Source organism: Phyllopteryx taeniolatus, chromosome 13 (genome assembly GCF_024500385.1).
Source record: "Phyllopteryx taeniolatus isolate TA_2022b chromosome 13, UOR_Ptae_1.2, whole genome shotgun sequence".
Classification (NCBI taxonomy): Eukaryota; Metazoa; Chordata; class Actinopteri; order Syngnathiformes; family Syngnathidae; genus Phyllopteryx; species Phyllopteryx taeniolatus.
Window position 1 is genome coordinate 23600153 of NC_084514.1, and position 72089 is coordinate 23672241.

Consider the following 72089-nt stretch of genomic DNA (forward strand, 5'->3'; position numbering starts at 1 on the left):
CACCTCCGACAGAACTTTGCTCATGTTCCGGGGGAGGCGGGGGACATCGAGTCCGAGTGGATCATGTTCCGCGCCTCCATTGCTGAGGCGGCCGACCGGAGCTGTGGCCATAAGGTGGTCGGTGTGCCTGTCGTGGCGGCAATCCCCGAACCCGTTGGTGGACACCAATGGTGAGGGATGCCGTCAAGCTAACGAAGGAGTCCTATTGGGCCTTTTTGGCCTGTGGGAGTCCTGAGGCAGCTAATGGGTACTGGCTGGCCAAGCGGAATGCAGCTCTGGTGGTCGCTGAAGCAAAAACCCGGGCATGGGAGGAGTTCGGTGAGGCCATGGAGAAAGACTTCCGGACGCCTTCGAGGAAATTCTGGTCCACCATCCGACGTCTCAGGAGAGGAAAGCAGTGCACCACCAACACTGTGTATAGTGGGGATGGGGCGCTGCTGACCTCGACTCGGGACGTTGTGAGTCGGTGGGGAGAATACTTCGAAGACCTCCTCAATTCCACCGACACGCCTTCCCATGGGGAAGCAGAGTGTGGGTTCTCTGAGGCGGGCTCTCCTATCTCTGGGTTTGAGGTCACCGAGGTAGTTAAAAAGCTCCTCGGTGGCAGGGCCCCGGGGGTGGATGAGATTCGCCCGGAGTTCCTAAAGGCTCTGGATGTTGTGGGGCTGTCCTGGTTGACACACCTCTGCAACATCGCGTGGACATCGGGGACAGTGCCTCTGGATTGGCAGACTGGGGTGGTGGTCCCCCTTTTTAAGAAGGGGGACCGGAGGGTGTGTTCCAACTACAGGGGGATCACACTGCTCAGCCTCCCTGGTAAGGTCTATTCAGGGGTGCTGGAGAGGAGGGTCCGTCGGGAAGTCGAATCTCAGATTCAGGAGGAGCAGTGTGGTTTTCGTCCTGGCCGTGGAACAGTGGACCAGCTCTACACCCTCGGCAAGGTCCTCGAGGGTGCATGGGAGTTCGCCCAACCAGTCTACATGTGTTTTGTGGACTTGGAGAAGGCGTTCGACCGTGTCCCTCGGGGAGACCTGTGGAGAGTGCTTCGGGAGTATGGGGTACCGAACCCCCTGATACGGGCTGTTCGGTCCCTGTACGACCGGAGTCAGAGTTTGGTCCGCATATCCGGCAGCAAGTCGGACTCGTTACCGGTGAGGGTTGGACTCCGCCAAGGCTGCCCTTTGTCGCCGATTCTGTTCATAACTTTTATGGACAGAATTTCTAGGCGCAGCCGAGGCGTAGAGGGGGTCCGGTTTGGTGGCCTCAGTATTGCATATCTGCTTTTTGCAGATGATGTGGTTCTGTTGGCTTCATCAAGCCGTGACCTCCAACTCTCATTGGAGCAGTTCGCAGCCGAGTGTGAAGCGGCTGGGATGAGAATCAGCACCTCCAAATCTGAGACCATGGTCGTCAGTCGGAAAAGAGTGGCATGCCATCTCCAGGTCGGGGATGAGATCCTGCCCCAAGTGGAGGAATTCAAGTATCTTGGGGTCTTGTTCACGAGTGAGGGAAGAATGGAACGGGAGATCGACAGGCGGATCGGTGCAGCGTCTGCAGTGATGCGGACTTTGTATCGGTCCGTTGTGGTAAAGAAAGTACTTTATAAATAAAATTTAAATCTGCAAATATGTGAAGACTGTCCCAGTTTAAAAGACTGTATTTTTTTTAAAATTGCACAGTGATGATGGTGCCTTGGTTTTTTATCCATCACTTTAATTACTTGTTTGTACAAAACTTCCAATGGTTTTTTTGCATTCTGACCAGCCTGGGACCAACTGGTTATGCATTAGTTAAAGTGACTAAGAATCATTGAATGCAAGTAAATTTTTGCGGCTTCAGTTGTCATTATTCAAGTCCTGCTGCGGAGAGAAATCATTGTTGTTGCCTATTGTTGGGGAGATGCTAGTCTGCTTCCTAACTAATATTAAAATAAAAAAAAATTAAAATAAGCCGGCACAGTGTTCGACTGATCTGCCTCACAGTTCTGGGGACCGGGGTTCAAATCCATCTGTGTGGAGTTTGCATGTTCTCCCCGTGCCTGGGTGGATTTTCTCCGGGAATTCCGGTTTCCTCCCACATCCCCAAAACATGCGGGGTAGGTTGACTGAGGACTCTAAATTGCCCGCAGGTGTGAATGTTAGTGTGAATGATTGTTTGTTTCTATGTGCTCTGCGATTGACTGGCGACCAGTTCAGGGTGTGCCCCGCCTCCCACCCGAAGATAGCTGGGATAGGGTCCAGCAGCCCATGACCCTAGTGAGGATAAGCGGTAAAGAAACTGGATTGATGGATGGAAATAAAAAATAAAAATACAGCAGCATTTACAGTATTTATTCCTGTCATTAAGTCGTGGAACAACTCAAAACATGAAAATTCAACACTTGGAAAAGTTATGCACACTAATTCTATTTAGATACTGACCTCCAGCAAGGAGAAGCAGTTACTACTGTATATCTTAGGACAAAAGGTATTAGTTAAAGTGACTAAGAATCATTGAATGCAAGTAAATTTTTGCGGCTTCAGTTGTCATTATTCAAGTCCTGCTGCGGAGAGAAATCATTGTTGTTGCCTATTGTTGGGGAGATGCTAGTCTTCTTCCTAACTAATATTAAAATTAAAAAAAATTAAAATAAGCCGGCACAGTGTTCGACTGATCTGCCTCACAGTTCTGGGGACCGGGGTTCAAATCCATCTGTGTGGAGTTTGCATGTTCTCCCCGTCCCTGGGTGGGTTTTCTCCGGGAATTCCGGTTTCCTCCCACATCCCCAAAACATGCAGGGTAGGTTGACTGAGGACTCTAAATTGCCCGCAGGTGTGAATGTTAGTGTGAATGATTGTTTGTTTCTATGTGCTCTGCGATTGACTGGCGACCAGTTCAGGGTGTGCCCCGCCTCCCACCCGAAGATAGCTGGGATAGGGTCCAGCAGCCCATGACCCTAGTGAGGATAAGCGGTAAAGAAACTGGATGGATGGATGGAAATAAAAAATAAAAATACAGCAGCATTTACAGTATTTATTCCTGTCATTAAGTCGTGGAACAACTCAAAACATGAAAATTCAACACTTGGAAAAGTTATGCACACTAATTCTATTTAGATACTGACCTCCAGCAAGGAGAAGCAGTTACTACTGTATATCTTAGGACAAAAGGTATTTTGTGTATGCGGTATAAACAATAACAGGTGGAGTTTTTGCCTGAGGCAGTGCAGACACATATAGAGAAGACACACAGCACAAACTTTTGTCTCATCTCAAAACAGAAGTTGTATTGTGGTTTGGTTGTTTCGCTCCAATGGAATGTACTGTTGAGAGAAGCCAAACACACACCCATCTGTTTTAACCACACATAGCATCACTGCTGTCACAATGACAACTGCTAATTGTTGGCTATGCATACACTGTAGCAAGAATATGTACTTACATAATTTGAAAAGTTAAAGAGGAAAAAAAAAGTTATCTTAAAATTGCTAAAAGCTATATTTTCCATGATTCTTTGAACAGTTTGTACTCCTTACTGTCGAGTCACAAGGGCACAATTTGCAGAGCAATTTTTTTTTAACCTTGGCTCCAAAGTTAGTTTGCTTCTAGCCTTCATGAATGCTATCTTAACCTCAACATAAATAATCAGCACCAAGATTATAAATTTATTATTAGAGTATTAGAAATGCTGTGTTATATCACTCAAAAACCCTCCTGTGGTTGAATCTGAAAAAACACCATCTAAATTATAAACGCACAAAAAAGGCTTGTAGAGTTAATCCTACTAGCTACTCTACTCAGTGAGCTGAACTCTTGTAATATGTGCTGAAGTCTCTCGAGATTTGATTTGTTACAAAACATATGAAGAGGTTGGACTCTGCATCATTTGCACAACTGTCATTGTATCAGCATTACCACATTACCGGTAACCTTTCACTGCTTTGTGACTCTCTGTAGTATGTTTTCATGTCTCAAAAGTATTTTTTTTGTTTCAAAATGGCTTTTTGTTGTCTTACCGGAGCGGCTTCAACTACCGGAGACAAATTTCTTGCCTGTTTTTTACACACCTGGGCCCTGACAAATAAAGATAATTCTGATTCTGATCTGAATCTATACAAGGACATTTTCAATACCATTATTTGCGCCAGAAATTTAGCAACCATCCAAGATCTCTTAATGAAACTCCGTTGTTGGTAAATCCATAATTAAGAGCATCATTAACACTTAGTATTTGGAGCCAGATATATTTTGGCCAAAGATTGAACTTAACTGAGTGCAAAACTGGCACTCAATAGTGAAGTTTAAAAAGTGAAGGGTTCAAACTATGTCAATAACCCAATTTTATGCATGTGACAAAGGAGATGATGGGGGTTTCTTACCAAGCAACTCATCTAGTTAGAGTATTGTTCCAGCCAATGTATGTGTTTTTTTGGCATGGTTATGAATATGCAAGTCAAAGTTACAACATTATTCATTGTCAGCGATCGAAGGAAAGACTTCATGTAGTCTATTCCTTCTAACACAGCTTGTTAATGGTGGAATCAATCATGTAAATAATGCCTGAAATGAATTACCAACATCTAAAGTATTCTACTTTTCATCATACAAATAAGGCCATATTTTCGTGACCAGCATAAAACCGGCAAGATGGGTGGTGCAACTCTGCGACAGGGGCGAGTTAGTTAGGTGTTGGTAAATTCGCAGACCGGCATAACCCGGCGGATCCGAGAGTGGGCGGGCTGCACCACTGTGGGTGTGTTTACAGTTGACTTCATTCACGCCAATCAAAGTGCCTCTTCTCTTTCCCTTTAAATGTGGCAATGACAGTGTTGGATAGAGACATCTCTGTGCCTAAGAGGACGATGCATAATCGCAGCGATCCGTGTGTGAGTGGAGGACTGTCACTGCTCCTGGCCGGTGTGTCAACAGACAATGTGACCGGGTACCCCTATTAAATACAGAATGAGCTGGTGATAACCGCTGGTCACTTAAATATGTCTGCAGACCTCAGTATCTGTCTGCCTGTGCCCTGATCAAATTCACCGAAATCTTGTTAGACTAGTGGTCTAGCCTGCACAGCCAGTTAGACATGGTCTGAGCAGACTTAAGTTTAGACCGACTTTCTGCCACCAAATTGGAACTTCGCTGGACGCATCTCGAAGAATACTCCCTCTCCTGCGCCGGAACGCCTAGCTAGGCGCAGATCGCTCTGCCAAATTGGCAAAGACCCGTGCGCTTGCATGAAAATCTGAATTCGACAGCATTTGTGCCCCACCGCAGATGCGCTTTTGATGAAAATAGAGCCAGTAGAGAGAATTGTTGTCCATCCATTTTCTGAGCCGCTTCTCCTCACTCGGGTCGCGGGCGTGCTGGAGTCTATCCCAGCTAACATCGGGCAGGAGGCGGGGTACACCCTGAACTGGTTGTCAGCCAATTGCAGGGCACATGCAAACACACAACCATTCACACTCACATTCACACCTATGGGAAATTTAGAGTCGTCAATTAACCTCGCATGCATGTTTTTTGAATGTGGGAGGAAACCGGAGTGCCCAGAGAAAACCCACGCAGGCACGGGGAGAACATGCAAACTCCACACAGGCGGGGCCGGGGATTGAACCCGGGTCCTCAGAACTGTGAGGCTGACACTCTAACCAGTCGATCACCGTGCCGCCAGAATTGTTGTTAGTATGGCAAATTAAAACAAACCTCTTATTGTTGGAGTATTAGTAGTTACTTCTTTTGCCACCACAGACTGACCAAAAGGTATTTCAGATGCAACAGATTTTTAAATCTTTTGTGGATTGTGCCAAAGAATCAATTTAATGTATTACACAAGAGTGTAGAGACTGCTATGAAACTAAGTGGTAGATACTGTACATCAGGCATTCAGGATCTGAAGAACTACTGTAATTTGAGGAGATTCAGAATTTACAGTAAATCAAAAGGAAATGTCATGACAGCTACATTAAACAAGTGGATGCTATGACATGAATAGTGAATGAACACAAAATCTGACACCCACTGGGAGAAAAATTAAAACTCAGAGTGTGAATGGTTGTTTGTTCCTATGTGCCCTGCGATTGGCTGGCAACCAGTTCAGGGTGTACCCCGCCTCCTGCCCGATGACAGCTGGGATAGGCTCCAGCATGCCCGCGACCCTAGTGAGGAGAAGCGGCTCAGAAAATGGATGGATGGATGGATTACAAAAAAGTAATGCATCCATTTTGTAACACTTACTCTGATCAGTGTCATAGACGATCTGGAGCCTAACCCAGATGATTCAGGGTATGAGGCTCCACCCTAGACCGGTTAATCCAATTATTCACACTTACACTATGGGAAATTTGTGTCTCCAATTAACCTAGCATGCATGTTTTTCGAATGTGAGAGGTCCGAGCCAAGCAGCAGCAGCAGAAGCTTTGAGGCAGATGTACTCACTACATGCGCCATGAGGATGCCTCGAAGAAGGAATGACAAATATTTTAGACAAAAAATATTAAACAGGTGGGACAACATTTAAACCAATAGGATGACAGTTGGAAGAAAAAAAGGCAGGGCACACCATTGATAGACCTGGAAACAAAAGCTCATGCGTGCACAAGGTGTGTGTTTGTATTGACATCAGTTGTGGTTAAATAGAAAGCAATGTCTGGACTGTAGTTTTTTTCTGCTTTTCCAAAAACAATACAGGTGAAACATGCTTCTTTGGATAAAGTAAGAAGAGTCTAGGAAAGACCTACTTTCAGAATTATTGCTTAAAGGTTTTTAGTATTTTTGTTTTAATTGTGAAATGAGGTACTAGCAGACTAATAATTATCTAATAATCTAATACAAATTACAGTAATTTTAATTCTGCACTGTATTCTAAACAAACAAATTATTGGGTGTGTGATTAGGCTCTTATATTTGAGCTAAAATGTGTCAAGATACGCTTCTGGTAGAACAATCAAAAACACCCGGGCCCTCATTCTTCAAAGACTGCATAAGAACAGGTTCTAAATTTGTTCGTATGAGTGAAATTTAGAATGTGTGTACGTACAAAAGAAAAATCCATATTTATCAAACGTGCGTGCACCTGTCGCATGCACGCACACCAGTAAGTAATGTGTGTGCATATATCCCACCTGTTCTAAACTGCCATGCTTGCGCACACTGAGCTACATTTGGATTAGAAACGCCTCCAATTGAGCATATATGGTAGGAACAATCCCTTTAAAAATGCGGGGATTAATTTCCCTGTCCAAAAAAATGTAGGCGGAGGAATAGAATATGGAATGAATGCAAGACCGACATTGATAGAGGAACTTGACAGAGAAGTGGAAATGTAACCCAGCTGTAATTTAACTTTATGGGTTACAGAAACAATCCACTAAATACTGTTTGGAAGAATTAGTGCAGGTCTTCCCAATAATGGGAGAAAATGACGTGGGACAGTGGGAGAATTTAAACTCTGCTATTAATTCTATCGATCAAAGAAAAGAGCAGTCTTGTAAATACAAATAAATGGTTTGATATCAAATTCAATGGTAAAAAACAAACAAAACAGGTCACGGCCCACAGATGAGAAGTACTTTAATTAGAATTAATAAAAATAATTACCGGCGGCACGGTGGACGACTGGTTAGAGCGTCAGCCTCACAGTTCTGAGGACCCGGGTTCAATCCCCGGCCCCGCCTGTGTGGAGTTTGCATGTTCTCCCCGTGCCTGTGTGGGTTTTCTCCGGGCACTCCGGTTTCCTCCCACATCCCAAAAACATGCATTAATTGGAGACTCTAAATTGCCCGTAGGCATGACTGTGAGTGCGAATGGTTGTTTGTTTCTCTGTGCCCTGCGATTGGCTGGCTGCCCTGCGATTGGCTGGCAACCAGTTCAGGGTGTACCCCGCCTCCTGCCCGATGACAGCTGGGATAGGCTCCATCACGCCCGCGACACTAGTGAGGAGAAGCGGCTCAGAAAATGGATGGATGGATGGAAAAATAATTACCTTGATTACCTAATTAACTGGGGGAAGGTCCAGCAATTATGGATACTTGTATTGCAAGCATTATTGGGGACACGTCTCCAACCAGCCATCCTCAACCACAGCTCCTACCAAGGAGGCACACATGCATCCATGGAGCTATTCTGTAGAATGAATGAATGAATAAATGAATCGTGCTTTTCTGGATCACAGAATTTTTGTGCATTAACCAAATGAAATCCTTTCACTGAATGCGTTGTGTGATGGTGCTTCAGTTGAAATGTGGTTGTATTCTATGGCTCCAACAATATGTTTGTTTAATTTCAGCTCGTTTGTGATGTCTGTATAGCAACTGGATGTAAATTGCAGCCAGGAAAATAATTGCACTCCGGCATGATTCAGTTTAGTGTCGATTGCGAAATGCCACATATGCCTCCAATCTCCCATTAAAATTTCAGGGCGCAGGTGGAAACAGGCTTAAGCAATGATACGTGGAATGTGGGGTGAATTTTCAAGGATTGCGGAAGTTTCAATTGGACGGAAGTGGGATTGATAATTTAGGTAATGGGAAAAGGACCAATGAAGTGCAGAGTGATCTTACGGGACTCAGTTTGAAGTGGGACGTCGTGGGAAGAAAGCCAGACAGACTGACCCACCTTGTATTTGGGCGCTGGGGAGCGATGATGGTCCGCGAGCTGCTTGTTGCGTGCAGCGGACCGGGTCAACGCAGTCTGAACTTCCTTCCACACCCCCTGGACTCTCTGGAGGTGATCTTTTACGGCGGCAACTGCCACTGCCTGCTCCTGTTCTTTGAATAATGGAGGTTGGAAACCGTAGCAATCCATGAACGGGGACATACCGGTAGCGGAGCTGGTGAGGGAATTGTGAGCATACTCGATCCACGGGAGGAACGAACTCCACGAGGAGGGGTTGCGTGCGGCAACACAGCAGAGAGCCGATTCCAGGGACTCGTTAGCCCGCTCCATCTGGCCGTTGGTTTGCGGATGACATCCCGAGGATAAGCTGGCTGCTGCACCCACCGCATTGCAGAATTCTTTCCAGACTTGAGAAGAAAACTGGGGACCTCGATCGGAGACAATGTCAATGGGTATACCATGGAGTTTAAATAGACAAGAAGACAAGGAGGTTAGCGGTTTCCAGGCTGGACGGGAGTTTGGGGAGGGGCACATAATGGACACATTTGGAAAAGCGATCGATGATAGTGAGAATGACTGAGTTACCTTCTGAGGTGGGTAGGCCGGTAATGAAGTCCATGGCGGTGTGAGACCAAGGGCGGGTTGGAATCGGCAAGGGGCGCAGCAGACCAGTTGGGGGCAGGTGTGACGACTTCCCTTGTGCGCAGACGGATCAGGCTTGGACGAATTCCTGGGTGTCTTTGATGAGGCTGAGCCACCAGAAATGCTGCTGGATGAACTGGGTAGTACGGGCGATAAACTCACTGACAAGTGAGTTTAGAGTTGTGGGCCCACTGTAGGACGTCAGAACATGCAGAATCCGGTACAAATAGCCAGTTTGGAGGCCCAGTCTTGGGATCACGTTTTTTTTTTAGCCTCGTGGACCACCTGCTCGATCTTCCACGTGGTTGCTCCAATGAAACAGGAGGAAGGGAGAATGGGTTCTGGTTCTGCTGAGCTGGAGGGTGGTGAGTAAATCAGGACAGTGCATCTGCCTTGGTGTTACGGGAACAAGGACGGAAGGAGAGACCGAAGTTAAACCTGCTCACGAATAGTGCCCAGCTTGTCGGGGGTTGAGACATTTAGCGGAACGGATGTAAGTGAGGTTTTTGTGGTCAGCCCAAATGAGAAATGGCTGTTCAGTCCCCTCCAGTCAGTGCCTCCATTCCTCCAAGGCCCATGTTATGGCGAGCAGCTCTCAGTTGCTGACGTCATAATTCCTCTCTGCAGGGGAAAGGCGACGGGAAAAGAAAAGCACAGTGAAAAAGTGGACCAATGAAGCAAAGATGGAACTTAAAAGCTGTTTAGACTGCACAGACTGGAGTGTCTTTGAAAATTCAGCTGGCAGCCTGGATGAATATACGGACACTGTCACATCCTTTATCAGTTTCTGTGAAGATCTGTGTGTACCAACAAAGTAATTTTGCACATTCAACAACAAGAAGCCGTGGTTCACTGCCAAATTTAAGCAGCTTCGCCAAGCTAAGGAAAACGCATATCAAAGCAGGGACAGGGCCCTGTATAATCGAGCTAGAAACCAGCTGACTAAAGAAATTAACATTGCAAAGAGGAACTATGCAGCAAAGTTGGAAAAACAGTTTACCGCTAATGACTCTAAATCAGTCTGGCATGCATTCCAATCGCTGACAAATTACAAGCGACGATCCCCCAAGCTGAGAACAATAGCACACTAGCCAACGACTTGAACACCTTCTACTGCAGATTTGAAAAGGACAGTTTCACACCCCACACCCACCCAGCTGCACCACCGACCACTATCCACCGACTTCTGAGTTGACCATCCGCGAACAGAATGTGAGACGCATCTTCAAACAACAAAAGATTAACAAAGCGGCAAGCCCAGACCATGTGTCCTCATCCTGCCTCAAAGTCTGCGCGGACCAGCTCGCTCCAGTCTTTACTCAGATCTTCAATAGATCTCTGGAACTGTGCGAAGTACCATCCTGTTTCAAACGCTCCACCATCATTCCAGTCCCCAAGAAACCTGCAATCTTGGGTCTAAATGACTACAGACCTGTCGCCTTGACATCTGTGGTCATGAAGTCCTTTGAACGTCTCATGCTGGACCACCTCAAGAGCGTCACAGGCCCCCTGCTGGACCCCCTGCAGTTTGCCTACCGAGCAAACAGGTCTGCGGATGATGCAGTCAACATGGGACTGCACTTCATCCTAGAACACCTCCACAGTGCAGGGACTTCAGCTCAGCGTTCAACACCATCATCCCTGAACTCCTTTCATCCAAGCTTCTCCAGCTCAGCATCTCACCTGCCATCTGCCAGTGGATTTACAGCTTCCTGATGGGCAGGACACAGCAGGTGAGGCTGGGGGAGGCCGCCTCCTCCACACGCAGCATCAGCACTGGGGCGTCCCAAGGTTGTGTCGTCTCTCCGCTGCTCTTCTCTCTCTACACGAACGACTGCACCTCAGCGCACCCGGCTGTCAAACTCCTGAAGTTTACAGATGACACCACTGTCATCGGCCTCATCAAGCACGGTGACGAGTCTGCATATCGACAGGAAGTGGAGCGGCTGGACCTGTGGTGCGGCCAACACAACCTGCAGCTGAACACGCTCAAGACTGTAGAGATGATCGTGGACTTCAGGAGGCATCCTTCGCCACAGCTGCCCCTCACGCTGTCCAGCTGCCTTGTGTCAACCGTCGAGACCTTCAAGTTCCTCGAAATTACAGCCTCTCAGGACCTGAAGTGGGCGCTCAACATCAACTCCATCCTCAAAAAGGCCCAGCAGAGGATGTACTTCCCACGGCTTCTGAGAAAGCACGGCCTGCCACAGGAGCTGCTAAGGCAGTTCTACACAGCGGTCATCGAATCGGTCCTGTGTTCTTCCATCATAGTCTGGTTTGGTGCTGCAACAAAAAAGGACAAACTCCGACTGCAACGGACAATCAAAACTGCTGAAAGGATTGTCGGTACTACCCTACCCACCCTTGAGGACTTGCACACTGCCAGAACTAAGACAAGAGGAGTATCTGCAACATTTGCACAATCACCATTGTCCCAGACTATCGTACTAGTCGCTTGAAGTCTTGGCGCCCTTTGCACAATGGTCATTGCACCGGACTATTGCAATATTAGTCATTCGAACTGCTCTAAGTGCTATAGAACTCTGAATCTTTTTGCACAATTGTCAAAAACAAAAACACAATTTTTTTTTACCGGCATTGCCAGATAACTAGCAACCCTTTATTGCTCAGTGACTGTTTTTGTCAATGTCTTTATGTCTCAAAAGTGTTCTCTGTCAATGGACTGTCTTTTGTCGTACTAGAGGGGCTCCAATTACCGGATAGAAATTCCTTGTGTTTTTGTACCTACTTGGCAAATAAAGATGATTCTGATTCGGATGAATGGATGGACGGACGGACGGACGGACGGATGGATCATGTGTCTCCATATTTATTGTGGCCAAGACCCAGGCCATAATTTAGTTCAGACACTTGACTGTCATTTTTCCTCTTCACTTACCACCGGTCAGGTGTTATTTATGGATTCCTGGTGCCCAGTGATTCAGTTAACATTAAAGCTCAACACAAGTAAATGAAAAGGCTCTCGTTTGATCATTGATGCTCCTTGAAATTAATATGCCATAAACTGTCTATTTGAATTACAAAAAAAAAGCCATAAAAAAGTCTAAAATTCAGATACAACCCGCAAATAATATTACTTAACATTAATTCAGAGCTTGTAACAACTGAGATTTACCTGTGTCCATAATGAAAGATATGTTATTTATTAAGTCTCGATGAATGTTGTGGCAGCACGGTGGTTGACTGGTTAGAGCGTCAGCCTCACAGTTCTGAGGACCCGGGTTCAATCCCCGGCCCCGCCTGTGTGGAGTTTGGATGTCCTCCCCGTGCCTGCGTGGGTTTTCTCCGGGCACTCCGGTTTCCTCCCACATCCCAAAAACATGCATTAATTGGAGACTCTAAATTGCCCGTAGGCATGACTGTGAGTGCGAATGGTTGTTTGTTTCTATGTGCCCTGCGATTGGTTGGCAACCAGTTCAGGGTGTACCCCGCCTCCTGCCCGATGACAGCTGGGATAGGTTCCAGCACGCCCGGGACCCTAGTGAGGAGAAGCAGCTCAGAAAATGGATGGATGGATGGATGAATGTTGTGCTCCGACCACACTATCCGGGACCAAGACTTCCCCACGACCAGAGCCTACCGAGACCAAGACAAGACCAAGACTTTTGGGGGTCAAAACCGAATCAAGACCAAGACAGGACCAAAACTGAGTCAAGCCGAGACCGTGACAAGATCAAACCCAAAAAAATGTATTTTAAAATCCATGACAAATTTGAACAAGGTTTTTGCATTCACTTTTTAATTAATGTTTTCTTTTAAATACATGTCTGCAACTCTTTCAAAGCACAACATGCAAAAATCCAAATATTTTTTAAAAAAAACTCAATTCTTGCCAAAGATGAATCTCTGTATTTAAAAATTAAGCTTTGAAGAAGAGCTTGGTTGCATTTAAGAAATAAAAGACCAGTGACCTACATGTGCACGATGGGGTCTCATTGACTAAATTGGTCACTGATGATGTAATGGTACACTCGCCTGACTTTGGTTCAGGCAGCGTGGGTTCAGTTCCCACTCAGTGACGGTGTGAATGTGAGTGCGAATGGTTGTATGTGTCTATATGTACCCTGCGACTGACTGTCGACCAGTTCAGGGTGTAGTCCGCCTTTCGCCTGAAGTCAGCTGGGATAGCTTCGAGCATCCTGTGACCCTAACCAGGATAAGCGGTGTTGAAAATGGATAGATGGATGGACTAGTTTTTCATTCTTTGTAAGGTGGGGTCTCATTATGAGTCAGCGGTTAAATTCTCCCACTGTCATTATGAGAGCCCACCATGCAAAGAGTGAAAAACTGCAGCCAAAGGATAATACATGTTTAAAGCACGCTACTGAAACACTGTCTTGCACAAATTTGACACACACGTGACGGAGCACATTGTAACCTCACTCACGTCAGGAGTGCGTGTGGACCAAAAGTACACTTAAAAGTCAAACTGTATGTGGGTAAAGTTGAAATTGACTGGCCACTAAATTAGGTACAGTGCCACAAATGCCATTGTATGTTGAGAGAATTATATGCAACATATCCATTCTCCTCATTAGGGTCGCGGGCGTGCTGGAGGCTATCCCAGCTGTCATCGGGCAGGAGGGGGGGTACACCCTGAACTGGTTGCCAGCCAATCGCAGGGCACATAGAAACAAACAACCATTCGCACTCACAGTCATGCCTACGGGCAATTTAGAGTCTCCAATTAATGCATGTTTTTGGGATGTGGGAGGAAACCGGAGTGCTCGGAGAAAACCCACGCAGGCACGGGGAGAACAAGCAAACTCCACACAGGCGGGGCCGGGGATTGAACCCGGGTCCTCAGAACTGTGAGGCTGACGCTCTAACCAGTCGTCCACCGTGCCGCCTATATGCAACATATAAATATATTATTGTTAAGCAGCGGCGTTGAAACCTTGTGTTGCATCTTGGAGTAAGCATGAGTCCAGTCACGCTTTTTTTCTCCATGTGCACTTTGTCCCAAAGGACTTGGATTAGGGAAAAAAATTACGCATTCATGTTTGGGTTCAGCTTTGTAATAAGTCTACTCGTCAACTCGGTGCGTCATACACTACGCAGCTTGTTATTGGCTGACGAATACATCATATCCTAGAGTATCTAGAAGTTAAAAGTATTGATATTAACTTAAAAGAGAATTGGCAATTTTGTAACACAATAATAAACAAGTATATGACACATATCTAGATTAAATATAATTATATACTTTACAATATATTTCAAAGTAACACTGCTGTTTGAGTTGGCGGCTGTTAGGTGGCTGTTAGGCAGCCCTGATAAGGTAGTAGAACTAAACTTTATGAATTATTTAACATCCCCTTTACCCTCATCAAGCACAGGCTATAAAGAAATACACTCAGTCATAACACATTCTTATATAACAAAGATTAATTTAGATTTAAATTATCTATACATGGCGGCATGGTGAGCGACTGGTTAGAGTGTCTGCCTCACAGTTCTGAGGTCCGGGGTTCAATCCCCGGCCCCGCCTGTGTGGAGTTTGCATGTTCTCCCTGTGCCTGCATGGGTTTTCTCCCGGCACTCCGGTTTCCTCCCACATCCCAAAAACATGCATGGTAGGTTAATTGACAACTCTAAATTGCCCATAGGTGTGAATGTGAGTGCGAATGGTTGTTTGTTTGTATGTGCCCTGCGATTGGCTGGCAACCAGTTCAGGGTGTACCCCGCTCCTGCCTGATGATAGCTGGGATCGGCTCCAGCACGCCCGCGACCCTAGTGAGGAGAAGCGGCTCAGAAAATGGATGGGATGGATTATCTATACATGGAATATTTTATGATTTTCAAAACCTGTTTTCATCAATGCCCTTTTTGAATTCATAAGCCATTACAGTATTGAATAGAAGACAAAAGTCAGTGACGACAGAGAGGAATCCTACCTCTGACAATTCAACTCCATCAAGGTCAAATATCATATGCTATAAAGTATACTCTATATCTATAAAGTATATTTATTTGGTTCCTGCTGTAATCTCACCATGACGCATTTGGTGGTGGGATCCATATTGCATAGCTCAGGACCTTGTCTAAACAGGAAAGAAGTTGGAAGCAGTTCTTTGTAGTGGATAACTTCGTTGGGCAGCTGGCCAACCCGTCTTGATGTTACAGCTCTGCAGTGAGCATGGAGGAGGAGGATGGCGGGGGCAGTTGGACTGCTGAGACTTGGCTTGTAGATCCCGAAAGCCTGATTTGATGACAGGCGTCCTCTGTGGATTTGTTTCAAACCGCCCTCACAAGTAAAACAATTGCAGAGGGTGATATGGTTTTTTTTTCTACATCTACTGTAAGAGCCAAACAACAGAAATACACATACAATGACTATATATAGCGAGAAAAGAAAGGTCTTAACTGCATTGACAGTGTGCTTTGAGTCATATTTTAAAAAATCCATGTGTGCAGTACATTCCTGTAGAAACATTAAATATTTAAAAAATAAAAAAATAAAATAAAATACAGCAGACCTGTTTTACATCTTACACAGTGTTTTACAGAGGAAGACACTTATTGAACATCCGGCAGATTATTTTTCATAAAACCTTTGTGTTTTGACAAGGAATTCTTTCTGTGAGCCACTGTTTGAAATGTGGGACTGTGCATTGAGTGCCTGCACCCCTTTGCTACTGACATATGGGATTAAGAGGATGAGCTCACCATGCATTTTTGTGTTTCCTAGCAGGTTACTGTTTGAAGTAAACTCACTCCAATCTTTCCAATTAATAATTAGGAGGGGTAACATCGTGTGGTCCAAACATATTGGTTAAACACTGGCTTTAACAAGGGTTTCTCTTCCAGTAAGAGAGCCAAGGCAATGTGTTTCAATTCATCAAGTTTCATGAGAATTTGGTTAACTTTGTCCATAGAGTAGAATCATTTGTTTGCTTATTTTCCTTTTTCTTATGCTATGTATGTCTTAGATTCTCCCTTCAGTTTGTGCATTTGCATTATGTGTGCTTACAATACATGATCCAGTGGCATGTCCTGTTATTGGCAAAGAAGAATGTTTAGCTAGGCTAATTAGGACCATGGAATTTATAAGATTGGTTTGCCAACACAGGTGCCGGTAATTCAGTAAGTAAATTTATACAATACATAGGCTCATACAGCTAGATGATCACAGTAAATGCTCTGAAGAATAGTTTTTTTTTTTAAAAATTGCTGAAGAATAGTTTTTTTTCTTAAAATTTGTACTAGTACTACCCACAACTCTTGCATTGCAAAGCTGCTGTAACATCTGTGTGAGCAATGGCAGAGACACAATTTGACTTATGACAAGCCAGTGTAAAATTAATTTGATTTTGAAGCTATTTGTTAAGGCCCTATTAGCACATATCTTCAATTGTAAAATCTGATGATCTTGTAATTTTGTGGGGTTAGTGTTTAAACAACACTGAGTAGAAGTGGCAGTAGAAATGAATCAAATACAGTGTAAACATTTTAGTGAATTTATAATAGGCTTAATACACCAAAATGTATATGGAAAATCAGAAAAACAATTTGTTAAAACAAGAGTCAGTACCTGTACAAATACCTTTAATCCCATAAATGGTATTGTCCACATTCAATAATACATTCTAATAAAACACATTTTGTTGGCCATAGAAGAAAAATTACAGTATGAGGTATTCGCATTCCATATTACATCTAATAAAAGCACAGAAAACGAAAGAACTCAGAGTGAGCTCACTAAACCTGCCAGAGGAGACTACAGAGACTGATGATGTTTAAAATAGCACTGTATTGGATAAAAACATAATATAAGAGAATGCAGAGAAAGGAACTGTTTTAATAAAGCATGATTAATTGTACATTCACATCACATCAACAACTGTGTACCTGAGCTGTGTGCCATCAGGAACATGGACGGTTCTTCTCTGTGAGTTCTTGCCTACTGTCGCTGCTTGCTTGTGTTCTCATTTTGTATTTGTGTGTTTGACAGTTTGTACAGGTCTATCAATAAACGTCTGGACATGTGTCAGCGACTAAGAGTCTCCTTTTTCTTTTCACTTCACTCGAGCAAATGTAAAGTCCCCTCGTAAATCACTTTTTGGCTCACAAAGCAATATTATTTGCCTTCAAATAGAAAAACTAGAATGAAAAAAAGTCACAGAATTTTCGTGCCTACTTTAATTGCATAAATTGCACTGCTAAACTTGAAAGCGTGACAGTGACAGGGATTATTTTGAAAGCCTTTTTTTGTTTGTTTTTTTAGCAGGATTACACAAAAATTGGACAGCAGAGCAAGGATAATTACATTTTGACGCAAATAAACTGATTTAGCTGTTAAGATATGAAAGACATGGGTTGCTTTTTAAATCAACTTTCAAATAAAAAAAATGCTTTACAGGTTACCAATATTTTATGAAAATGAAAATGTGAAATTTGTTGTGAAAAATTTCATTTGAAAAATCAAACAAATCGGCACGGTGTGCGACTGGTTAGAGCGTCTGCCTCGCAGTTCTGAGCACCGGGGTTCAATCCCCGGCCCCGCCTGTGTGGAGTTTGCATGTTCTCCACGTGCCTGCGTGGGTTTTCTCTGGGCACTCTGGTTTTCTCCCACATTCCAAAAACATGCATGCTAGGTTAATTGACGACTCTAAATTGGCCGTAGGTGTGAATGTGAGTGTGAATGGTTGTTTGTTTGTATGTGCCCTGCGATTGGCTGGCAACCAGTTCAGGGTGAACCCGCCTCCTGCCCGATGTTAGCTGGAATAGGCTCCAGTGAGGAGAAGCGGCTCAGAAAATGGATGGATGGATGGAAATCAAACAAATTACATCACACTACACAATGACTGCTACAACAACAGGCAAAAGAAAATTACGCTGGTTGAACAATATACTGTGGAACCTTATAAAGGAAAAAAATCCTCAAAATCTGGTTTAAGCGCAGATCAGCCGATCGTCAAAAGCTTAAGAAATAAAGTCACCATGCAGCTATGCAAAGGAGAATCAAATTTCTTCTTTGATATAATTAAAAATACAAACAACAATCATTAAAAAAAGTCTGTCATGGTCTATCTTTTGGTTTGGGTTGTGTTTGGTTTTGTTTCATGTTTTCCTGTGTTCCATGTTTTTCATGCCTTGTGTGCTCATTTAGTTATTGTGTCCACCTGTTCTCATCAACCTTCTACCTTATGTCAACCAGCCACCGTCTTGTCTTGTCCAGGTGTTCCTCGTTGCCTCTTCAATCTGTTTGTATTTAGTTAACTGGTTTCGGTCAGTTCTTGTCGGTTCAATGTCATTGTCTCTGTCTGTGCCAAGTCTTAGTTAGCAGTCATGTTTTGTTTCCCGTTTTAGGTTTATTCAAGTGTTTCTTTGTTACTTTGGTTATCTGTTGTGGGACTTTGTTTAGTTTGCGTTATCCATGTTCCTTGTTTGCTCTTTTTTTGGAAATTAAATATAATTTTTTTAGACTCCTGCCGTGTCTCCCTGCTCCCTGCACTTGGTTCCTCCACGTTTTTGCCTTGCCTTCCTCGCCTTCAAAAACCCTAATCGTGACAGAATGAACCGACCAGAACAGGACCCAGCGGGAAGAACATGGTGTCACCCTGTATGCCACCAGTCTGCCTCCCAGCGCCTTCAGCCTGCCAATCTACCCTCCTCATTACATTACAGCCCTTTTCACCTGTGTCCCCCACTTTTCCTAGTTATTCACCATGCCCTACCATTTTACCTTCATATGTTTTTTTAGATTCTGATTTTTCAGATTGTGAAGATGGCCCCGATTTAGTTAACATGTCTGATTGTGACTCTGACATGGATTTAGATTTTTCTGGTTCCTTCCCTAGTTTTTCCCGTCCTATTCAGTTTTTTATCACATTTTCCCTTTTCCAACCCCTGTGAGTCCAAGCCCGAGTCCTTTCCCTCTGACCTTTACTTGGGCAACCATTTGGCCATTTATCCAGTGTTCCATGTTTTTCATGTCTTGTGTGCTCATTTAGTTATTGTGTCCACCTGTCTCGTCAACCTTCTACCTTGTGTCAACCAATCGGCTCCCACCAGCCACTCATGTCTTGTCCAGGTTTTCCTCATTGGCTCGTCAATCTGTTCATATTGAGTTCCCTGGTTTCTTTAAGTTCTTGTTGGGTCATTGTCATTGTCTGTCTGTGCCACGTCTAAGTTACCAGTAATGTCTTGTGTGCTCATTTAGTTATTGTGTCCATCTGTTCTCATCAACCTTCTACCTTGTGTCAACCAATTGGCCCCCTCCACCCACTCGTGTCTTGTCCAGGTGTTCCTCATTGCCTCGTCAATCTGTTTGTATTTAGTTCCCTGGTTTCTTTCAGTTCTTGTCGGTTCATTGTCATTGTCTCTGTCTGTGCCACGTCTTAGTTACCAGTCATGTTTTGTTTCCTGTTTTAGGTTTATTCAAGTGTTCCTTTGGTTATCTTTTGTGGGACTTTGTGGTAGTTTGCTTTATCCATGTTCCTTGTTTGCCCCTTTTTAAAAAAAAAAATGTATCAAATTTTTTTTTAGACTCCTGCACTCATGCCTTGCCTCCTTGCTTCCCTGCACTTGGGTCCTCCACAATTTTGCTTTGCCTTCCTCACCTTCAAAAACCCTAACCATGATAAAATCGTCACAAAAAATAATCATTAAACATTGACAAAATTAAAGGAAGCTCTTACACAGCTCAAATGAAACAGGACATTTTACTTTGGTAGCTGAGTTACTGGGGGCAGCTGTGGCCCAGTGGTTAAGATTGTCTGCCACTGTGGGGACCCCGGTTCGAGACATTGACTGGCAGAAAGAATGTGGGCAAAAAAAATGGAAAGAAATGATGTTGGCAACTGAGAGCTGCTGGCGATCATCTGGGCTTTGGAGGAGTGGAGGCATTGGCTGGAGCGGGCTGAGTCCCCATTCATCATTCGGACCGATCACAAAAACCTTGCTTACCTCCGTTCTGCCAAACATTTCAATCCCCAACAAGCTCCCTGGGCATTCTTCTTGAGTCTGTTCAATTTCACCCTCTCCTTCCATCCTGGTTCCCGCAACAGCAAGCCTGACGCCCTTTGCAGCATATACTCACCTCCCTTCAGCCCTGCTGAACATGCAACCATCCTCCCCTCCTCCTGCTTTGTCGGGGCTGTTACATGGCAAATCGACCAGATCGTGAAGAATGCCCAAGATACCCAACCGGATACCAAGACTGGACCCGACGCAGCACGATCTGAGGTCCTTCAGTGGGCCCATAATACTAAACTCACCTGTCACTCCGGTAACACCCGCACAATCCAATTCTTGCAACAACACTTCTGGTGGCCCAGCCTGGCAAAAGACGTAATTATTTCCATGATTTTATACAAAGCAGTGTGTTCAGGTATGGCTTCAAATACATCCACAGGCGTGTCTCTAAATAATTAATTATCAGAACCTATCATCTGGGTTTTCCCAAATTGCAATACAGAAGATTGATGGCTGTTTAAAGGCATAGTAATGTTGTTGTATTTAAACTTCTGACTTTCAAGAAAGTGATGAACAATTGTGTAAAAAAAAATTATTTCATTCTGGCATTCTGGTCACGGGATGCTGGAGCCTATCCCAGCTGACTTCGGGCGAAAGGCGGACTACACCCTGAACTGGTCGCCAGTCAGTCGCAGGGCACATATAGACACGGACAACCATTCGCACTCACACCGTCACTGAGTGGGAACTGAACCCACGCTGCCTGCATCAAAGTCAGGCGAGTGTACCACTACACCATCAGTGACGTTATGGATCTATTACATATTAAAAAGGGCAAATTTATTACATTATGGGTTTTTCCTGTCGAAGTCCATAGCGTAATAATGGCCCGTAATGTAATAACGGCCCATATGGTAATATAGTTGTCCTTCTTCAACTGTAATAGGCCCATAACGAGATATTACGTTATGGGCCCACCTATTACATTGGCAAATATATATATATATATATATATATATATATATATATATATATATATATATATATATATATATATATATATATAATTTTTTTTATTATTATTTTTACTTTTTTTAATTTTTTTTTAATTTTTTATTTTTTTTTTAAACCATGTCAATACCGTATTAAAATAAATAAATAAAATAGGGTGAAGTCTGGGCTTCTCGGATAAACAGAAGAAAATGGATGGATGGCAAATAACGTAATAATTAGCCAATAACGTAATAAGTTGTTCAATTATTGGCCAAAAGTTATTACATTATAGATTCGAGACTTTAATTACATTATTGGCCTGTTAATGTTACTGTCATTTCGTCTATTGTTTTGCCGCCTGCTGGTTGTTTTTTTCCTTGTTGCAGTTTCTTGGAGGTGATCGGTGGGTGGAGTCCCCTGCATTGGGCCAGCCATCATCATTAGTTTGGTATTTAGACACGGGGGAGACAGAAGGGAGTTGCGGAGGTATTGTTCTTTGCGAGTCGCCATTGCAAGTGCCAACTTTGTTACTATTACGGTCTATTACCATAAGGCGCACTTAAATAAAATTTTCTCCAAAATGGACGGGCGCCTTATAATGCGGCGCGCCTTATGTGTGCACCGAGTTCCAAAATCTGTAAATGTTGTGTGACTTTAATGAGCGCTCCGCTTGACTGACTGGGAGCATTTCCTGCCGACACGCTGCTTATATAGAGGAAAGGCGGACGTGACTGAGTACAGCATGTAGACGTAAAGGGGGAAGGGTGCGCATGACAGAGGATGCTACAGGCACGCCCCCAGTAGGTATATAGCGCCAGTATGTGCATTGTGCAAAACATCGGTTTGGCTAAGGACCCCCGAAAATGGCACCTACGAAGAGACACGCTTACGAAGCACAGTTTAAACAGCAAGCTGTCAGTTACACGGAGGAACATGGGAATCGAGCATTTCATGTTTGATGGAGAACTTGCCCAGCTGTTCATTTTGGCTACAGAAGATGAGGACTTTGATGGATTTGTGGATGAGGATTGATAAAAAAATAACGTGAGTACATTAAATACTTCAATAAAGTACAACCAAACTCAGTTTTGCTTCCGCTGCCTTTTTAAAAACATTGTTTTAGCGTGCATGCATGCACCGTATGTTTTAAGATAGCGTATGTTTTACCATGCCTGCGCCCAATTATACGGTGCGCCTTATGTATGTGTTGAAAACAGAAACTGAGACTGCGCCTTTTAATACGGTGCGCCCTATGGCCGTGAAACTACGGTACTTGTATTTCCGTGTGCTTTTGTTATTCTGCCAGTAGTTCTACCCATTTCCTTTTTTTTTAGTAAGTACTAAATTGTTTTCTGTTCGAGTTAGCTTCTCCACCTTGTGTAGGTGAGTTTTTGTTTTTCCTTCTATTATAGCAACTTCCTCCTGTGGCAGTTTGTCCACCTCTTTGAGTTTGTTCTTCTCATACTCTTGTTTTTGTTACCCATGTCAACCTTTCGTCACGCTACACTTTGTTGTTTGCATTTTCACTCTTACGTGCATCTTTGTTTAATAATTACTGTGTAATCTGCTCTGCTGGTGGCGTTTGCTATGAGGGTTCAACCCACTGTGTTTTCACATGGTCGTGACAGAATAACTTGGCCAGTAAGAATCCTGCAACCCCAGAGCAGTTTGTAAAGGCTTTATCAAACCAAAGACAGCTTGTCGATAAAAATGATCTATTAATGTGCTCTCGTCCAGCCTTAGGGCTCTCGAGTCACATCAAAATCACCCTTAGTCACAGATTTGGGTAATACTATCCCACACTGTCTCCTTCATCTAGTCCTGTCAATCCTCGTGAGCAAGCTATTCCCCATCCACCATATTCAGGCAAACCTGGCTCGTGTGTGCATTTTCTCCACCAATGATGATTCGTTTTTAACCAACAGCCCCCCACGTACTCTTTTCCGACCATTTGCGAGTCACTTTTGTCATGAGCCTTTTTTTGGACTCGGCATCCTGAAGTACGTTCCTCATTTGATATTTTTGAAAATGAAATGATGAGGGTTTTTAACCATACTATTCAGGGCAAGGAGGCCAGCAGTCAGTTAATCAATTTTTGTCAAGAGTCTAATTCGGTGGATGATTACCCTATCACATTCCACATTTTGGCTCCGGAAAGCGGATTTCATGACACAGCCCTGTGTGGCATTTTCCGGCGGGGATTAAATTCCACAGTTAAAAATTAACTGGCCACGTGAGATGACACTACAATTTTAGAGGACTTAATCGGTTTGGCCATTCGGCTTGACAATCGGCTCCGTGAACGAGAACGGGAACTTGAGTTGGAGTCCCGGGAAAAGCCAGCGTGAGCGACTGAGGGGAGGTCGGCACCAGCAGCGATAATCGACCCGGAATTCAGACCAGTCGCTCTTTCCTCGACGACACTAGCCAGGCAAACTACTTCCACGGGCAAGGCATTGCAACTTGGGGGCAGACGACTCAGCGTTAAGGAAAGCAACCGACGCATAGGGGACCGGGTGTGCCTGTACTGCGGGCAACCTGGACATCAGATATCTGGTTGTCCAAGTAACCCTCATCCTATCAGCGCCATCTCCATACAGTGTTCGAGTCGACGAGGTTCGACGGCACCAGCGCACTTACACACTGTGAGCATCCAACATCAGCAAAATAACTGAGTATCCAGAGATGAGTTCTGGGTCATCTAAAACTGTTAGGCCGGCTTCAAGGAAAAGACTGCCACTCCCTGGTATTATTTCTGATAATGGTAACAGTTTAAAAGTTATTGCGTTGTTTGAGTCAGGTGCTGATGACTGTTTTGTGGTGGAAACTCTTAAATGTTCCATAATTAGATAGAGCCCAAGGAGGTACGCGACCTTAATGGAGACTTTATAGCTACCATTTCCCATGAGGCCGAGGGACTTTTCGTTGGTTTTGTCTGGTAACCATCATGATTAAAATTTGTTGTCCTGCCAACACAATGGCTTAAGGACCATAATCTGGACATTGACTGGGACATTCCCAAAATTGGTAACAAGAGTGTGTATTTTCATTTACACTGCTGACAATCGGCTGTCCTAGTTTCCAACGATGGTATCACTGGATATCACTCTGGCTTCCTCCCACATCCGAAAGACATGCATGGTAGGTTAATTGAAGACCCTAAATTGCCCGTAGGTGTGAATGTGAGTGTGAATGGTTTGTGCCCTGCGATTGGCCCGGAGTTGACTGCGATAAGCTCCAGCACGCCTGCAACCCTGGTGAGGACAAGCAGTATGGAAAATGGATTGATGGATGGATTTAACTCCTAATCCTCCTTTGCCTAGTGCTAAAACTGTATCAGGTGTGGAAACCCAAGGAAGAAGCCTTAAAGGAATATATTTCCTCATCATTAGTTGCTGGGCTAATTTGTCCGGCCAAAACACCGGTAGGGGCAGGTTTTTTCTTTACCGATAAGAAGGATAAAACACTCCGTTCTTGTATAGACTTCAGGGGCCTTAACAATATCCCAATTAACACGTTCACTGCCATTGACGGCTTCAGAAGTGATAACTGGGATGGCTGGCAGTGAATGAGTTAAGAACAAGTACCACCTGCTGCTAATGGACTCTGCTTTTGCTCAGTTAAATTCTGCTACAGTCTTCACCAAATAAGACTTGTGTAATGCATACCACTAGGTGAGGATCAGAGAAGGCGACGAGTGGAAAACGGCTTTCAACAAACCCATGGGTCATTTCGAATACCTGTTTATGCATTTTGGTCCAAATTTAGTTAAGAACGTCCAACGGGACATGATTGGCCAGTTCGGTTTTGTTTACCTGGATGATATTCAAATCTTTTCCAGAGACCTTGAGGAACACAAGCATTTTCGCGAGGTGCTGCAGAGGCTCCTGGAAAACCGGTTGCATGCCAAAGCTAAAACATTTGAATCTCACCTTTGTTCCGTTCAGTTTCTGGGGTTCATTGTGGAGAAGGGTGAGCTAAGAGCCGATCATGCCAAGCCAGGTAGGCCGCCGGGGGGCGTCCATTGGGGGGTACTGTCATATCCTGTTTTGTTTTTCCCCCTGCTGGTTGTTTTTTATTTGTTGCAGTTTCTTGGAGGTGATTGGTGGGCGGATTACCCTGCATCGCACCTGCCACCCTTTATCATTAGTGAGGTATTTAGAGGGGTGCCAGAGGAAGTTGCCGAGTCAATGTTCTTTGCTAGTTGCCATTGCCAGTGCAAACATTACTTACTTGTATTTGTTATGTTTCTACTTACTTACTTATATATATATATATATATATATATATATATGTATATATATATATATATATATATATATATATATATATGTATATATATATATATATATATATATATATATATATATATATATATATACACACACACACACACACACACACACACATACAGTTCAGGAACTGAACTGGTTGCCAGCCAATCGCAGGGCACATATGAACAAACAACCATTCACACTCACATTCACACCTACGGGCAATTTAGAGTCTTCAATTAACCTACCATGCATGTTTTTGGTATGTGGGAGGAAACCGGACTGCCCGGAGAAAACCCACGCAGGCACGGGGAAAACATGCAAACTCCACACAGGCGGGGCCGGGGATTGAACCCTGGTGTGTATATATATATATATATATATATATATATATATATATATATATATATATATTCCTAATCAAGTCCAATCAGTATAATCAAACACAGCTGGACTCCAATGAAGGTGTAGAACCATCTCAAGGATAATCAGAAGAAATGGACAGCACCCGAGTTAAATATATGAGTGTCAAAGCAAAGGGTCTGAATACTTATGGCTGTGTTCTATTTCACTTTTTCTTTTTTAATAAATCTGCACAAGTTTCAACAATTCCGTTTTTTTTCTGTCAATATGGGGTGCTGTGTGTACATTAATGAGGAAAAAAATTTACTTAAATGATTTTAGCAAATGGTTGCAATATAACAAAGAGTGAAAAATTTCAGTGGGTCTTTTCCATACCCAGTGTATATCTGATATCACTCTTTTTATCCACTGAACACATGAAACACCCCACCCAAAATGCATGTAAACAACTATAATTGTCAACAGTGGTCAGCGACAATGCAGACATAAACAATAATAAATAAACATAAAATGAGCTTTCCATGAAGGAAACCTTAGCATTCCTCCACTTGCCTCTCACTGTTGGTAATGGCAATCAATAATTGTCTTTATTTAATGGGTGGGTTTCCCACTGTAGTTGGTCACAACAAAAGAGGCTCAAATAATTCTATATATTGCTGTTTCTGATCTTAACGATGGGAATCATCACATGCTCAAAGCCAATCACTTTTGCACAAAACGCCCGCTGGTGAATGATGCAGTGGTAATGCAGAAACTGTGGGAACAGTGTGTCACCTTTACAGCGAGCAATGAATCCAGTATGTTGACCGATCATACCAGGAGCCCCGTCTGCAGTCACTGATACCAGTTTTTCCAAGGGTACCTTTTTCTCTGTGAAACATTCCTTCACTGCATTATAGATGTCAACTCCCCTTGTAGCTGTCTTTAAGGGCAGTAGTATCAAAATACCTTTTTTTGTAGCGAAATCATCAAACACCATTCATATTATAAAGACCCTGAGCAGCGCTGTACTGTTGCTCGTCACATTGGATACTAAGCCGCCTGCACTTTGCCAGATCCAGTCCAGCTAATTGGCCAAGTTCCCAGACACAGCCCACACTTTTCTAACCATTGTTGTTGCCTCCAAATCGACATTGGAAAGAGTGGTGATTACATCAGTTCCATATTTCTCGTCTTTAGGTACTGCTTTTGCAATTATCCTAATTGCTTCTTTGAAAACCTTCCAATCTGAAAATGCCTACTTTTTCTTCATCAACAAGTGTGGGCCTCTAAATGAGGCTTCCGTTACTTTTTGGGCGTTTTTCACCGGTCTCGTGAAAAAAACCCAAAAAACTGCTGTTTGAACAAAGCTGCCTTCAACTCACGGGCTTTTGTAGCTTGTCGTGTGCTGCCCAGTGGGTAGTTAGCATAGAAGCTTGTTTGGCATGTTCTGAAATGTGGGTGGCCACAGTTGCTCCCCAAATGAGACACGCAGGATTTTTTCACAATGGTAAAAATAACTTGTCCTCCCATTCACTGTGAAAGTTATATGTTTTCGTTCTTTTGTCTGCCATATTTTTGGAGGGTTAAAGCATCGCAACGTTGTTGTGCCTGCTCGCTACTCTATACCATAAATGCTACGGTTTGGTCACATGCAACAATACGAGCTTTGAACACTACTGTTTTTGTTGTTGTTGTTTTGGTATTGTCATTTCCAAATGTACACCAATTTAAAAGAATAGCAACAAAAAATGCAAGATGCAGCACAGTTAAGTGGCACTTTTTTTTTTTTTTTTTTTAATAGCAACACAAAAAAAGTAAGAAGCATCGCACTGGTGAACCATTTTTAGAACAGGCTCGCGGGCGACTCATGCTGCATTCCATTTACCTCGGAAGTGTGAAGTCAGACCTCAGAATGACGTCACTCCCGCATTCCAGTATTCCATTTACCATATCGGAAAACAGGATGGCGACCTACATGCAAGCTATCTTGCGTTTGCCTTGTCCGAATACAACTTAAACAAATCTGGACAAATATGCAGTCTTTCTTCAACCTTCAAACACAGTGTATGAAGAGGAAACACAAAGACACAGAAGGTAGCCTATTTTTTGTTTTGGTGTATTTCATTGTTTACAAGTAAATGGATCTTTGTCTTGTCTCTTCGTGTTGCTCTCTTTCTTTCTTGGGTTAGGGTTAAAATGTTATTGTCATATTCTTTACTGAAATACGTTTTGTCTCTTGCCGAGAATAATTGCTGGAGGAAGACTGGAAGAGAGACTGAAAGACCTGAAAAGTCATGTGCGAGCAAGTTGGCCGACACACTTGACTCAGTTGCATAAGTTCTGTAAGGAGGAATGGGCCAAAATTCCTGCCAACTATTATGAGAAGCTAGTGGAAGGATAGCCAAAACATTTGACCTAAGTCATAAAGTTTAATGGCAATAGGACCAAGTACTAATGAAATGTACATACATTTCTGACTTTGAAGAAAATCGTGAAAAATAAAATCCTCTCATTATTGTGGCATTTAGCAAATAGAAATAATTTTGGTAATCCTAATTTACCTAAAACAGGAAAGGTTTGGCTTGATTTTCATATCAGACGGTGAGAAAAAAATTAATTATGTATTTTCCTATACTGTATGTTAACATCTGTTGTTACAGGTCAGACAAAGCAGGTGTCACTTTGCTTTTTTCCATTATATTGTTTTTCTTTTACCTATTTTACACTTTCTTTTCAATTCTCTTCCCTTAGCAACCACTAACCACATCTTCTAAAACCTCGAAATATGTTTATTTGAAGTAAAAAAATAGTATCAACTCCCATGACCACCTATGTGTATTCATTAAAACAAAAATAATCAAGAGTACTTCTCTTGAAACCCTAGAAAGTGGTTCTGCTAAGTCAAATTTACATGGGTGCCAGCTGCCTTGTTTAATTTCAAGCCTTCTGACATCAAGTGTTTACTGTACATGATTTCAGCCCAAATGTCCTGACCATTCAGGGGGATAACATCCACAAAAAGAGAAGTTATTTGTGAGTAATTATTTGTTCAGTTTTCTTAAACCAGAAACAGAGTTCTCAAGCTGTGTTTGTTGTACACCATGCCACTTGGTATGAAAGAGAGAAGTGGACACAGCAAAGTGGGGACAAACAAAAAGCTCCAGAATTCCCGCACTGGCTGAGGACTGCCCCACATCTGAAAGCCCTTTACAGCATCTGTCATTTGTGATATATGGTTTCTGAAGAGCATGACACACACCCGCGCTCCTTGATGTGCGAACCTTGGTAACCCTGTTTGCGAAATCCCTTTTCTGTGTCACCTTTGGGAAGACTTATTCCCGGTTGAGTCACTGGCTGTCATAATGGGAAGCGACAGCAAAACGTAGATGAGCAAGCAGCACACAATTTTCACTTATTTCATGTTTGAGTTTCAGTGGCAGAAAGTCAACATCTTGAAAAGAAAAGAAAAATTGGTCACTTTGATCCTTCTTCAAAAGCAGCAATTTGACAAAGGGGTAATGTGAGTAACACTTTTTAGAGGAGGGTGTAAAATATATTTATAGTTTATAAAAGGCTTATAAAAGCCTACAACACTAGTTGTGGTCGGCCTGTTTAAAACTGTTACTGTATGTAATTTTGCCTTTTATTGATGACATTTTGGTTTCTAAAAACTAGTATTCTTTTTTTAAACGTTTCTCATTTAAATAATACTGGTCACCGTTGAGTGCCTATTTTTTCTTCGCAATACACAGAAGAGTAAAACGTAATCCATCCATCCATCCATCTATTTTTATACCGTTTGTCCTTAATCGGCGTGTGGGCCTATACCCGTATGTCAGTGAAGTGCAGTCAGGGTAGGCAAGTGCCTCACTTCCCCCTGGTGGTCTTTCCTTTCCACTGCATGTGAATAGTAAAAAAAAAACCTTATGATAACATTAAATTGTTCCATTTTAGTTCTATGGTCCGTGCTTTACATTGATTTTCTTTTTCAATCCAATAATTTCAATGATTTCATCATTAAAACAGTTGAATTTTCATATTTCCTGTTCAAATGCATAGGAAGCGCAGCTACGAGTCACGTTGAGTCATCGCTCCCATGATGCTCAAGAGACCACGCACACATCCATTCAGGCAGGCTGTGATTGGTCCGTGGCTTCACACAAGAGACATTGGTGTTTCCTCATTACATCGCCAATAATATACGTTTTATCACACATGTACTGCACTTACTGACATTTAACAGACTGTCCAATATATTTAATGAAAGTGTGTGAGATTTAGTCTTTCAACAAGAAAAGCCACTACAAGTGTACAGTGGAGTCTGGTATGTACGGTGCCACAACCATCATGTGGCAGTGTTGAATTTGAGCTTCATAGAGCTGTCAGTCATGTGACGTAGTCAGTGCCTCACAAATCATGAACCTCACCGCACGTCACTGCTGTATGTTTTTATACTAAATACATTCACACCACACAAAAAAACCAAACCACACAAGAGGTCCTGAATTTGGGGTGGCTCAGTGCGTTGCTTAAGGGCAAATGTAACATGGGCTTTTACTTGTATTGCGCTTTTCTACATTCAAGATACTCAAAGCGTTTCTCACCTATTGATGATGCAGCATCATTATGGGTTTTCAGTATTTTGCTCAAGGAAACTTTAACATGATCACAGGGGCTGGGGCTGAAACCCACAGCCTTCAGGTTAGGAGATAACAACTCTACCACCGAAGTCATGCCGTACCTGGGCGCAGCAAATAGGAAAAAGACTATAAACGTTGCAACAACTAATTGCAATTATCACTTTTCTTTCTGTCTGCAAGGGGATTTGAACCATCAACTGCCTGGTCAAAATTAAAGACTGCCCTGAGTCCCGGATAAATGTGGCATCAACAATTTATTGCATTTTTTTTTCATCAGTGTTTTGCCAAAGTCAGAATGAGATGTAATGAACAGTGTGTATTAATGTAGGTGAAGGCGGGAAGCTGTCAAAGTAAAGAACTACCATGTTTTTCAAGACCCAGTTGCAACCACAAGTGTCATATTCACTGTGACGCTAATTTCTTATGATGTTTGCAATGTGAAAAAAATATTCCTTTACTTGTTCGAGGTCTATGTTTCAAACATTATTGTTTGTTATTATTATAACCATGGCAGCAGTAGTCACACAATGTTAAATAATAACTTTTTTTAAAAAAGGAAGTATTTGACAACATATTTGTGACTTTTCTGCCAAAACCTAGCCATAGCAACAAACATCAATAACAGAACTGTTTCTGTATACCTTTTTTGGATGATGACATACCCGTTATAGTAATGGGTGTTAACCACAGTAGTGTTGTATTTTGAAACATACAAACCACTGACACGAGAGCAATAGCCTGCAGCATCATTGGATAAAGCAGCACTTTGATGGGATTATTATATTATCGTCTGTAACCTCAGTTTCAAAATGATACAGATGTGTCTGTGTAAGCGTGTCACAGCAAGCAGCACACATAGATGTGAGTCCCTTGTTGTGATTACACTTTTCACCACTGTTTTTTTTTTTTTTTGCTAACTCAGACAGTGTGGAGAACAACTTACTCGCCCTCACAAGGTCCAACTGACAAACCACAAGACAGCAATTTATTCTGAAGCCCAAAGGAGTCAGTCAGGCACGTGCACAGACATTTTTGGGGGCAGGTGCTGAAGCCCAAAAAAGGACACCCATCATTAAAATTATTCATACAATTAAGACAGTAGTAAGTATTTAACTTATGTATGAGTCATTTTCATATAATTTGATCAATAACGATAAAGATATTTGTAAAAGGGGGTAGTGGTACACTCGCCTGACTTTGGTGCAGGCAGCGTGGGTTCAGTTCCCACTCAGTGACGGTGTGAATGTGAGTGCAAATGGTTGTCTGTATCTATATGTGCCATGCGACTGACTGGCAACTAGTTCAGGGTGTATTCCGCCTTTCGCCCAAAGTCAGCTAGGCTAGGCTCCAGCGCCCCGCAACCCTAACCAGGATAAGCAGTGTTGAGAATGGATGGACGGACATTTGTAAAAGAAAAAAAAGAAAATTTAGCAATTGTTTAATCCCACCTTGGGTAAATGTCTCCCATGCTGAAACAGTCATGTTTAAAGGCTTATTTTCCAAACGTTGTTGATGATTTAAAATGTTTGGCATTTATGGTAAAGGGACTCCTTACAGACAGAGCAAAGGGTGGTGGCCCATTGAAATACACTTCTTTTTATAATGGTCAAGAAAAAAGTGAATAACGGTAAAGATAAACAGCTTCATAAAAATTGTGTGAGTTGCACAATGTACATGTTGTCCTTCAGACTCTGCAGATACAAGTGCATCAATGATCCTAACGACTCATGAAGCCCATTATACTCTTGTCTTCATACATATTCCTTCATACCTCAGAAATAACACTATTTATACGGACGTTCCGCCGCCCTGTGCTTTACGGAGACTTGACTTGTGAGGCTGTCCCCGACGCCGCCGTTATGCTTCCATCTTCACCGGGCAGACTACATCATGGAGTTATCAGGGAAAACAAAAGACGGCGGTATATGCTTCTATATCAATGAGAAATGGTGTACGGACATCGTGGAGCTCAGCAAACACTGCAGCCCGCATTTAGAGTCGCTGTTTTTGAACTGTAAGCCATTCTACTCGCCGCATGAGTTTGCATCTTTCATTCTCGCCATTGTCTACATTCCGCCTCAAGCTAACACAAACACCGCACTGCTAACGCTCGCTGAACAAATAAAGAAAATTGAAAAAAAACAACCAGACTCACCCCTCATTATTCTCGGGGACTTTAACAAAGCTAAACTCAACCACGAACTCCCGAAATACAAGCAGCACATCGACTGTCCTACCAGGGAAAATAACATTTTAGACAACTGCTATACTATGCTAAATAAAGCATACCGTGGCATACCACGTGCAGCCCTGGGCTCGTCTGATCACTGCTTAATTCACTTAATACCAACATACAGGAAAGAACTTAAATGTCTGAAGCCGACAGTGAAAACAGTGAAAAAGTGGACCAATGAAGCAAAGATAGAACTTCAAAGCTGTTTAGACTGCACAGGCTGGAGTGTCTTGGAAAATTCAGCTGGCAGCCTGGATGAATATACGGACACTGTCAAATCCTATATCAGTTTCTGTGAAGAGGTGTGAGTACCAACAAAATCATTTTGCACATTCAATAACAACAAACCGTGGTTCACTGCCAAACTTAAGCAACTTCACCAGGCTGAAAAGGACGCATATCGAAGTGGGGACAGGGCCCTGTATAATCTCACTAGAAACCAGATGACTAAAGAAATTAACATCGCAAAGAGAAACTATGCAGTAAAGTAAAGTAAAGAAAAACAGTTTAGCGCTCACAGTGCGAAGTACCATCCTATTGCAAACGTTCAACCATCATCCCAGTCCCCAAGAAACCTGCAATCTCATGTCTGAATGACTACAGGCCTGTCACCTTGACATCTGTGAAGTCCTTTGAACGCCTCATGCTGGACCACCTCAAGAGCATCACAGGTCCCCTGCAGTTTGCCTACTGAGCAAACAGGTCCGCGGATGATGCAGTCAACATGGGACTGCACTTCATCCTAGAACATCCTGTTTGTGGACTTCAGCTCTGCGTTCAACACCATCATCCCCGAACTCCTCCAAGCTTCACCAGCTCAGCGTTTCGCCTGCCATCTGCCAGTGGATTTACAGCTTCCTGACAGGCAGGACACAGCACTTGAGGCTGGGGGACATCACCACATCTACACGCACCACCAGCACTGGGATGCCCCAAGGTTGTGTCCTCTCTCCGCTGCTCTTCTTTCTCTACACGAACGACTGACCCTCAACGCACCCGGCTGTAAAACCCCTGAAGTTTGCAGATGACACCACAGTCATCGGTCTCATCAAAGACGGTGACAAGTCTGCGTATCGACAGGAAGTGGAGCGGCTGGAGCTGTGGTGCGGCCGACACAACCTGGAGCTGAAGACGCTCAAGACCGTAGAGATTATTGTGGACTTCAGGAGGCATCCTTCGCCACAGCTGCCCCTCACGCTGTCCAACTGCCTTGTATCAACCGTCAAGACCTTCAAGTTCCTGGGAATTACAGTCTCTCAGGACCTGAAGTGGGAGTTCAACATCAACTCCATCATCAAAAAGGCCCAGCAGAGGATGTACTTCGTGCAGCTTCTGAGGAAGCACGGCCTGCCACAGGAGCCGTTGAGGCAGTTCTACACAGCGGTCATCGAATCAGTCCTGTGTTCTTCCATCACAGTCTGGTTTGGTGCTGCTACAAAAAAGGACAAACTACGACTGCAACGGACAAAACTGCTGAAAAGATTGTTGGTACCCCCCTACCAACCCTTGAGGACTTGAATGCAAAATCCTCTTGGACCCCCCACATCCTGGTCACCAGCTCTTCCAGCTCCTTCCCTGAGGTCGGCGCTACCGAACAATGCAAACTAAAACAAGCAGACATTCCAACAGCTTCTTCCCTCTTGCCATCAACTTCTTAAACAGCTAACTTAGAATTCCATTGCAACATGCTGGCAATTTTGTTGTCTTGAGTTTGTTGTCACATTTCTGGCGGGCCAATTATACATTACTCGTGCACTCACTGTCGTAGTCTCGCCACGCTGCACTATTTGCATATCTGTTGTTGACAAATACTGGCCACTCATGTGCCTGAGTAACATCTGCACCATTTACACAATCGACTGAGTAGTATCTGCAACATTTGCACAATCGACATTGCCCCAGATTATCGCAGTAACTGCATACATTCTACATACTGTCTCAGCGCCCTTTGCACAATGGTCATTGCACCGGACTATTGCTCTATTACTCATTCAAACTGCTCTCATTGCTAGAGAACTCTGCATCTTTTTGCACAATTGTCCAAAAAAATTTAAAATTGTACCAGCATTACCAGAATACTAGCAACCTTTACTTCCTCAGTGACTGTTTTTCTCAATGTCTTTATGTCTCAAAAATATTGTCTGTCAATTGAATGTCTGTTGTTGTACTAGAGAGGCTCCAACTACCGGAGACAAATTCCTTGTGTGTTTTTGAAATACTTGGCAAAATAAAGATGATTCTGATTTGGCAAAAGTTTGAAAAATACAGTGCCATGAAAAAGAATTGGCCCCCTTCTCAAATTCTTATATTTTTGCATTGTTTCCACACTTCAATGTTCAAAATAATCAAACAAATGTAAATATCAGACAAATATAACCCCATTGAACTTAAAATTATCTTTTTAAATGGTGATTTCATTTATTAAGGAAAAAAAACCTATTCAAAGTTACCTGGCCCTGTGTGAAAAAAGTAATTGCCCCCTCAACCTAATAAGTGGTTGGGCCCCCCTCAGCAGCAACAAATGAAATCAAACATTTTCTGGAACTGGCAATGAGTCTTTCACATCTCTGTGGAGATATTTTAGGTCACGCTTCCTTGCAGAATTGTTTGAATTCAGCAAAAATGGAGGGTTTTCGAGCACAAAAGGCCTTTTTAAGGTCATGCCACTGCATTTCAATCGGATTCAAGTTTGGACTTTGACTAGGCCACTCCAAAACCTTCATTTTGTTTTTTTAAGCCATTCAGAAGTTGACTTGCTAATGCATTTTGGATCGTTATCCTGCTGCCCAAGTGCGCTTCAGCTTGAGGTCAGAAACTGATGCCTGAACATTCTCCTCCTGGATTTTCAGTTAAAGAGCAGAGTTCATGGTTCCATCAATCACAGCAAGTGGTCCAGGAGGAGCTAAGCAGCCCAAGACCAGCACACTACCACGACCATGTTTGACTGTTAGTAGGATGTTCTTTTGCTGAACTGCTGTGTTACATTTACACCAGATGTTACGAAACACACACCTTCAAAAAAGTTCAACTTTCATTTTGTCAGTCCATATAATATTCTCCCAAATGTCTTTGGAATCATTGTGATGTTTTTTTTTCAAAAGTAAGATGATCCTTTATGTTCTTTTTGGCAAGGAGTGGTTTTCTCCTTGGAACTCTGCCATGGACGGCGTATTTGGCCAGTCTCTTTCTTATTGTTGTGTCATGAACGCTGACCTTAACTGAGGCAAGGGAGGCCTGCAGTTCTTTAGAAATTGTCCTGAGTTCCTTTGTGGCCTCCTGGATGAGTCAATGCTGTTCTCTTGGGGTAATCTTTCAAGGCCGGCCACTCCTGGGAAGGTTCATCACTGTTCCATAATTTCTCCATTTGAGGTTAATGGCTCTCCCTATGGTTCACTGGAATCCTAAAGCTTTAGAAATGGCTTTGTAACCCTTTCCAGACTGATGGATGTCAATTACTTTATTTCTTGACTGTTCTTGAATTTGTTTGGATCGTGTAATTTTATTGCAGCTTTTTTATATCTTTTGTCCGACTTGATTTTGCAGACAGGTTCTGTTTAAGTGATTTTTTTGATTGAACACGTCTGGAGGTAATCAGGCTTGGGTGTGATCAGTGAAAATTAACCAACATTTTTGATTAGCCAAAATTAATTCATGATTTAACAAGGGGGCAATTACTTTTTCACACACGGCCACGTAACTTTTAATAGTTTTTTTTGTCCTTAATACATGAAATTGCAATTTAAAAACAGCATTTTAAGTTTACTTGCGTTACATTTGTCCGATATGTACATTTGTTTGATGATCTTAAACCTTAAAGTTGGGAAACCATGCAAAAATATAAGAATTTAAGCAGGGGGCCAATACTTTTTCACGGCACCGTGTTACTTTCGAATATTATTTTTTTTTCTGAGGAACAAATAGGACTTGGGACAGGCCAGTTGTTATCCCGATGATGGATAACAACTGGCAATAATTCAAATACTCATATCAGTAAAATTAATAGATTTTCAAAAGGAAATTCACTGGGTCGTTGCCATTATTGATCAAATTATATGAAAATGACTCATTTATTTTATTATTTAAAACAATTAACACAGTCAATACAACTACTAACAAAGGTGCAGAGAGGCTAGTGGCGATAAAAAGTCAACACACCCCTGTTCAAATGACAGGAAGGAGAGGGTTGGGGGCAAGGTGGGAGCATATGTACAACTCTGCCAAGGACACACACACAAAAAACAAGATCCCGTCAGATTTCAAAACACTTTAGGTAAAAATAATGACAGAGGATTTTGTTTTGTTTTGTTTTTTTTCTAAAATTGATAAGTATATAAAAAATATGGGCTGCAGCAAAAAGTGCAATTTTTTTCATCCAGGGCAAAAGGGCAGGTGCTTGAGCACCACATAGAGGCTATGTGTGCACATGCCTGGAGTCAAATGTAACACTGTCATCCATGAAGTTCACTGTGATTGCAGCAGGCACGCACGCACAATGGAAGAAGAAAAAAAAATAAAAGCCCCTCAATTGATAAATACAGAATTCAAGACAACACTTCCTGTATGTTTTCATTTGCCTTTTGACAAGCTGTCATTATTACAAGGCTTCACTGTGAGGCAACGTTTTTTTTTTTTAATGCTCGCTTTGAAATACCTCCTCCTACTCTCTGCAATACATCTCTTCTTCTGGGAAAGGTTTGGGTCCCGGATCTTGTCATTTCACTGGCTCTGCTGTGATAAATGGGATGGATAATGTGTATTAAGGATATCCAGTGCCTCAGAAAGTATCCTTAACTGTTTCTGTGCTTCATCAAAGCTATTCCGTCTGCAGTAATCTTTGTCATGATAATGCTGTATGCGTAGCCTATTCCCCCCACCCTCTTTTTTGCCCTCTCTCTCTAGTCTTCCATTTATTTTCTTTACTGAGGGTCGGGTGAAAAAGGGGTCATCAAATAATATACAGTACCGGCAGTGTTGTACCTGAACGAGTTCAGTGAGCAAAAGTTCATGAACTGGTACATATTCTGTGTGAACGTGAACTGAACTTAGTTCATTTCTGCCTGATGAACGTAATTTATAACGCGCTCATTCTGGCGTTAAAGAACGGGTTTCGAACGAAAGTTAATTTCATTGTCAACCAATTGAGTGCGGCCACGGTCGCCATTCATTGCAGGCACGTTGCAGCTGCGTGAGAGCGCGAGGTGTGTTCAAGGACACTGCGTAAATGGGACGAATGGGTTCCTTGGTAGTTCTTTTGTAATACAATAAATAATTGCAAAAAAAAAATGATTACAAGGAAAAGTATTAATTGTATCAGAATGCTTTAGTTAATACTCTATTAGCACACTGTCATGACATGGAATTTATTTTGTTTTGTAATATAAGAATAGATAAAATAACATTTTGTTAATATACTGTTGTCGTCCAGAGTTGCGAGGAAAGTTATTGTCATAGTCTGTGTTTTAGTTCAGATTATATATAATTGTGTTTCATCTTTTCCTGTGTCCCATGTTGTTTATGTCTTGTTTGCTCGTTTGGTTAATGTGTGCATCTGTTCTCGTCAACCCTCTACCTTGTGTCAACCAATCAGGCCCCTCCAGCCACTCGTGTCTTGTCCAGGTGTTCCTCATTGTCTCGTCAATTTGTTTGTTTTAGTTTTTTAGTAGTTTATTTAGTTCCCTGCTTTCTTTTAGTCAGTATTGTTCAATTGTCATTTGTCGAATGTCGTTGGTTGGTTGGTTCATTGTCTGGCTGTTCTCTTATCAAGTCTTGCTTTCTAGTGTTTTGAGTTTACTCCAAATGTTTGTTTGTTACTTTATTTTTGGGACTTTGTTAAGTTAGTGTTAAGATTTTCCATGTGCCTTTGCATTCTTTGTTTTTTAAGTTAAAATATGTTTTTGTAATCCCTACACTCCTGCCCGGACTCCCTCCTTCCCTGAACTTGGGTCTTCTACCTTCTCATCTCCAACACCCTGAAAACCCGAACCTGACAGAATGGAGTAACCAATAAAGGAAGCACACGGCATCACCCGGGACGCCGCCGGTCTGCCTCCCAGCGCCCTCAGCCTGCCGACCAAACCTAGCCTCCTTCAGTAAGATCTATCAGTCTGTCCTCTCTGTCTTTTTCACCAGTGCCCCCCACTTAGCTTAGTTATTTACCAAGCCCTAACAGTTCCCCTTCACTTATTTTTTTAGATTCAGATTTATTTGATTATGAAGATGGCCCCAATTTTGTTAACCTAACAGATTCGGACTCCGATTTTTATTTTTACGGTTCTTCCCCTCGTCATTTTTCTCGTCCCAGTCAACTTTTGTTTCATTTTCCCTTTTCTGATCTCTCTGAGTTCGCACCCAAGTCCTTTCCTCCCAACCTTGGGCACCCGTTTGGCCATCTGTCCAGGAACTCCGCGTGGTGGCCATCGGAGGCGCCCAAGTAAACGTCGAATTTCGTCGTCCCGTTTTTCTGCTGTTGTTTCAAAGTCACAATTTTTCACCCGATTTTTCACATCCATCCAAACCTGCCCCCAAGTCACCTCGTTCCGTGTCTCTTTCGTCACCTAATCTAGTACCACCCATGTTTCCGAGTTCACCTTCCCTAGTTCCTATGTACTCTGCCCCTCTTGTATCCTGTGCGCCCAAACCTCTAAGGTGGCACGCTGAAGAAGCTACTGCAGACCCTGTTCCCGCTCCCCGGCAGCTGCAGTAGGCTCCTGTTCCCGCTCCACGGCAACTGCAGCTAGCTCCCGTTCCCGCTCCCCGGCAGTTGTAGCATGCTCCCATTCCCCGGCAGCTGCAGACGGCTCCCGTCCCCACTCCCCGGCAGCTGGAACCGGCTCCCATCCGTGCTCCTCAGCAGCTGCAGCCGGCTCCCGTTCCTGCTCATTGGCAGCTGCAGGCTCCAGCGGCACACGTTGTGTGGCCGCCAACCGACCCTGCTCTGGCGGCGCTCGTCCAGCGGCCGCTACCTGAACCGGCTCCGGCAGCGCTTGTCCAGCAGCCACCACCCGAACCTGCTCCCGTGGCGCTCGTCCGGCGCTCGTCCAGTGGCCGCCACCCGAACCTGCTCCAGTGGTGCTCGTCCAGCAGCCGCCACCCGAACCTGCTCTGGCGGCGCACATCCAGTGGCAGCCACCCGAACCTGCTCCAGCGGACGCCACCTGAACCTGCTCCGGTGGTGCACACAGTGCGACCGCCACCCGACCCTCTTGCCTGGGCCTCTGCATTGCCATTGCCACATCATGGCCGTCCGCCTGAAGGGCCCTATGGAAACCCTTGCGCTTGGCGTCCTGGTCAACCTCCTGAACTGCCCAGTCAAGCACCACACGTCTGGCGTCCTGAACAGCCACTAGACTGGCCCTGATGGGCATACCCAGCACAAGTAATACTCTGTCATCTTCCTCCAGCATCAGCTGTGCTTAAATACACCCAAGAGCAAATTGCCAACAGGTGAGACTCGGTGACTCCGTCCACACCTCCTAGGCAATGATAGAGGCAGAGAAAAGAAGGTATTACCAATCTACCAATCAGGCAAGCAAAACACAGCACATAACAGTAACCCCCCACAACCCCACCCCCAATCAGCAGACGCCACTGGTGAACCACCTGGTTTGGATGTGACTGCTCTGGAATTTGTGGATGATGGACAGATCCAGGATTACAATTTTAGTTATATTTGATAAATAGCCGCAAAAGCTCAGATTGTTTTTTTCATATCACTTCCTCCTAAAGCCAGACATGCAAACACCAAAGGCAAGAAAAAGGTGGCAAAAAAAAAAAAAAAAAAAACATTGTAGGGGAGGTCTGGAGGGATCCCCCGGGCCCCTACAGAGAATTAGTATTTTTTGTATTTGAACATAAATTAAGTAATCTGGAAGACTGAATAGCACAATAAGGCAAAATAAAATAAAAAATTATTTACGCTGAAAAACATTTATTTACTCCATCTGCACCTGACGCCTGCTTGATGCTGTGGCACATGAATAGCATCCTCCTCTTTAAGCACTCATTCTGGAAAAGAATTAATTACACAAGAATTTCATTGTCTGTTTGACTTTAGTTTTCAACTACAAGGGCTAATCCCAAATGCATCCTCCAGGAAAATATTAAGTACAATGTTTTTTTGTTTTTATTGGCCATTTCTGAATTTGAAGTTAATTAATTCTGTGTTGTGACGTAATCCCTAACATCGCTCCGTCGCTTAATACATTTAACACTAACATCCGGAAACTAATTAGATAATTGTAGGTGTGTTTCCTAATTAATACAAGATGTACTTAGCGGATCAACTCTTATCTCCGATGTTACGTGTGCTTCGCGGTTCCGCTGGGACCACAACCAGGGCCACGACCTGCAGCACCTCAACACGAAAATACAAAAGACCAGTGCAACAAATACGACACTGGCTGATCTAATGAGCAAAAATGTTGCTTTAACGTAAAAGTAGCAATAGAGGATGTCGGCTCCAGAGGTGGGTAGAGTAGCCAGACATTGTAGTCAAGTAAGAGTACTGTTGTTACTTGACAATAATGTGACTCAAGTAAAAATGGAAAAAGTACACAGTGAAATAATTACTCAATTATGGAGTAAATAGTGAGTAACTTCAGATTTTTTTCAACCACAGCGTGAACATCAATAAAAAATAAATAAATAAAACGTGAATGTGCACATTCTGATGTTGCTGTGTGTGTGTGAGTGTGTGTGTGTGTGTGTGTTTGTATGCATATGCAATTTACTGCACGGTCTTTTTTTTATTTTTATAAATGAGCTGAAATATCCACGTTTGGGCAGACATTGGCAGTAAAATACTAGAATACATGAAAGCTGTTGTTTTTGTTCGTCTAAATGTAAACGAGTCACGCACCGTTGCCTTCATAGTGACGACGACCTTCCCAACATGGACGCCACGTAGGCACGACAATCCGCGGGGCTGCATTATCTAGTGTTAATACCTATACCCGGGAAGCCCAAGAGAAGATGTTATATGAGGTCATGTTACTTTCTTGTGTCATTTGATTGGTGAACGAGACTTAAACGACATTAGCGCTTAAATGGGATTGGCGCAAACGGCGCCCAATGCGGAAGTCAAAGTCGTAGTCTCACGCACAAAATAGTTGATAAATAAGCAATAATTGATAAATAAATGTAGCAAGCGACATTTATATCATTATTACTTCTTAACAGCAGTAGCGGTGTTTTTTCTGGCACGTCAACTACTGTGACTTATCCAAGAAGGTCCCGAGCGCCCAGGCGGAACCTCAGGCTGATGCGCTGGCATATTAGTCTGCCGCGGAGTAATATTCACTATTACATCTGTGTGTGGATGGTGGATGTGTGGAATGGACCTAGCTGCCAGCGTTCAAGGAGTACGAAACAGCCTATGACGTCAGCGAAGGTGGCAGCGACCCGGAACCCCCCCTCCCCCCCCCTGCAGGAAAAACTCATCGGATCTATACGATTCACATAAATGGCCAAGTTTGAGTTTAAAACAAAAAGTTTGAGTTTAAAACAAAAAATTTCGCCAATTGTAATTTGCTCTCTCTCTGCTGTACCCTCAAAAATGACATATTTTTCCAAATACAACCTTAAAGTGCCACCTTTTGGTGCAATCTCTGAGTATATATATATATATATATATATATATATATATATATATATATATATATATATATATATCTTTTGTCTTTGTCATAGCATTTCGTTTTACAGTTGGCCTACTGTAAATGTAGAATTTTTTTTGTTCTATCAGATTTTAGCTTCTTTCTAATGCCATGTAAATGTAATCTACCGAAGGCCTTCAGAATACTGAGGGCTTGCGTTTAGCAAGTGAAACACACACACACGCGCACGCTCACACAAACTCAAGGGCGGCTGGGAATTGGCACGGGGCGCAGCAAGCCAGCTGAAGGTCGGTGAGAAGACTTCCTTTGGGCGCAGACGGATCAGGCTTGAACGAACTCTCGGGTGTCTTTGATGAGGCTGGAAGTTCCAAACAAAACCTTGCACTCTTTAAAGAAAATGAACTTTAGTTCGAAAACCATTCTTTGACACCAGAATAAGTGCATTCTTACTTACGTTGATCAGGCAGAAATTAACTAAATTCAGTTTACGTTCACACATAATATGAACTAGTTTATGAACTTTCGTTCATTGAACTCATTCAGGTACAACACTAATTATGTATTTGATTTAAAGTTTTTATGTTTTTGTCATAATATTAGATAAATATTGATTGTGGACTATTACATTGTCTCGCCCGAAGATAGCTGGGATAGGCTCCAGTACGCCCCCGACCTTGTGAGGATAAAGCGCTACAGAAAATGGATGTATGGATTATTATAATAATAATATTTTGGGTCATCCACCAAATGGTCATTTTCAAGGTCTAAAAAGTTTGATAAAATTTCAGAGGCGTACTTTCCAAAATTAGGTCATGGGCTCAGCCCACCCAAAGTACTCGACCTAGACTGACTTCTGGTAATGACACAGTGCAGTCATGGGGCTCATCTTCAGTATCTTAACAACGTTCCTAGCTCCTTACTCCTCGAAACATTGAAAGCGACGTTTCGGTTTGTATCTTGGCTTTGTGGTCACGGTATTCGGTTCAGTACACGTTCACGCAATCAAAAATCAATTACGTCTTGTATAGTTAGGGAAAAAGTGAATGGTAAAAAGGTACAAATAACCTGTCTATCCAACTGTTGGTATTCATACAACAGAATAAGTCATGGCTTCCTGCAAATATAGAGCTTTGTGTTCAACTACCGGTACATCTCAATAAGTCAGTGTCAAAAGGTGAATTTAGTTTGGTGGCTCAATTCCAAAATTGAAATTCATATTATAGAGATGCGCTACACACACTCAGAGTGAAATATTTCATGATTTTTTGTTTATATACCTGTGTATGTATAATTTTGATGATCATAGCTTAGAGCAGGCGGCACGGTGGTCGACTGGTTAGAGCGTTCAATCCCCGGTCCCGCCTGTGTGGAGTTTGCATCTTCTTCCCGTGCCTGCGTGGGTTTTCTCCGGGCACTCCGGTTTCCTCCCACATCCCAAAAACATTCATTAATTGGAGACTTTAAATTGCCCGTAGGTGTGAATGTGAGTGCGAATGGTTGTTTGTTTGTATGTGCCCTGCGATTGGCTGGCAACCAGTTCAGGGTGTACCCCGCCTCCTGCCCGATGACAGCTGGGATAGGCTCCAGCATGCCCGCGACCCTAGTGAGGAGAAGCGGCTCAGAAAATGGATGGATGGATGGATAGCTTAGAGTAAATGAAAATCCACAACTCACCATCTCTAGAAACCAGTATATTACATAACATACAATCAAAAAACTCTGGAAAAGCTTTATAATGTAGAAATTAGGCAGGAATTTTCCCTCTGAAAAGTATTTTGCCAAGTGCTTAATTAATCTGTCTAATTTATGAGGACTGAAATTTAACACTAAGTAAGAATACAGTAAGTACATTTGTCACTAAATGGAGAAATTATCATTATTTCAGTTTTCATGTTTTTTATATTTTCAGGGCAGCACAGCGGAAGACTGGTTATCATATCCGCATCACAGTTCTGCTGTTCAGTTTCAAATCCGGCCTGGAGTTTGCATGTTTTCATGTGAGGATAAGCTGTTCAGAGAATGGATGGATGGATGATTTCTTTGTTTGGTGGTTTACCGTGAAGTTCTTCTAATGTTAAACAGGTGCCTTCACTCAACACAAGTCGGAAAACACTGGTCTAATCATTACTCTCCTATGGTGGCCAAGACATGTCAAAACAATGACACATGCCACAACAAAAGCAAACACCACAAGACAACAAAATTAACAGACAACAGAAATGCAAACACTACAACAGAACGACATTAATCGTTTTGAGTTTATGAACGTTGCCCCATGATCTAGTTTGTGCAGTGGCATAAGAATTGGCCCTCACACAGCACAAGAAGGCATGTTCAGTTGCAATTGTTTTTACTGTTTTTAATTTGATCATTTTATATTAATGGCCTAGAAGTGTTTTTCATGCATATAATTACTGTAGTCATAACCTTTCTGCGGCACAGTGGACGACTGGTTAGAGCGTCAGCCTCACTGTTCTGAGGACCCGGGTTCAATCCCCGGCCCCACCTGTGTGGAGTTTGCATGTTTTCCCCATGCCTGCGTGGGTTTTCTCCGGGCACTCCGGTTTCCTCCCACATCCCAAAAACATGCATTAATTGGAGACTCTAAATTGCCCGTAGGGATGACTGTGAGTGCGAATGGTTGTTTGTTTCTATGTGCCCTGCGATTGGCTGGCAACCAGTTCAGGGTGTACCCCGCCTCCTGCCCGATGACAGCTGGGATAGGCTCCAGCACGCCCGCGACCCTAGTGAGGAGAAGCGGCTCAGAAAATGGATGGATGGATGGATAACCTTTCTACAACGTTAGTGTAGTTTAGTGAAAGACTACTGCACATTCTTATGGTTGTGAACAAATTTGGATTATGTCGCTACCGTAGGTACGGAACTCATAAACCGTAAACCCATTGCATCTCTGTCTCTCTATCTTCATAACCTGCTAAGTTTGAATTATCACAAGTATTTACACAAAAGTAGCAGATAGGTAGGATAGGAACAAGGTCACCACTCACACAGTCATCATAATAAAACTCTCCCGTTAAGGATAGCCTCAGCTGAAGCCACATCTCAATATTTTGTCACGAGGTACACGCTTGCTGTTTAGTACTCGTTATTAATGAAAAACCACAGGACTTGTCTTTGCAGTGTGTTCTGTCTACTATGATTTCAGCAGGTGCTCTTTCACTGTTATGACACCATCACCATGTTTGCTTTTCTGGGTGGAACGGTGAAGAACATGTTTTATTGCATATTAAGATAGAATTCAACGTTTTTGGCCTTGTTTAGCATCCAAACATACTGTACGGCATGCTCGAAGCTGTGTTAGCAGGAACACAAGTACCGGTAACTTTAAGTAACTAAAATTGTTTTCTTTATCGATCTTGGAATGTATGCAAAATGTATACCTACCTGAAAACATTTTCAAGCTTTAAAATGTTATGTTTTCTTGTCTTCGTGGTACACCAATGATTAATATAATTATTACAGTATGAACGAATAATTTCGTTTTTTGTTCCTGTATGTACTATTAGCCATCCATCCATCCATTTTCTACCGCATATCCGAGGTCGGGTCGTGGGGCAGTAGATTTAGCAGGGATGCCCAGACTTCCCTCTCCCCAGCCACTTCATCCAGCTCGTCCGGGGGTTCCTGAGGCTTTCCCAGGCCAGCCGAAAGACGTAGTCTCTCCAGCCTGTCCTGGGTTGTCCCCAGGGTCTCCTCCCGGTGGGACGTGCCCCGAATTAATTTTTAAATACTGTTGGTGATTGACAGTTGATTGTCATCTTAAACTCAAGAGCAAGTTTGTTGCCAGAGATCAGATTACTTTCTTTTAATGTTTCATTCATGAAAAGTAGTTGTATCTGGTTGGTAAAATGTTGAACACGTCCGAAATGTTCAACACATCTGCTGTGAACTATGTTGACATGAGTTCACTATGCATTAACCAGCCTAAACTTTGTGGCCATTTCGTAAATATTGCACCATCAAAACCTTCCGTATATCCTTCGGTTTATTTACCCAGTCAGAAGGGGCCAAAGGTCTCTGGAAGACCAGTCACCTCAAACACTCTTCCAAAAATCATTGCCCAATCAACACAAGTGCACTGGATTTCAAAGACAGCAAAGCATAGACTCTGTGAGCTAATGCTGAGCAGCATGAACACGACTGCTGGCATAGGTCACTAAATACAGCGATGAATGGAACACCTACTTATGATGAGAGCACACATTAAAGCCATACATAAATGTAATAAAGTTTGACACTTAAGTGGGTTGAAAATAACCAAGATGATTTTTATTTTTGACATATTGGGCTCTATTTACATGAACCACTTAATTCCTGTGCGGCAGGTGGCGCAACGCTGCACCAGAGGTGGCTTAGACCATTGTTGGTAATTTCAGAAATGAGCGCAGGCTGGCGGATCTGAGCGTGAGCAAGCTGTGTCACTGTGGAAGTGTTTACACCCAACGTCCGTCACCACCAATCAAAGCGGCTCTTTTCCTTTAAATGTGGCGCTACTGACAGTCTCGACAGGCGGTTCTCTGTGTGTACGAGGACGATAATTGTGTGAGTGCATGAGTGGAGCATTGTCTCTGCTCTGGCCATGATGTGACCAGACAATGTGAGCGTGTACCTTTTTAAATACAGAATGAGCTGGTTATTGCCACCGGCGACTTAAGTTAACAAGTGGTCGCCATCTTGGTGGAATTTTCTAAAAAATATGGCTTGAGGACTTCAAATGCCTCTATCAATCCTCCACAACAGATAAAGTCATGAAAAACCAGTTGATGACTAAAGTACATAAACCTACCTATTCTACTTCCCACACTGCTCTTCTGACAAATAATGTTCAATTTGTGCTATTTAGGTTGATTGTTTTAGGGCAAGTAGTGACACAGAAACATCACAGTAAATTTTTGGCGGGGTCAGCTAAGCAGCTTAAAGAACACTTTCGAATACGTATTGTACAAGCGTAATAATGGATATTTTTGACCAAAACTTGTCAGCTAATCAGAAGGGCGGTTCGAAAAGATCTATTGTCGCTGTGGAAATCTGTATGAGGACTCCAAAGACCTCGTAAAATGTGGCTTTTCTGGGTGAGTACGAACATACCCCGTACAGTTTAGTATATTCCCTTAAACTCAGAGCAACTGTTAATATCCAAAAAGTCAAGCATCGTTAAGTATTTGGGCAGTAATTGAAAGTAGAAACGAGTGCTTTCGCAAGCAGCATACTTGAAGGCTACATTAACCTTTCTCATATGTCCTCAGGTCAAGTTAAATACAGTTTAAAAAAATAAATAAAGAAATAAACAGATTCCCTTAAATGGTCGGGGATGAGATCCTGCCCCAAGTGGAGGAGTTCAAGTATCTTGGGGTCTTGTTCACGAGTGAGGGAAGAATGGAACGGGAGATCGACAGACTGATCGGTGCAGCGTCTCGAGTGATGCGGACTTAGTATCTGTCCGTTGTGGTAAAGAAGGAGCTAATCCGAAAGGTGAAGCTCTCAATTTACCGGTCGATCTACGTTCCTACCCTCACCTATGGTCACAAGCTGTGGGTCGTGACCGAAAGAACAAGATCCTGGATACAAGCGGCTGAAATGAGTTTCCTCCACAGGGTGTCCCGGCTCTCCCTTAGAGATAGGGTGAGAAGCTCGGTCATCCGGGAGGATCTCAGAGTAGAGCAGCTGCTCCTCCACATCGAGAGGAGCCAGATGAGGTGGCTGTGCATCTGATTCGGATGCCTCCCGGACGCCTCCCTGGTTAGGTGTTCCGGGGACGTCCCACCGGGAGGAGACCCCGGGGACGACCCAGGACACGCTGGAGAGACTACGTCTTTCGGCTGGCCTGGGAACGCCTCGGGATACCCCTGGAAGAGCTGGATGAGGGAAGTCTGGGTGTCCCTGCTAAAGCTACTGCCCCCGCGACCCGACCTCAGATATGCGGTAGAAAATGGATGGATGGATGGATGGATGGATTCCCTTAAATTATCGATTTAGTTTTTACCCTCAGTAATATGTTTGTCTGCCACTTCAACAAAGCATGAAATCCACTTTTAAGTCCGGAATATAGCATATGCGGTCACATTCCCCCCTCCAAGCTGCCCCTACTTTAAGTTGCCACAAAAGAAGGAAAAAAAACAAGAGAACGTTGTCCTGATGTAGTTTTCTTTGCTTGTGTCATGAACGGAACAGAGGATAGGACCCAAAAATGCACGACTCCAAAACAAACACGGAACACACACACATGACTCCAAAACAAACACGGAACACACACACATGACAGCTTGTGGTTATTATTAAATTGTCTACCATGTCATCTTGAAATTTTGACCAAAGCATAAGTGGTAGTGAACTACCATTTATTGTAATAGCCACGTATGGTACTATCGATCCACATTGAACTCATATATTGATGTGGATGAAATTGCTTGAATAATACTTGGGAAAATTCATTTTCTACACAAAGTAGTTAAAAGTTCAATTCACCGTTCCAAAAATGAAGCAGTTCAGTTCATGATTCATGATTAAAAAATTTTAACTAATTTTGCTATTCCAAAAATGAACTAGTTCATAGTTCTTCTTTTTTTTTCTTCAATATGTTGCTGACAGGCTATTACTCTCAAAATACTGGCATTTCATTTATATGTTGTTGCGACCCATTCAGTCCACACGAGTAGCCAGCTGCAGCTTTCACCCTACAATCTCAAAAACACGAGGAAAAACTTGTTGCTTGAATGGTCTTTTTTAAAATGAGGAATTAAAACAAAAACAGGACTTTTGTCCTTAATGTGCAAACAAAAACACACAGCACAGTATGACAGGAATCATGGTGAAAGGACATTGATAACTTTGCTTTCCTCGCAGCTTGGATTGACTATATTACATTTTTTTAGGCCTAATTTATCTCTTCTAATATTACAAAACACAATACATTCCATATTATGACAGTGTGATTTTACAGAATTTTAACGAAAGCATTCTGTTACAAATAATAATTTTTTCTACTAATTTTCCTGTTCACTCACCTTACTGTTATTGTCATCTGATTAGTGGAAAGTGTCTTTGAGTGTCTTGAGAAGTGTTATATAAGTTTAATGTATTATTATTATTATTAAATAAAAAGCTTTAATAATCGCATTAGAGACAGAGGGAATATGTATGTGTACGTATATACATTTATTCATTCACATTTATTTTAAATATGTGTTTGTTTTCATGTGCTTGACTGACATTATCCGTTCGCTTGAAGAAATGGCTGCTCGTGAAAGCGATTTTTGCGAGGACGTCAGAACTTGCGGTTAAAATCACTCTAGACTACGGTTATGGCAGTATGCCGCTCCTTGCGCAAACAAATCACTCATCGTACTAGTACATCGCTCCTTAGCAGATGACGAAGAAGTTCAACGAACGAATCAATCTTGTCTAACGGATCGCGAACGATAAGTTCAATGAACGAATCACTCTTCAGTTCTTCAGTTCCTCATTACACCAGTACACCAGTTCACTGAACGAATCACTGAGATAACTTAAGTCCCTCCCCTGAACGAATCACTCTTTAGTTCTTCAGGATACCAGTTTACTGAACGAATCACGCAGTTCAATTAAGTCCCTCCTCCGCCTGCATAGCGCTGCCTGACGCTGGCTTCTCATTGGTCATTTGCCGAAGTGAGTGACAACGCTGGCGAATCGCAAATCATATGGCAGTACGTTGAATGAAGTCCCACCCCCGCCTGCACGCTGGCTCCTCATTGGTCATTTGCCAAAGATTCAGAAGTGAGTGACAGAACACTGTTCCAATTCTGCTCCCAGCCAACTCTCTCCCCTCACGGCGGCGGGCGGCAGCCAAGCTAAAAGAACGGTTAATTTCATAAACTGATTCAGTTCAGTTCGTTCAGTAAAAAGATTCGTACAACGAAATGTTCACGAACGAAACAACACTGCGACGTGCCTGCCGTGGCAGCACTGAATGGGTTGCCCAACACGGCGTTTATCCCTCAACATGTGAAGGCTCGTATATCGTGTGTCCAAGCAGGGGTTTGTCCTGGAAGTCCCTAACAAAACCTGACACCTTTGAATGAAAATGAACTGAGGTTTGAAAACCGCTTGCCAGAATGAGCACTTTCTCAGTAATGTTCATCAGACAGAAAAGAACTGTCAAGTTCAGTTCACATTCGCCCAAAATATGAACTAGTTCATGAACTTTCATTTATTGAACTCGTTCAGAGACAACACTGACAATACACCTCACGTCGTTCAGCGAAATATTCAATATGTTTTGAGCAAACTTTTGAAGAATGCTGTAATTTTGCATGGGGAGAGACAAACACGATGAATCTGAGCTAATCCTTAAAAACCGGAAGTCTGTGGTAAAACTATTGACTTACTTTTATATAATCTACTGTATATACCGTACTATCTACTCAAGATGACATTTAAATATTCACAGCTTTTACATTATACTTTTATTATTGTAAATAAGACTTTTCAAGCATTTATAATGACTATTTCCCAAAATATAGTTTTCAAGGTTAAGTAAGACTATTTTGGTGGGGTGGGTTGGGGGGACGTGTGATAACTTCAGGCATCTATAGCATCCAGTAGACTTAACTGTGTAACACCAAACTTAATCATTGCACACAATAGCTTTAGAAGTAGGTGCATAACAAGTTTTAACCAAATCCATCCAGTAGTTCCTGAAAAATAGCATTACTACTGAAATCATGTGATTCTTTTGCAAGACTCCTGTGACCATGCCAACCCATGCAGACATTTTCAAAATGTTCTGTCGTTTTAAAAGTACATTATGGGTTCATGTCCATTTGACTAGCTTAGCTTCATTATTTTCCTTTTGAAAAAAATAGACCAGCCCGAGTCACTGATGGTGTAGTGATAACAGTCACCTGACTTCGGTGCAGGCAGCGTGGGTTCAGTTCCCACTCAGCAACAGTGTGAATGAATGTGAGTGCGAATGGTTGTTGGTGTCTATATGGGCTGACTGACAACCAGTTCGGAGTGTAGTTTTCTATTGGCCATGTCACACAAAAGCGTTCCTCAAAAAGGCAGTGTTTTTTTCCCCACACAAAAAGCTCAATTTCTCTGAAACCCATCATCCGATTTGCAAGATTCTTGCTGCGTTGTACTCAGGTTGAAGTGGCCATTCCAACCAGACTTTGCAGATTGTCATTTTTTAGAAATCTTGTCACGTTACTACTTAAATATTTCCGCGGAGCACCGTATCTGTCTGCCTGAAACCCCAATCAATTTCAACAAAATATTACCTCTACCTACTGCGCCAGGACTTAGACGTGGTCTGAGCAGATGTAAGATTAGGTAGACCTTCTGCCACACAATTGTCACTCTGCCAGGAACATCTCCAAGGACACTCCCTCTGCTGCGCCGGAACACCAAGCAGGACACAGACAGGTCTGCCAAATTGGCAAACACGCGCAACGAGCCTTGCGCTTGCATGAAAATCCGGGATCTGTCCCGCTGTAGATGCGGTATGAAAACAGAGCCCATTGTCTTTAGCTTCACTGATGGTGTAGCGGTTGAGTCGCCTGACTTCGGTGCAAGCAGTGTGAGTTCTCATTGATGGTGTGAGTGTGATTGATGGCGACCAGTCCAGTGTGTAGTCAACCTTTGCCCCGAAGTCAGCACCCTGTCACCCAACTGTACATCAATGAGGACTTCACAGACCCTGAATAGGGTAAGCAGTATAGAAAATGAATGAATGTCTCTTTTGCAAAATGCCAAACATTAATGTACTGAGCCACAATAAGTTCCACTACGGGTCATTGCACAGTTACTTTATGCCATCAACGGTGCCCTTCCGTGGTGACATCACAAAATTTTACCAAAGAAATGCAAAACACTTGTGGTATTTATATTTTGGATAGTAACTAAGTTGAAGTCTCAATATATTATATGCCGAGGTGTCACAAGACATGAAGAGGGTTTCTTTCACTCTAGGAGCGTAATTATTTTATTCCTACAAAATGTTGGTCGAATTCAGTACGACCTCTGACTCTGCTTCAGCATCTGAATACTATTGACTGCAGTAGAAACAAAAATAGCACTAACAAACAACATTAAAAAAAAAAACTGTGCCACATTTCTGATCTAATCTTACCTATAAACGCTAACTCTGACTCAGCATCATTCCACTGTAATTCTGTCCACATATTTTTCCAGCAAATGCAGTGAACACTGGCAGTTAGTCCATAGTTTTGGACATTAAAAAGATGTCTGCAAAAAAATTCTTCCCAAAACAGACTCCATAATAATTTTAAGCTTCTTTTCTGAAGACATACGGTGGGTGCGGAAAATCTTCAGGCCCCCTTAAATGTTTCACTTTGTTATATTGCAGCCATTTGTTAAAATCATTTAAGTTAATTTTTTTCCTCATTAATGTACACACAGCACCCCATATTGACAGAATGAAACGTAATTATTGAAATTTTTGCAGATTTATTAAAAAAGAAAAACTGAAATATCAGTCATAAGTATTCAGACCCTTTGCTGTGACACTCATATATTTAACTCGAGTGTCCATTCCATTTCGGCGGCACGGTACAAGACTGGTTAGCACATCTGCCTCACAGTTCTGAGGACCGGAGTTCAAACCCCGGCCCTGCCTGTGTGGAGTTTGCATGTTCTGCCTGTGCCTGGGTGGGTTTTATCCAGGTACTCCGGTTTCCTCCCACATCCCAAAAACATGCGTGGTAGGTTAATTGAAGACTAAATTGCGGATGGTTGTTTGTTTATATGTGCCCTGTGATTGGCTGGCGACCAGTTCAGGGTGTGCCCCGCCTCTAGCCCAAGATATGTATGGATGCATGGACGGGTTACTCTGAATTCCCTTTTCTTAATTGTACACCGTTGTACAACTTGTACACAACCATTTGCAGCACAATGTACCGGCATCTTTGGTCTTTTGGCTTTCTTGCCATTCACACACAAGAAATGCACTAACAACTTTGACCTCCCTAGCTTTGCGTCGCCATTGGCACGCACCTCTAAAGGGCCGTATCATATCAGAATCAGAATCATCTTTATTTGCCAAGTATGTCCAAAACACACAAGGAATTTGTCTCCGGTAGTTGGAGCCGCTCTAGTACAACAGACAGTCAATTTACAGAACACTTTGGAGACATAAAGACATTAACAAAAAACAACAATTGTGCAAAAAGATGCAGAGTCCTCAGTTCGAATGGCTAATATCGCAATAGTCCGGTGCAATGACCATTGTGCAAAGGGCACTGAGACTTCAAGGAGTGTATGCGGTTTAAAGTGACGAGTACTGCGATAATCTGGGACAATGGTTGTGCAAATGTTACAGATACTCCTCAATCAGTGTGCAAATGGAGCAGATGCTACTCTGGCATGAGTGGCCACTATATGCAAATAGTGCAGCACGGCGAGACAACTACAGTGAGTGCACGAGTAATACATAATACAGAAATATCTACCAATTCATATCTGATTTCAATGGTGTGTGTGTGTGTGTGTGTGTGTTTGACACCTGCAGTCAAGATTCTGAAGGCCTTGGCCAGATTCCATTTACGTTATACATGGCAACACATAGAAGCTGAGATCTGATTGGACAAAAACAATTCTACATACAGTATACTGTACACGACTGGAAGCTGGGCAGCCAAGACAATGAAGAAATTAAGGCATTTGGTATAACTGTGCCTTGAGATACGAGTTTAATTCATTCTGTGACTATGCTTGTAACAAAAAAGACTCATATCTCAAATCATCTTTTGAAATTGAAATGAATGGAAATGAGCAGCACGGGGCACATCTGCCTCACAGTTCTGAGGACCGGGGTTCAAATCCGGCCTCGCCTGTGTAGAATTGGAGGTGTGAATGTGAGTGTGAATGGTTGTTCGTCAACGTGTGCCCTGCTGGCGACCAGTTCAAGGTCAAGTTGGAAATGTCATTAATCTGTTCCAGCTTTTCCCAAAGAACAACAAAAATTGTTTGATGTGTATTTCAGTAAGAAAAAATAGCACTCCATAATACTGTACTTTATAAAAACATACAGTAATGACATAATTAAATATAATTCAAAATAATTAAACCGTTTTTGTCACACTGCATTAATTGAATTCTTCTTCTGATGTGCCCGCCTTGGCAGTATAAGCTAGAACGATGGATATACTGTTCATTGAGGTGTTATTATGAATCCCTGAATGAGTTCAAGGCAGTCCTGCCTGGATGTGTCAACCAATCATATTGCAGAGGTGTGTGTCCTTCTCAGAACTCAAGTGGGACTCATAATAACACTACATTGTGGCGTTCCAACACCTCACAGCTCATCTGTACGACACTAATATTAGTCGTTCTATGCAGAGGATAAAGTGTACATGACTGTCAGTACTGTTATATTGTCTGTTTAGATGTTGTTGTACAGTTTGTGTTCACTTCATTGTTAAAGAGTTAAAGCTGATAATAAGAATTAGCATTAAGCTAGCGGACTGCTTGTTTTAAATACACAGGGTATAATTCTCTTTGTTTTACGTTTAGTTTGACAATAAACTTGCTCTGGGCATTAGAGCCCCTTTTTTGATGAATTGTTCACTATTTACCAAACTGCTGCTTATTGATTATGAAATGCCGTTATAAATAAATTGATTAAACTGATTGATATTGTAGTGTGTTGAGTTGGCTGCCACGATACAGCGCGCAAACCTCAAGTATGCGCTCAAAAATCAAGGTAAAAAAGTTGGTTGAACGACAGCTCATACCTTGAAAAGCTCATAAGGCACCACTGTATTTGCAATGAAAAAGACTACTTAGTGTGACCACTTCAATGTGCTTTGACAGTTATCGTGTATGAAGAGTGCTCTCAATGTGCAGTACCTGTATATTGTGCTGTATATAATTTGGAGGACTTTATGGACAACCACTATGGTTTTTCATAATGTGTGAAAGATGTACAAATACTTTCCATGGTGCCTGTTCAATTAATGAACAATGCTCTGGTATTTATTTATGATGCAGTTGTGTTCAGTAATGATCTCTCATGCCCCGGGGCGTGGGGGAGGGTGGGGGTTGGGGGGTGTCGAGTAAAGTACAATGAAAACACAGGTGTGTTGGGATCAGTCCAGCGCTCAGTTTTAAAGAACACTTCTTGTTAACCACTCCAAAGGAGCCAGCAGCATATGTGCATGTATAAACACACAGCAGGGAATTTTAAATCACATTTAACGATGACGCATTCAACCACTTCAACATTAAATTCCCTGTTAACTGCACAACAAAACATTACAATTGATAGTTTCTCTCCCTATCACTGAAGCAGGACACTTGAGCTCAGCATCTCAAAGGTTCAATGACACTTACCTTATGAAAACATTGGTGCACGTATATTTACATGCATGTACCAAATGCTCGGTCAGAGCAACCACATTAAACAAGGTTTTTAACACATACACTCAGCCCCACCAACTTTTATTTAAACTAGTACAAGTTGGATCAACTCCATCAACTTGTACAACAAATACAATTTGGTGGAGCTGAGTAAGTACAGTACTCACAATACAAAGTTGGTGGAGCTGAGTAAATGTGTGGGTGTTGGAGCCTCATTGAAATGATCTTGAATAAGACCAAAAACATCAGAGCAACTTTGTCTGAATGGTTTGGACCTACCAATCAAAAATCAGGAAAATGCCCAGTTTAGACAGGACGTGCTATAGATTGTGGACTGGACTCGATGGTTGTTGTTGATGGCTGCTTTTTCAGTAAGAGACAAGGTCAAAACCTTTTCCTTTAAATATATATATATATATATATATATATATATATATTGTTTTGGCAAATCTTTTTCTGACAGAATAAGTGAGGAAGCTTGTCTTTGTGGGTTTTTATTACAAAAAAGAAAGAAAGGTATTTGCATAAAGAGGAAAAGGTACAAGTCTTGTCACCTCTTACTGAAGTCTAAGCAAAACAATCACCTCCGTCATACAGAAGTGAAAGAGACAGAGAAGCAAAGGAAAGCAAAAACAATTATCTTTGTCCAGCTGCACTCAACCTATCTTTATCGAAAAACAGCTACAACAGCAGTCACAACATGGCTAGAAACAATCAGGACGCACAAAATGGCCAGAAAACAGCCAGCAGTCACAACATGGAACAATAAAGCATGTGAAAGTGGTATAAAACTAATGGAAGTAATATTTGGTATATATAAAACATAAATTGTCCAACTATATATATAAACAGTGGGGCAAAAAAGTATTTAGTCAGCCACCAATTGTGCAAGTTCTCCCACTTAAAAAGATGAGAGAGGCCTGTAATTTTCATCATAGGTATACCTCACCAATGAGAGAAAAAATGAGAAAAAAAAATCCCAAAAGATTATGGTGGAAAATAAGTATTTGGTCAATAACAAAAGTTCATCTTGATACTTTGTTATATACACTTTGTTCACAATGAGGTCAAATGTTTTCTCTTAGTCTTCACAAGGTTTTCACACACTGTTGCTGGTATTTTGGCCCATTCCTCCATGCAGATCGTTAGAGCAGTGATGTTTTGGGGCTGTCGCTGGGCAACACAGACTTTCAACTCCCTCCAAAGATTTTCTATGGGTTTGAGATCTGGAGACTGGCTTGGCCACTCCAAGATCTTGAAATGCTACTTACGAAGCCACTCCTTCGTTGCCCGGGCGTTGTGTTAGGGATCATTGTCATGTTGAAAGACCCAGCCGCGTTTAATGTTCAATGCCCTTGATGATGGAAGGAGGATTCACTTAAAATCTCATTCATTCTTTCATTTACACGGATCAGTCGTCCTGGTTCCTTTGCAGAAAAACAGCCCCAAAGCATGATGTTTCCACCCCCATGCTTCACAGTAGGTATGGTGTTCTATGGATGCAACTCAGCATTCTTTCTCCTCCAAACACAACAAGTTGAGTTTTGACCAAAAAGTTCTACTTTGGTTTCATCTGACCATATGACATTCTCCCAGTTCACTTCTGGATCATCCAAATGCTCTCTAGCAAACTTCAGACGGGCCTGGACATGTACTGGCTTAAGCAGGTGGACACATCTGGCACTGAAGGATTTGACTCCCTTGAGTCCCCGTAGTGTGTGGCTACTGATGGCAGCCTTTGTTACTTTGGTCCCAGCTCTCTGCAGGTCATTCAGAACCGTGTGGTTCTGGGATTTCTCCTCACCGTTCTTATGATCATTTTGACCCCACGGGGTGAGATCTTACATGGAGCCCCAGATCGAGGGAGATTATCAGTGGTCTTCTATGTCTTCCATTTTCTAATAATTGCTCCCACAGTTGATTTCTTCACACCAAGCTGCTTACCTATTGCAGATTCAGTCTTCCCAGCCTGATGCAGGTTTACAATTTTGTTTCTGGTGTCCTTTGACAGCTCTTTGTTCTTTGGTTGGAGTTTGGAGTGTGACTGTTTGAGGTTGTGTACAGATGTCTTTTATACTTATGAATTCAAACAGGTGCCATTAATACAGGTAACGAGTGGAGGACAAAGGAGCCTCTTAAAGAAGAAGTTACAGGTCTGAGAGGCAGAAATCTCGCTTTTTTGTAGGTGACCAAATACTTATTTTCCACCATAATTTGCTAATAAATTTTTTTTTTAAATGATAAAGTATGGAGTTCTGTTCCAAAACCACAGATCATGACATCTGAGTGGCTATTAAATTACTCACAGTTTTCACTTTTTGTGGCATGGCTATCCCTCACCAATAGAGGGGGTTTTCTCTATACTGGATAAAATTTACAGGTATTTTAGAGATTAGAGACTTGTGGTTGTTTGGAAAAAGCTGATGCTGACATAAATGCAATGTCAGATTTGTGATTATGTATGTTGTGAGACTTGAGCTCAGCATCTCAAAGGCTCAATGACGCTTCCATCCATTTTCCTTACCGCTTTTCCTCACTAGGGTCGCGGGCTGCTGGAGCCTATCCCAGCTATCTTCGGGCGAGAGGCAAGGTACACCCTGAACTGGCCGCCAGCCAATCACAGGGCACATAGAAACAAACAATCATACGCACTCACATTCACACACACGGCCTATTTAGAGTCTTCAATCAACCTACCACGCATGTTTTTGGGATGTGGAAGGAAACCGGAGTGCCCGGAGAAAACCCACCCAGGCACGGGGAGAACATGCAAACTCCACACAGGCGGGGCCGGGATTTGAAAATCGGTCCCCAGAACTGTGAGGCAGATGTGCTAACCAGTCGTTCACCGTGCGGGCTCAATAACACTTACCTTATGAAAACATTTGTGCATGCATACATGCATGCATGTACCAAATGCTCTGTCAGAGCAAGCACATTTAACAAAGTTTTTGACACATAATGGATAAAATGGACAGGTGTTTTTGAGATTAGAGAATTGTGGTTGTTTGGAAAAAGATGATGCTGACTTTAAAGCAATGTCAGATTTGTGATTATGTATGTTATCAGAATGCATATTGAGATGTAAATGACCTCATCTTCTTCTTTTCCTTTCGGCTTGTCCCGTTAGGGGTCGCCACAGCGCGTCATCCTTTTCCATGAGAGCCTATCTCCTGCATCCTCCTCTCGAACACCAACTGCCATCATGTCTTCCCTCACGACATCCATCAACCTTCTCTTTGGTCTTCCTCTAGCTCTCTTGCCTGGCAGCTCCATCCTCATCATCCTTCTACCAATATACTCACTCTCTCTCCTCTGGACGTGTCCAAACCATTGAAGTCTGCTCTCTCTAACTTTGTCTCCAAAACATCGAACCTTGGCTGTCCCTCTGATGAGCTCATTTCTAATTTTATCCAACCTGGTCACTCCGAGAGCGAACCTCAACATCTTCATTTCCGCCACCTCCAGCTCTGCTTCCTGTTTTCTCTTCAGTGCCACTGTCTCTAATCCATACATCATGGCTGGCCTCACCACTGTTTTATAAACTTTGCCCTTCATCCTAGCAGAGACTCTTCTGTCACATAACACACCTGACAGCTTCCTCCACCCGTTCCAACCTGCTTGGACCCGTTTCTTCACTTCCTGACCACACTCACCATTGCTCTGGACGGTTGACCCCAAGTATTTAAAGTCCTCTACCCTTGCCATCTCTTCTCCCTGTAGCCTCATTCTTCCCCCACCACCCCTCTCATTCATGCACATATATTCTGTTTTACTTCGGCTAATCTTCATTCCTCTTCTTTCCAGTGCATGCCTCCATCTTTCTAACTGTTCCTCCAGCTGCTCCCTGCTTTCACTGCAGATCACAATGTCATCTGCAAACATCATGGTCCACGGGGATTCCAGTCTAACCTCATCTGTCAGCCTATCCATCACCACTGCAAAAAGGAAGGGGCTCAGGGCTGATCCCTGATGCAGTCCCACGTCCACCTTAAATTCTTCTGTCACACCGACAGCACACCTCACCGCTGTTCTGCTGCCCTCGTACATGTCCTGTATTATTCTAACATACTTCTCTGCCACTCCAGACTTCCGCATGCAGTACCAGAGTTCCTCTCTGGGTACTCTGTCATAGGCTTTCTCTAGATCTACAAAGACACAATGTAGCTCCTCCTGACCTTCTCTGTACTTTTCCATCAACATCCTCAAGGCAAATAATGCATCTGTGGTACTCTTTCTAGGCATGAAACCATACTGTTGCTCGCAAATACTCACTTCTGTCCTGAGTCTAGCCTCCACTACTCTTTCCCATAACTTCATTGTGTGGCTCATCAACTTTATTCCTCTATAGTTGCCACAGCTCTGCACATCACCTTTGTTCTTAAAAATGGGCACCAGTACACTTTTCCTCCATTCCTCAGGCATCTTCTCACGCACTAGAATTCTATTGAACAAGCTGGTCAAAAACTCCACAGCCACCTCTCCTAGATGCTTTCATAGCTCCACAGGAATGTCATCAGGACCAACTGCCTTTCCATTTTTCATTCTCTTTAATGCCTTTCTAACTTCCCCCTTACTAATCATTGCCACTTCCTGGTCCACCACACTTGCCTCTTCTACTCTCCCTTCTCTATCATTTTCCTCATTCATCAACTCCTCGAAGTATTCTTTCCATCTACCTAGCACACTGCTGGCACCAGTCAACATATTTCCATCTCTATCCTTAATCACCCTAACCTGCTGCACATCCTTCCCATCTCTATCCCTCTGTCTAGCCAGCCTGTATAGATCCTTTTCTCCTTCTTTAGTGTCCAACCTGCCATACATGTCATCATATGCCTCTTGTTTTGCCTTTGCCACCTCTACCTTTGCCCTGTGTCGCATCTCAATGTATTCCTTTCGCCTCTCCTCGGTCCTCTCAGTGTCCCACTTCTTCTTAGCTAACCGTTTTCCTTGTATGATTTCCTGTACTGTGAGGTTCCACCACCAAGTCTCCTTCTCTCCTTTCCTGCCAGAAGATACACCAAGTACTCTCCTGCCTGCTTCTCTCATCACCTTGGCTGCAGTGGTCCAGTCTTCTGGAAGCTCTTCCCGTCCACCGAGAGCCTGTATCACCTCTTCCCGAAAAGCTGCACAACACTCGTCCTGTCTCAGCTTCCACCACATGGTTCTCTTCTCTGCCTTTGTCTTCCTAATTTTCCTCCCCACCACCAGAGTCATTTTACACACCACCATCCTATGCTGTCTAGCCACACTCTCCCCTACCACTACCTTACAGTTGGTAACCTCCTTCAGTTTACATCGTCTGCACAAGATGTAATCCACCTGTGTGCTTCTACCTCCGCTCTTGTAGGTCACCCTATGTTCGTGCCTCTTCTGGAAAAAAGTGTTCACTACAGCCATTTGCATCCTTGTTGCAAAGTCTACCACCATCTGTCCCTCCAAGTTCCTTTCCTGGATACCGTACTTACCCATCACTTCTTCATCACCCTTATTACCTTCACCAACATGTCCATTACAATCTGCACCAATTACGACTCTCTCTCTGTCTGGGATGCTCAGAACTACATCATCTAGCTCCTTCCAGAATTTCTCTTTCACCTCTAGGTCACATCCTACCTGTGGGGCATAGCCACTAATCACATTACACATAACACCCTCAATTTCAAATTTCAGCCTCATCACTCGATCTGATACTCTTTTCACCTCCAAGACATTCTTAGCCAACTCTTCTTTTAAAATAACCCCGACTCCATTTCTCTTCCCATCTACACCATGGTAAAATAATTTAAACCCTCCCCCTAAACTTCTAGCCTTACTGCCTTTCCACCTGGTCTCCTGGACACACAATATATCAACCTTTCTCCTAATCATCATGTCAACCAACTCCCGAGATTTTCCTGTCATAGTCCCAACATTCAAAGTCCCCACATTCAGTTCTAGGCTCTGTGTTTTCCTCTTCTCTTTCTGCCGAAGAACCCGCTTTCCACCTCTTCTTCTTCTTCTTCTTTGACTTCGACTTCGACTTCGACTTCGACCCACAGTAGCTGAATTTCCAACAGCGCCCTGCAGGTTGACGGCGCCGGTGGCGGACGTTGTAAACCCGGGCCACGACCGATCCGGTATGGAATTCTTTGGATGAACGCTCATATTTGTTTGGCAAGGTTTTAAGCCGGATGCCCTTCCTGACGCAACCCTCTGCATTTATCCGGGCTTGGGACCGGCCTACAGTTTGCACTGACTTGTGCCCCCCATAGGGCTGCATTTGTAAATGACCTCATGTTCTCCATAAATGGGCTAAAATGGTTTGGGATCACCAAATATTAAACCATTGTAATCTTTTGTGAAGTGCTGACAAGTAAGATAATTTACCTTATCTTGCCTCTTCTTGTTTTTTAAAGGTGAAAAACCGTTACCCATTTGAAGCAACATTGTTGAACTCAAAAGAGGGAAAATGAACTTAGCCCAATTTTTTGGGTTGCACATGTGACTTTATGCTTGCCAAATGACTGTTTTCTTAACAATTTCCTCACTTAAAAATGTCCCAGGCTCTATGGCCCCCTCTGCAAACATATTCACACAGATGGAGGGAAAGGAAAGAAGCTACTCAATCAGTCATCAGTCAACTTGCTTGGCAGAAAACGACCCCATCCCACCCTATCAGAGCATGTTGGCTCACTCACCTGTGGAATTTTTTTTATCTAACAATTACGACACAAAGCAAATCAAACCATGACCTCTCCATGACTAAACTGGCGAAAAGGACAGGTTAAAAGGAAGAATAAACAAACAAAAAGATAAACTGTAATGTGCAGGATACATCCATCCATCCATTTTCTGAGCCGCTTCTCCTCACTAGGGTCGCGGGCGTGCTGGAGCCTATCCCAGCTATCATCGTGCAGGAGGCGGAGTACACCCTGAACTGGTTTCCAGCCAATCTCAGGGCACATACAAACAATCAACCATTCGCACTCACAGTCACACCTGTGGGCAATTTAGAGTTTTCAATTAACCTACCATGCATGTTTTTGGGATGTGGGAGGAAACCGGAGTGCCCAGAGAAAACCCGCGCAGGCACGGGGAGAACATGCAAATTCCACACAGGCGGGGCTGGGTACCCCGGTCCTCAGAACTGTGAGACTGACGCTCTAACCAGTCGTCCACCGTGCTGCCTGTGCAGGATACAGTATGACAAAACAATATTGGAAATTCTGATACTTACAAAGCTAAACTGCATTTTTACAAACAGTAAATCGCAAAATAATGTCTCTTGTTCCAGGAGTGCTATAAAGGTACATGTTACATTCCAGTTAGATAAATAGATTAACACTGGTGAATTTTACTTGACTAATCTGCTGTTAACCGACTATGGACAAGACAATGAATCCCTATCATAGTGTGAAATAAGCAGTTTTGTTCAATAAGCCGTTCTTCTTTTACTGTATGTTGCAAATCTGTTGATCCAATCCAAAGACATGGGATTTCGGTTGAGTGACGGGGCTTTGCCAATCAAGTAATTGTTGCATGGTTTTCAGTTTTTCAAAGCAAGGCTCAATGCCGCTACAGTATTAAACAATATATTATCCTGAACTTTTTCAGTTGTAAACTGGCAGCCTCTGGGGATTACAGATGAAAGGAAAACAAAATGGCATTCATGCTGCCTGCATTTCATTAAAGAGCCATTCCAAGAGCAGGAGCAAATCTTTCTGAAAATAAAAAAAATCTAAATTGTGAGCATCAGTCAAATTGTCATGCACCACTCTGATATTGGGTCATGACGGGAGCTGTCTCCTAGACTAAGAAAAACATTCCCTGCTCATACCGTTTAGACTATGGTGAATAATGACGGGTTTAATGAAGAGACGTGTTCAGTATTGAGCTCAACTATGAATAAAGGTCCAACAATTAGGGTAGCTGATTGCATTCACAGATGTTGCCAAGCAGCAATTTTCATTGTTAATAACCTAAAGAAAACATTTATGTCTAATGCTGAAAATCGTTTTGCTTTTGGCGGCAGTGCCCTTTAGCCATCTGTGGTATTTTATTAAAAAAAACTGTTAGAAAGTTTTCAAACAGCAGTACCTCAGTACAAGTTTCACTGTGTTGTAGTTTTATGTCCCATAACCTATCAAATTAAATCATTGATTATAATGTGAACCCTCATACCAGGACTTTAATAGTGGCTTGCCTTGTGACGTGCTGAGGAATAAAGGTAAACCCATTGTGCTCATTTTTGCTTTTTGTACTTCATTACTTTCTGAAAAATGGGAATGTCGTTTTGCTTTCCTTCATAATTCAAGTTTGGCCTTCTCCACTTCTGTCGTATTTGCATGTTTTGTTTTAATTTACTTTCAAACTGCTTTTGCGTTTCATTGAAAACTGACTACTGCTAAGTTGATCAAAAACTATAACATTTACATGTTGTTGGGGAAAAAAATCTTCTGTTGTTATTCTTTTGTCTGACGTGACAGAATACACTGTTTTATTTTGTATTGATTATTTTTTTCTATCATTTATATTCAAGCAGGGTTTGTCATGGACGGCTGTGCCGTAAAAGCGGATCCCAAAAATAGACTTGAGACAACAAGGTCCAAAAAACAAAAAGAGCATGCCAAAGAGACGCACGACCACAGAGTATCAAAAACGAATAACACGGGGACACAACAAAAGGTCCGTGTGGTAAAATACCTACTCATAGAGTAACTAAGATGAGACTGAGCACAAACATCAGCGTGGGGCAAAAACGAGTGAATATTCCGACGCCCGCACACTGTCACGGTGGCACCTAAAAAGGCTGCTGATTACAATTCGCAACAGGTGCGTCACCGATGTCACCGATTGCTGACCCAGACACTGCAACACAAAGAAAAATTATAGAAAAACAGAGCCATGACAGGGTTAGTTATTACAGTAAGCAAAAAGTTGAGTGTGTAATGTTATTTGACAAAAATGATAAATGTCATGTATATCTGTGGGCAGCTGCAGTGTAACAGCAAGTTATTATTAAGATAGTTTCCTAGTTATTTGTGTAGCATTATTTATTTGTTGTTTTGGTTTTGTTTGTTTATTTGTTTTAATCATGCTTCGTTCATTTTGTACATTATACACCCACCTCTGACACACGCATATGTCCAACTGTTTTACTTTGACTGTTTTCTACGGAGCCCCCCTGGTGCCAAGGTAAAAGAAAAATAAAATTCATTGATAATCTGTTCCCTCAATTTAGTAATCCGTTCCCTCAGTTTAGTAAACTGTACCCTCAATTTATTAATCTGTACCCTCAGTTTAGTAATCTGTACCCTCAGTTTAGTAATCCGTACCCTCAATTTAGTACTGTGTTTAGGAAACACGCAGGCTAATTGTAGCCAGTCCTGCTAGTACTGCTATATAATGATCAACCCCCTCGAACTACAGCAATATTGCCTTTCAGTTGAAAAAATGGGATGTAGGATATATCACGACATGACAATTTATACACAGAATTCACACGAGTAAGAATATAACATACAAATAGAATTTACTTCACTTGACAGATATACGTAGGTATACGGAGCCCCAGACATTTGCTAAACTGAGGGTACGGATTACTAAATTGAGGGTACAGTTTACTAAACTGAGGGTACAGATTACTAAACTGAGGGTACAGTTTACTAAACTGCGGGAACGGATTACTACACTGAGGGAACAGATTATCAATGAATTTTATTTTTCTCATACCTTGGCACCAGGGGGGCGCCGTAGTTTTCACTCGGGACCTTTTCATATTTCTGTACTCAGCTGTAGCAGTAGTACAGTACTTTTAGACTATTACACAACGAGTCATTCAGTAATTTTAGTATTGTTAATTTACCGATATTTGTTGTAGTGACTATAGTTGAAACCATAAGTTTACATGCACAATATAAAAAGACATGAAATTACAAAATGATTTCTATTTACTAAATTCCAGAATAATGAGAGGATTTGTGTGACAATTTTTTCATTATTTTGTTCAAAGTCCAAATTTTACATACAGGTAAATTTAATATGCCTTTAAACAACTTGGGAAAACCCTGGTGATGATATCATGTCTGTGGAAGCTTCTGATAGATTTATTGACAGCATTTGAGTTAATTACAGACATCAGTCTTTGAAGGCACACCTGAAACACATTGCTTCTTTGTTTAACATCATGGGAAAGTCAAAAGAAATCAAAAGATATCAGGAAGAGAATTGTGGTCTTGCAAAAGTCTGGTTCATCCTTGGGTGCAATTTCCAGATGCCAGAAGGTGCCACATTCCATCCATCCTTTCATCCATTTTCTTCATCTTATCTGAGGTCGGGTAACAGGGGCAGTAGCTTTAGCAGGGAAACCCAGACTTCGCTCTCCCTAGCCACTTCATCTCCTGTCCATTCTTCCTTCACAAGACCCCATTTAAAATTCCTCCACTTGGGCCAGGATCTCCTCCACGACCTGGGGAGGGCACTCCACCCATTTCCAACTGAGGACCAGGGTCTCAGATTTGGAGGTGCTGATTTTCATCCCGACCGCTTCACACTGAGCTGTGAACTGCTCCACTGAGAGTTGGAGCCAATAGAACCACATCATCTACGAAAATTAGAGAAATGCCTAGAAATTCTGTCCATAAAAATTATGAAGAGAACCAGTGACAAAGGGCAGCCTTGGCGGAGTCCAACCCTCACCAGAAATGAATCCGATTTACTGACCAAACTCTGACACCAGTCGTACAGGGACCGAACAGCGTATATCAGGGGGTTTGGTACCCCATACTCCCAAAGCAGCCCCCACAGGGCTCCCCGAGGGACATGGTCGAACGCCTTTGCCATGTCCACAAAACACATGAAGAGTGGTTGGGTGAACTCCCATGCACCCTCGAGTACCCTGCCGAGGGTGTTCAGCTGCTCCACTGTTCCACGGCCAGGAAAAAAACCACACTGGCCCTCCTGAATCTGACATTCGACTTCCCGACAGAACGTCCTCTCCAGCACCCCTGAAGAGAGGGGTACTAGGGAGGCTGAGGAGTGTGATACCCCTGTAGTTGGAACACACCCTCTGGTTCCCTTTCTTACAAAGTGGGACCACCACGCCAGTCTGCCAATCCAGAGGCACTGTCCCCGATGTCCAGGCAATGTTGCAAAGGCGTGTCAACCAGGACAGCCCCACAACATCCAGAGCCTTTAGAAACTCGGGTTGAATCTCATCCAGCCCTGGGGCCTTGCCATCCAGGAGGTTTTTTAACTTCCTTAGTGATCGCAACTCCAAAGATCGGAGAGATCCCAGACTCTGCTTCCTCATTGGAAGACGTGTCGGTGGAATTGCAAAGGTCTTCGAAGATATTCTCCCCATCGACTCACAACATCCCGAGTCGAAGTCAGCATCACCCCATCCCCACTACAGTATACACAGTGTTGTTGGTGCACTGTCTCCCTCCTGAGACTCCACATGGTGGAGTGGAATTTCCTCAAAGCTGTCCAGAAGTTGCTCTCCATCGCCTCACCAAACTCCTCCCATGCCCAAGTTTTTGCCTCAGCGACCACCAAAGCTGCATTATGCTTGGCCAGCCGGTACCCATCACTGCCTCAGGAGTCCCACAGGTCAAAAGAGGTCTGATAGGATTCCTTCTTCAGCTTAACGACGTCCCTCACCGCTGGTGTCCACCAACGGGTTTGGGGATTGCTGTCACGAAAGGCACCGACCACTTTACGGCCACAACTCCAGTCAGCCACCTCGGCAATGGAGACGCAGAACATGGTCCACTCAGACTCAATGTCCACCGCCTTCCCCAGGACGTGGGTGAAGTTCTGATGGAGGTGGGATTAAAATTCCTTCTGACAGAGGATTCTGCCAGATGTTCCCAGCAGACCCTCACAATATGTTTGGACCTGCCAGGTCAGACCGGCATCTTGCCCAACCAGTGGAGCCAACACACCACCAGGTAGTGTTCAGTTGACAGCTCTGCCTCTCTCTTCAACTGAGTGTCCAAGACATGTGGCTGCAAATCCGATGACACGCCCACAAAGTCGATCGTCGAACTGCATCGTAGGGTGACCTGGTGCCAAGTGCACATATGGACACCCATCTGCTTGAACATGGTGTTCGTGATGGACACTCTGTGATGAGCTCAGAAGTCCAATAACAGAGCACCGTTCGGATTTTGATTGGGGGGGCCGGGGGGATTCCTCCCAATCACACTTGTCCAGGTCTCATTGTCATTGCCCATGTGAGCATTGAAGTCCCCCATCAGAACTATGGAATCCCCAGTGGGAGAGCTCTCCAGCAACCCCTCCAAGGACTCCAAAAAGGGTGGGTACTCTGAACTTGGTGCATAGGCACAAACAACAGCAAGACCCCCCCCCCCCCCCCCCCCCCCACCTGAAGGCAGAGGGAGGCTACCCTCTCGTCCACTGGGGTAAACCCCACTGTACAGGCGCTAAGCTGGGAGGTAATAAGTATACCCACACCTGCTCGGCGCCTCTCACCATGGGCAACTCCAGGCACTGCTTTCTAACAGCACAAATGTGCTGAAACCCGGTCCGACACCCACACCCTCCTGACCCCATACCAGTCCCCCAGGAACCCTTTGATATGTATATGTACCCAGATGTGATTAGTGAGAAAAATATATACAGTGAGTGGTGGCGTGTGTTAAGTGAGTTATTAAGAGGAATGGCTCCTGCAGGTCGGGCCCATCAGGCCGGACAACCACAGACCAGAGAGCTGCCCCACCCAGACCCGCAGCACCGACCACATTCCCGCAATCACCCAAACCAGGCAGGGACAAAAACCCCACACCCCACGGGGGACCAGCCGGCTCCCCCACGGGAAGAAGAAGAGGCGACTGCAGCGGGACGCAAGGAACGGAGAGAAGAGGAGTAAGCAGGCCCGAGGAGCGACAGGGGGGCCCCACCGCCCCTACCAGCAGCCAGAGCGGGGGACCCAGGCGTGCGCCAGCTGGCACCGCTCCCGCACCCACGGAACATGGGCGAGTCACCATCACAGCACCAATACTCCCCAGCAGGTCACCCCAGTGGTTCCCCCCCACCCCCGAGATCGGGAAGGAGTGAAGAAAGTCCCGCCCCCACAGACGACGTAACCACAAACACAGGGACAAGAGAAGAAGATCCCCACTCCATGCATGTGTCCTCTCACCATGCAAACCGATCTAAAATGTGTGGGAAAAGAAAAATAAATAAATAAATATAATAATAATAATAAAACAACAACAACAAACTTGACAACAAAGAATACAAAATTCAAAAGTTTACTTTCACACTTACGAAGATAGTCTTGTTATTGTCAAATTGCACCCTACCCAGGCAAAGGAATCAAGAGTCTAGATTTAGCATGTTGAGGAAAGGTGAACAGCGAGCTACGTATATCCATCCATCCATTATCTGAGCCGCTTCTCCGCCCACTAGGGTCGCAGGCATGCTGGAGCCTATCCCAGCTGTCATCGGGCAGGAGGCGGGGTACACCCTGAACTGGTTGCCAGCCAATCGCAGGGCACATAGAAACAAACAACCATTCGCACTCACAGTCATGCCTACGGGCAATTTAGAGTCTCCAATTAATGCATGTTTTTGGGATGTGGGAGGAAACCGGAGTGCCCGGAGAAAACCCACGCAGGCACGGGGAGAACATGCAAACTCCACACAGGCGGGTACGGGGATTGAACCCCGCACCTCAGAACTGTGAGGCTGACGCTCTAACCAGTCGTCCACCGTGCCGCCAGCTACGTATATATGGAATTGATTTTTTTTTGTTCTGCTGATTTTTTTTCTAACGTAATATATTCTATGATGAGATTTAGCCACTGATTGATGTTAATAGCTTGTTTGTTTTTCCAGTTTAATAGAATTGTTTTCTTAGCGGTAGCTAACACGACAAGTAATGATTGTGAATATTTATTTGGAAGGTCGATTATGCTTAAGTCGCCAAGTATGCACAATCTTGGGGAAAGTGGAATCCTGAAATTCAAAAAGGAAGAGAGTTTTTGTGTAACCGAAGACCAAAAACATTGAATTGGTGTACATTCCCATATAGCATGAAAATAGATGTCTGGGGTATTTTTGGTGCATTGCACACATATATTAGATTGAGAGAAGCCCATTTTATGCATAGTGTACTGAGCAAAATGTTTTCTATGGAGCACTTTATATTGTATAAGATGTAGATTTGTGTTTTTTGTCATTCTAAACGTATTGTGACAAATCTGTATACAGTAGCTACGATGACTGGACATGGAAAGGTCTTCTTCCCATTAGGTGAATGGTAAGTGCATTGATTTAGGACATGAAATTAATTTATAAACGTTTGAGAGATTTCTTTTACTTTGTGGGAGAATTTTCACTATTTGCTTGACAAACAGTTCGAGGATGGTCTGGAGTGTTGGCATTCTTTTTTTTTTTATTGGTGCTTCTAATTTATTGTATTGAAGAAAGTTTCCACCTGTTATTTGGAATTCTTGGAATAGTTCATCATGTGTCCTAAAAACATTATTGTTAAATAGTTGTTGTAGGTGATCAATTCCATGTTGTTCCCATGTACTAAAATGAAGGTGTATATTATTAATTTCGAAATCTGGATTATGCCAGATTGGGGAGAGCATACTGGAGCTAATTGAGATCCTGTAGATTCTAAACTTTGCCACCATGTTGTTAAGGTGGATGCGATTATTGGGTTCTTGAAGCATTTATGGCGTTTCAGACTTAATAAATGGGAGTTTTGGGAGTTTGATTTTGGAGTCTATTTATTCCAATTCTAGCCAAGAATCACACTCCTCACTGTGGTGCAACCATTTGATGAGGTATTGTAATTTCCATCCATCCATTTTCTGAGCCGCTTCTCCTCACTCGGGTCGCGGGTGTGCTGGAGCCTATCCCAGCTATCATCGGGCAGGAGGCGGGGTACACCCTGAACTGGTTGCCAGCCAATCGCAGGGCACATACAAACAAACAACCATTCGCACGCACAGTCACACCTACGGGCAATTTAGAGTCTTCAATTAATGCATGTTTTTGGGATCTGGGAGGAAACCGGAGTGCCCGGAGAAAACCCACGCAGGCACGGGGAGAACATGCAAACTCCACACAGGGGATTGAACTGTGAGGACTGTGAGGCTGACGCTCTAACCAGTCGGTCACCGTGACGCTCTAACCAGTCGGTCACCGTGCCGCCGGTATTGTAATTGGTTAGCTAAATAATAGTGTTTAAAGTTGGTAGCATTTAGGCCTCCCACCTGTTTACTTTTCTGAAAAGTGGATAGACTGATTCTATTTTTCTTATTTTTTGAATAAAAATGTATGACAGCAGAATCTAAGGCTTGAAACCATTTAAATGTGGTCTTAAATGCAATCACTGACAATATCCATCCATCCATCCATACATTTTCAACACCGCCAATCCTGGTAAGGGTCACGGGGCGCCGGAGCCTGTCCCAGCGGACTTCGGGCGAAAGGCGGACTACACCCTGAACTGGTCGCCAGTCAGTTCGCAGAGCACATACAGACACGGACAACCATTTGCACTCACATTCACACCGTCACTGAGTGGGAACTGAACCCACGCTGCCCGCACCAAAGTCAGGCGAGTGTACCACTACACCATCAGTGACTGGAATCACTGAAAATAAATAATTTAATTGATGTAAGGTTTTCATTTTTATTGTAGCTATTCTTCACAGTAGTGATATAGGCAAGTTATTCCAGCGTCTTAAATCAGATGAGAGTTTTTCCAAAAGTGGTGTGTAATTTTGATTGGTTAGCTCTGTGAGTTTTGACAAAATATTAATACCTAAATACTTATGGTTTCCTATAGGAATAGGGTAATCTGGGATTTGATCTGCAGGAGTCCATGAGTTTGCTGTTATTGGGAGCATTGTTGATTTTGTCCAGTTGATAGAGTAGTCTGATATTTGTGAAAATGTTTTAATGAGATTGAAGACTGCCTGAAGAGAATACTTTACTTCCTGTAAGTAAAGAAGAATATCATTAGCATATAGATTGATTTTGTGTTATGTCACTAATGAGCAGATACCTTTAATATTAGCATTCTGACGTATAGCGGCAGCAAGAGGTTCGATGAATATTGCAAATAGCATTGGTGAGTGGACATCCTTGTCTGGTTCCTCTTTGTAACGTTTATCCCCTTGACTGTTCAGAGAAATAGAGGCGGTAGTATTGGCCAGAAATGTTTAATGGGGATTCCATCCGCACGTCCCGATTGCATATTTTTGAATGTGATATGTAATTCTGTGATGGTTAAAGGAAGATCAAGGCTGTCTTTAATTTGTGTATTTAATTGAGTTGTGTTTAGATCGGCGGCACGGTGTACGACTGGTTAGAGCGTCAGCCTCACAGTTCTGAGGACCCGGGTTCAATCCCCGGCCACGCCTGTGTGGAGTTTGCTTGTTCTCCCCGTGCCTGCGTGGGTT

The 72089-nt window shown here is 43.1% G+C and overlaps 1 long non-coding RNA gene across 1 annotated transcript; it reads left to right on the forward strand.

The window, feature by feature from the left end:
* The first annotated feature begins 21936 nt into the window (after positions 1 to 21936).
* On the forward strand, positions 21937 to 25382 carry LOC133487457 (uncharacterized). The gene is made up of 3 exons (XR_009791337.1): positions 21937 to 22217; positions 25121 to 25175; positions 25262 to 25382. It is a non-coding gene; the product is annotated as an uncharacterized LOC133487457 (long non-coding RNA).
* The last annotated feature ends 46707 nt before the right edge of the window (positions 25383 to 72089 follow it).